The sequence below is a fragment of the Hyperolius riggenbachi genome, chromosome 8 (genome assembly GCF_040937935.1).
Source record: "Hyperolius riggenbachi isolate aHypRig1 chromosome 8, aHypRig1.pri, whole genome shotgun sequence".
Lineage (NCBI taxonomy): Eukaryota > Metazoa > Chordata > Amphibia > Anura > Hyperoliidae > Hyperolius > Hyperolius riggenbachi.
The window spans coordinates 206,144,383-206,216,471 of NC_090653.1; the positions used below are offsets into that span (position 1 = coordinate 206,144,383).

The 72,089-nt window shown below is 44.2% G+C and overlaps 1 protein-coding gene across 1 annotated transcript; it reads right to left on the reverse strand.

Annotated features, from left to right (window-relative positions):
• Positions 1 to 27,957: 27,957 nt before the first annotated feature.
• On the reverse strand, positions 27,958 to 29,631 carry LOC137527434 (uncharacterized). The gene has a single exon (XM_068247949.1). The coding sequence runs from the start codon at positions 29,629 to 29,631 to the stop codon at positions 27,958 to 27,960; it is 1,674 nt and encodes a 557-aa protein (XP_068104050.1).
• Between the last annotated feature and the right edge of the window lie 42,458 nt (positions 29,632 to 72,089).

Consider the following 72,089-nt stretch of genomic DNA (forward strand, 5'->3'; position numbering starts at 1 on the left):
GTAATACTAGGTGTGTGGGAGAAGATCACGCCGAGTGCTACTGGATGTGGATGTGATACCACTGAAAGCTATCAAGTGGGGAGGGAGATCTCACCCTTGGTGCAGCTGATGTGGGTGAGGGGTTCATACTAGATGCTTCACACTTTGTTGCTAATGGATTGAGGGTGCATGACTGGCTGCTGCTAATGGACAGGGAACCATCTCCCTTTGGGTTATATGGAGGGGGGGGGGGGGGGGGTCTCGTACTGTGTGATGCTGATGGGGAGGTGCTGGTGGACAAGGGAATCAGACTATGGGAGAAGGGAAAGTAAAAAATACCCCCACACACACACACACACACACACGGCTTGCATAGGCAGAACAGACCCATCAGAGTCCAGGAGAGGAGAGATTCATTTATGACGGATTTCAGTCTGGAGACACAGGACTTTCCCCGTCACAAGCGCACATATAGAACAACAAGAGAGCAATGTGCTTCCACGGCCACTGGCTCTCAGTTTTGTCTGCAGTTTACATTGTGTCTGACTCCAGACAGCATTCCATCTCTCACCGTGACCTGCCCAGGATCCTCCTGCTATAAATCACATCCCACCACACTTCTCCATCCCGCTGTCAGCTCTCCTGTGACTCCAGCACGTGTTTCTCCCCTGTGCTACGAATCACAGATCACCGCACTGCTCCGTTCCTGCTTTATGCACTGAACTTCGTGCACATAAATTAACATGTTCAGCCTGTGAATGATTGCTCTCTGCCTGCCTCTAGTCTCTGCCCAGCACATCCCCGCACAGCTGAGCTTACAGACAGTCATGAGCCTCTGCATTCTGCAGTGACAGTCGGCAGCTAGCACTATGGTCACGCCTCTTACCATGCGCTGAGCCAATCAGTGCAGGAGCTCGCCGGGAAGCACGAGATCTCGTGCGCAGAGGGGAAGTAGCACATCCTGACAGCCGGGCACTTGTCAGTGAAGAGTGTGGCTTGCGGTGATTTCATCAGCCGGGCGGTAACTTATCTTACCTGGGCGCTCCGCCCGGCTGATTGATCCTGGGGAGAACACTGAAGTGTTTAATTGATCCATAACTGATTACCTTTTTACAGTTTTTGTTAAAGAGACACTGAAGCGAAAAAAAAAAAAATGATATCATGAATTGGTTGTGTAGTAGGGGTAATTACTAGAACATTGGTAGCAAAAAAAATATTATTTTATTTTTATTTTCAGTTATACAGCTTTTTTTTTTGTATAACATTGCATCATTCTCTAATACTTGCAGTTTACATATTACTCAGCATTCTAAACGTTGTTGCAGAACAGGCAGTGAACTTTTGACCTGTCCTGAACTGTTCTCTGCAAAAGAAAAACACAATACAGCAGATATGACCTCATCAGAAGTCAGAGCTCTCCAGACTTTCAAAGTTGCAGAGCTCAATGGCTATTTGCACAGATAACAACTGGAGTTTCTTAACTCTTCCTGTACTGGAAACAAATATTAGACTTATGTCTCTGCTCCTAATGCTTATAAACCATGAAGTGCTAAGTTTGAGCACTTCATGGTTTATTATTGTCATTATCAATTATCACTGTTACTGATGTATGGATAATATGTATGTTCACTATGTGCACTTTTATTATTTTAGTAGGTATGTTATATAAGTTTCACTGCTATCAGGAGGTACTGAACCTGGTTTCATATGGTGTTGGAGTGCTCATTTTTTGAGCACCCCACACTGATTCTTATCCATAGTTACTGGAGTGTCTGATTTTTGACATATATGATTGTGCTTTATTACCCATGATGGATGGGCAGCAGCCAGAATTATCCACTGCACCCATCGCTCCACCATGGCGGATCCCCTCCTTGAATCCCTCCACTGGCTTCCTATCCAGTCCAGAATCAGATTCAAGATACTGTGTCTGACATACAAATCTGTGCACAAAACCTGTCCAACCTACATTTCCGATCTTACTCAGAGGTACACACCTAGCCGCTCACTCCGCTCTTCCATTGAACTTCGCCTAACCGCCCCCCGCGTCACCCAGTCCCATGCACGCCTCCAGGACTTCTCAAGAGCTGCTCCAACACTATGGAACTCCCTACCTCCACCCATTAGGGCAGCCCCCTCCTTCAACATCTTCAAGAAAGCCCTCAAAACTCACCTTTTCACTCTGGCCTACTACCCCTCACAAGTGCTTTAAACCCACAGCTGAACTCCGGTCTCCTACCTCTCGTGTCCCTACCTCTCCCTTTAGATTGTAAGCCTTTGGGCAGGGTCCTTCTCCTTTTGTGTCCAACCTGATCATGCACCTCCATTACTGTGAACCCATGCTAGGCATCTGAGTGAACCTAACTTGCCTAATCTCCATGCTCCATCCAGTGACTGACTAAGCATTACCTTGTACTCATACTGTGCTGCATGATCTGATCTTTCTTGTATTCAGGTATTGCCATTTTGCTGTATGTCACCCCTAAATATTGTATGTATCCCTATTTATTGTCCAGCGCTGCATAATATGTTGGCGCTTTATAAATACAATAAATAAATAAATAATGGATAGAATCCAGGATTATATGTGGAAGATTTTGGTTGGTCATTTTTTAGATGGTTTTATCCAATATACAGGATCTTCTCAAAAAATTAGCATATTGTGATAAAGTTCATTATTTTCTGTAATGTACTGATAAACATTAGACTTTCATATATTTTAGATTCATTACACACAACTGAAGTAGTTCCAAGCCTTTTATTGTTTTAATATTGATGATTTTGGCATACAGCTCATGGAAACCCAAAATTCCTATCTCAAAAAATTAGCATATTTCATCTGACCAATAAAATAAAAGTGTTTTTAAAACAAAAAAAGTCAACCTTCAAATAATTATGTTCAGTTATGCACTCAATACTTGGTCGGGAATCCTTTTGCAGAAATGACTGCTTCAATGCGGCGTGGCATGGAGGCAATCAGCCTGTGGCAGTGCTCAGGTGTTATGGAGGCCCAGGATGCTTCGATAGCGGCCTTAAGCTCATCCAGAGTGTTGGGTCTTGCGTCTCTCAACTGTCTCTTCACAATATCCCACAGATTCTCTATGGGGTTCAGGTCAGGAGAGTTGGCAGGCCAATTGAGCACAGTAATACCATGGTCAGTAAACCATTTACTAGTGGTTTTGGCACTGTGAGCAGGTGCCAGGTCGTGCTGAAAAATGAAATCTTCATCTTCATAAAGCTTTTCAGCAGATGGAAGCATGAAGTGCTCCAAAATCTCCTGATAGCTAGCTGCATTGACCCTGCCTTTGATAAACAACAGTGGACCAACACCAGCAGCTGACATGGCATCCCAGACCATCACTGACTGTGGGTACTTGACACTGGACTTCAGGCATTTTGGCATTTCCCTCTCCCCAGTCTTCCTCCAGACTCTGGCACCTTGATTTCTGAATGACATGTAAAAGTTGCTTTCATCCGAAAAAAGTACTTTGGACCACTGAGCAACAGTCCAGTATTGCTTCTCTGTAGCCCAGGTCAGGCGCCTCTGCCGCTGTTTCTGGTTCAAAAGTGGGTTCATGCTTCCATCTGCTGAAAAGCTTTAGGGAGATGAAGATTTCATTTTTCAGAATGACCTGGCACCTGCTCACACTGCCAAAACCACTGGTAAATGGTTTACTGACCATGATATTACTGTGCTCAATTGGCCTGCCAACTCTCCTGACCTGAACCCCATAGAGAATCTGTGGGATATTGTGAAGAGAAAGTTGGGAGACGCAAGACCCAACACTCTGGATGAGCTTAAGGCTGCTATCGAAGAATCCTGGGCCTCCATAACACCTGAGCACTGCCACAGGCTGATTGCCTCCATGCCACGCCGCATTGAAGCAGTCATTTCTGCAAAAGGATTCCCGACCAAGTATTGAGTGCATAACTGAACATAATTATTTGAAGGTTGACTTTTTTTGTTTTAAAAACACTTTTATTTTATTGGTCAGATGAAATATGCTAATTTTTTGAGATTTTTGGGGTTTCATGAGCTGTATGCCAAAATCATCAATATTAAAACAATAAAAGGCTTGGAACTACTTCAGTTGTGTGTAATGAATCTAAAATATATGAAAGTCTAATGTTTATCAGTACATTACAGAAAGTAATGAACTTTATCACAATATGCTAATTTTTTTAGAAGATCCTGTATATCGGAATGTATTTATATTGAAATAAATGTTCATGAATCTTTGATACTCAATTGAGGTGTAGTGCTGTTTTGTGAGCTATACAGTTCTCTTTCATTAAATTAGCCTTGCTGTAGCACACATTCTGGTCAGAGTGCAGTGTATTTTGTAGTATAAATTGATAAGACGGGGCTGTAAAGTTCAAAGAACTATTATTGCTTTTGTTTTGCAGATGAATGAAGCAGATTGTAGGTCAGACTGTCATGACATTAAACTGAAAAGGAAAATATGAGACTAGAGGAATAATCTATTTACCTGTAGTACTACACATACAATTAATAATTGCATATGGTTTATTTTAAGTTCAGCTTTGCATTAAATCCGGTTAAATGGCCTAATTTGTAATAAAAATGCAGTCCCACTGTTTTTATTTTTAACGAATACAAATTAATCTAATACAACCAAAGCAAAATTTTAGTTTTTCTGTGGTAGCTGGACATGTTTAAACACAGAAATGCAACTATGCCAGCAGCAATGCATGCATTTAATCTCAGTCGGAGTTGGTACAAGAGTGACATCACAAAGTGCATATGTAAGACACTACAAAAGGACACTAGGTCAATAGCTCTTAGCATATGCCCCGGGTGTGGTGTCGGGGCTCGTGGCAGCCGCACATAAGGCTAAACAGAGGAAATTGAGGTCATCACCTGCTGAACGCTCCATACAGGAAGCATGTTTGGACACAGGAAAGAAATACAATAGATTGTTAGAAGTTTAAAGTAAAACTAGTAGAGGTTCATTGTTCATACAGATACTTGAAATAAAGATCTGGCAGGTCTGGGGATCAGATTAGCAGAGGAGAAATACATTATACATTCCAGGGAAGTCTGTATTTATTAGATGTGCAGAACAGACAGAGGACAGCTAACATGATAAACACATCTATGCATTAGGCTTTTGCATCACATTTGCCTCATTGTTTGTTGCTTCTGGATTTTTTTCTTTTTTGTTTTTAATGGCTTACATAAGTTCAGAATGTTTGACAAGTGCTTGTGCATGCAAATAACCCCACCAAATACATGTGTTATACCATTTCTGTGGGGACCGCTGGGCTCTCGACCATGTTGTATCCACAGTCCATTCAAAGTAAGGAAAACTTCAACATTCTGATTTTCACAACTCTTTTGTGTGTTGGTTGAAAACTGTAAGGTGGAGAATGGTATTGATCCATGCACATTCAGTAGCATAAAGCGACGCTAGGTGCCAGACAAGCAAGCGGTAGGCTATAAGCTATAGAGCAAGGTCCAGCAGCAGCAAACAGTCCTGGATGGCAGGCAAACAAGCAGACGAGAAAGCCATAGGAGCCACACAAAAACAACAGAGGTAGATGGGTCACTAGGCACATGAGTAGCAAGAACCACCTGCACACTTGCTCAAGAGGCAACCAGAACGAGCAACCATGTGCGGTGACAACTCATGTGTCCTTTACGTAGCGTATGCTCTGTGGAGTCATCTCAAGGAGTTAAAGGAAACTGAAGTAAGAAAATTAACTTACAATTTGATACATACCTAAGTAGAGAGGAGGCTCTGGATACCATAGAGCATTCTCGGTCCTTTCAAGTTGAAGTTATTTGACCAGCCAGGTGGAATAGTTCTTCAGTATACCTCGGGCAGCCTCCAGAACTACTCACATCCACGAATTAGAGCTGTTGAGTTTGTGCAAAGAACAAGCTATCAGGACATTCTGAAACAAAATGTACTCCCACCTGTCAGAAAGCACATGTATCCTCCAGCAAGATAATGGGAGAAAACACTCAGCAAAAGCATGGAACAAAACATTAGACTATTCTGAGGTGGCAGTTTCAGATTAATTCAGAGACAGTTATAGGTTCTTATTTTTTCATGGAGGAGTACCAACGTATATGTCCATGTCGATATACAATATAATACAGCATTTTCAATCTACATTTTTACAATTAAAGATCTGTGGGGTTCTCTTTTTTTATCCAGCCCAGATGAAAATATTTTATATTACCTGGGTGTGCCAGTTTCGCAATGGCCTTAGTTTAAACATGGAACAGACAATACTACAATAATCTCAGAAATTTTTAGCATAGTGGAAGGTAATGAATATACAGTAAGCATACAGTACATGTGCACACTACAAAACCCTTCCCCTCAAAATGCTGTTCATAGGAGAGCATACTGAGAGGCTATACTTTACCTGTCTGACAGGACAGGACAGACGTGCACGCACCCTCAACTGATGTAAAAAGCTCTCCGATGGGGGTGCATGCGAACGATCAGGAGGGCACCCAATGGCAAAGGCAAGAACGTGGGTATGACACCACCTCATTTGTGCATTTATCCTCATTTGCTCTGTGCGTGTACTTTTATGATGCCATTATTGTCAGTGGCACCTAAGGATACAGCCCTGTTTGTCAGACTATTCCAGTACTTAATTCCTAACGTATACAGAAATAACAATATAACAATAGATTCCGCTAGGCCAGTATGACACACAATAAAATGGGGCAAAGACAATACATGGTGCAAATTGTATATAATGTCAGGTCCAAAGGTAATGCCTGTAAACCATGGATGCACTCTCCTGTGTCACTTCCCCTTTAACCAGCTCCTCACCGTTAAAGTAAATTAGTGCTCTCCACCAAAGCCTGATGTGGGAGACTCATCAAATCCTCAGACCTTCACACATGGGTAAATCCCTGCAAGTGAGATGTTACTGGGCCTCCCTTACCACTCTCAGTACTTATGCTGCTCTGTCTGTCAGTATTGAAAGTTCTCTGAGTGTGAGCACTACAGGGTCTTCCAATTTATTGGTTGGCTGCTTCTATTAAGGTTCCTATTAACAGTATTATCACCTGAACAATCAACCAGCCAATTCGATCACAGCGATCGATTGGAAATAATTGTTTTTGTCCACCAATGGAGAGGAAAGTTGTAAGCAATCCGATCAAACCAATAGAATCGATCCAAAATTTGAATCCACAGAACAATCAATATAACAATCAGTAGAATGATTGTTCTTCATTAATCGGCACCACTAACGGTAACCAATCCATGTGATCATACTGTCCGTCGTTCAGGAGAATAATGGACACCATTACAGTTAGAATCATTGCTATCTCCACACAGAAGAGGAGGCTATACATGAGCTTCTGTCCAAAGGGGCCATACGTAAACGAGAAGTACTACTTCACATAGAATGTTGTGTGGCTGTTGCACATAGAGAGGGAGCCACAAGAAAGTGCGTATGTATTATTCGGCCGCCGGTGATCTGGGTGAGCTGAATGACGGCTCACCCTGCTTCCACTCAAATCCCCGGTAGTATTTAATACTATTCTCCCTCTGAGTCGTAGACACTCGGAGGAAGATGTAATTTGTTGTCCAGCAGTTACTGGAACCCTGAATTACCCTTACACCTACTGGAACCCTTAATTACCCTTACACCTCCTGCACACACTATAGCATAATTGCTATAGCGGCGCCTAGTTTCAGCGCTCGGCGCTGAGTGTTATCCGCCGAAACCACCTGCTTCTAAGAAAGTTTGCCTAGGGATGGTAAAAATATAAATCCAGCCATGTCTTACCCTCTCTATAGGACAGGACAGGCATATTGACCCTAGCAGCACATCTGTACAGTGAGGGTAAGCAAGCACTCACTTAAAGCAATCATGAATGATTAAAACAATCATTCATGATTGCTTTAAGTGAGTGCTTGCTTACCCTCACTGTATAGATGTGCTGCTAGGGTCAATATGCCTGTCCTGTCCTATAGAGAGGGGAAGACATGGCTGGATTTATATTTTTACCATCCCTAGGCAAACTTTCTTAGAAGCAGGTGGTTTCGGCGGATAACACTCAGCGCCGAGCGCTGAAACTAGGCGCAGGACCCAACAGGCATGGGAAGGCGAGTGATTCTTCGCGTTCCCAGCCAAAATATCGCCCCCTATGCTGCTATTGCGGCCAGGAGGCCGCAATAGCAGCATAGGGGGCGATATTATGGCTGGGAACGCAAAGAATCACTCGCGTTCCCATGCCTGTCAGCCGGTGATGGCCAAACCGGAAGTGGTCTCCGGCGAGGACGGGAGGATCTCCGAGACACGGCGAGGGCACCGATCGGCTGCATGGGGCTGAGGGAAGCCCCAGGTGAGTAAAACTCATTTTTTTTCAGGTGACTTAAGTGCCTCTTTAAAGGCAGATTATCTCCATGACAACCAATCAGGGGCGGAACAATAGACCCTGCAAGGGATGCCTCCGCAGGGGGGCCCAGAAGCCACAGGGGGCCCGTGGGGGGAAAATTTTGAGAGACAGCTAAGGACACGGAGAGGAAAAAAATTAATCTGCTCTCCACCGTTGTTATATTGACTGCATGTGTCCACCACACAGATAAGGACTCATACACACTCTGGAATTTGTACACTGTCCCTGCTCCCTAGGGTTCGTAAAAAACATCTGTCTCTCACTGCTGCAAAGATTTGATGACTGCATGTACAACCTAACAAAGAACAGAGTCACATTTTAAAAAAAAGTTGTAGACTTTTTCTTTTTCACTCTGAATGGAATCCTAGATTCTTATCACACAGTCTAATGACCCTTTGACCTCTAATTACTTTTACAACACAGCAGAGTGGAGATTGATGTCTTGCTGTTGCTGCTTCATTGAGAGCTTGTTGTCTCATACTGAGTCCAAGATCACATAATAAAAGTATCAATTTCTGACATTCTGAATGTTCCAGTGAATACTATGTTATGTTCAGCATGTCATTGTTGTTCCTCCGTATAGCATGTGCTCTCATGTAGTAAAATAATACAGCTGTGTGTGTATGTATGTACTGGGAGCAGAGCTGCAACGAGGGACTTGTCAGCTGCAAGGGGCTTTAGGAAGCCCCGGGTAAGTAGATCTGGGGGTAGCATAGATTGCCTGACATTTCCTTTAAGTCTAAGTGTTTTTATCTGCATGGAGAAAACACATTGGTTCTCAGCTTTCCTGTGCAGAAAGCGAGGGGGGTGGGGGGCCCCATCCACAGTTTCGTGGGGGGGGGGGGGGGCATCCAAAGTTTCGCAGGGGGGCCCAGTGATGGCTAGTTACGCCCCTGCAACCAATAAATTAGTATTTTAGAGAAATGCTAACTGTAAGCACTCCTTTAAATAAAATGTCTTGCAACCTTTCCTACTGAAATGTTCTTTTGTATAGCTATTCCTATTTATGGTTGCATATAAACAAATGCCCAACTGTTAAAAGTTGCATAATCCATTTGAACTGTTGTGTAAGAAAACCAATACATTCTAGCATAACCAAAATAAAGATTTTTTTTTTTTTTTTTGCACGACTTTAAAAGGACATCTTGCATTTAACTTGCACAGCTTATACTGAAAGAACAAAACACAGAGCATCATCAGTTCCCACAATCTGCTTTCTTGGAAAGTTAACACTCAGAAAATATGAGTTAAATTGTCAGTACAGAACACTTATTGTGCAAGCTTATTAAACTATTTTACTATATATTTACTTTTAAAGCAGTCCTGATTGATGTAAATCCTCAATCCATTCAGGGCAGGTAATGAAGTCATCTGACATTGTGGTACCTCTGTTATCAATCACAGACTTGGTGATCTGTTTTTCGTCTCCCCAAGGGCCATCTTTTCAAGGGGATACATCAGGATCTCATCTAGCTGAGCAAAGATCAGCAATTTTTTTTTCCAATAACCCTGAATTACATGAGATCACATGGGATGATTTCAAAGAAAATGTACCATTAAAAAAGAACAATTTAGAAGTTGTTAAAGTCAGATATTCAGACTCAGTATCAGAGCAGCCCATACTCATTTAGGACATTAATAAAATGCAGCTTTTAACTATTTCTTAGCTGGATTGGTTAGCGCAGGATGTTGATAACAAATGTTGATTAAGGTTCCAGGTTTGAAGTTGTTAAGGTCAGATATTCAGACTCAGTATCAGAGCAGCCCATACTCATTTAGGACATTAATAAAATGCAGCTTTTAACTATTTTTTAGCTGGATTGGTTAGCGCAGGATGTTGATAACACTAAGGTTCCAGGTTTGAACCACGTATGTGGCATACATGTGAGCATTGCTTTTCAACCACATCTGTGCTCAAAGTGGATTGTTTTACTCTACACAATAGCCCTCTACAACCTGTGCAGCGACTTTGCTTGGGTTGCTGGAGGCATCTCCTCCTCTTGCTGGGTTTGTGTTCTGCTATCTGTGAAGAAATGTGGCTAAGGTTTGGGAGTGGGCCACTAAGATGTTTGTGAAGGTTCTCCTATATCTAAGTCATGGTGTATATCCAAAAGTGAAAATGAGGTTTCAACTGGAAATTTTCATCAGTAATGTAGGAACCACAACTGTGACTGCTAGGGGCTGTGGGGAAGCCTGCGAGGCAGTGCTAATTTTCCAAGCTCTCTCACAATTGCAGTAGGGAGATCAGGCCAATCTCATTGAGGGGAATCTACGCTGATGGTGGATGTAATCACATCTTATGCATACAAAGAGTGTTTCCACGATTGTACAGATATCCGACAGGGTAAAAAGCCAGAGAACAGACTCATCTGAAATTTCCCACAGGACCAAATTCCCTCTATGGCACTGCATCACCAAATAAAACAATGTTTAAATACTGGTAGTCCTTTCAGTCAGTCTTATTGTAAGTGTAGGATGCGATTGCATCCACCAATCCACCATTGGCATAGAGACCCATTGACACCGACTGAGGGGCTTATCTACAAATCAGTGGATATGTGGAGCCAACAATCTCATTTTTTGAGATATTAAATGCATTTGCTAGCTGTCTGTGTTTGAGACAATGCACCTTTAAATTCTGCAGTATATATTCTAGAGCTCCTAATATGTTAGTCATCAACCTGATGAGAGAAGGCTACCAATTTTTTTTTGACTGATTCGATCTCCTCTGACTGGCTAGTCAGATACGGCATCGTTGTCTTATTTTTGCATTTGTGGTCATGATCAGAATGTTAAAAAAAAGTACAAATTAATGACCTCATTCTCTATAAATTCCCCCTTATGCAGGCTTTTTTTTTTTGGGGGGGGGGGGGGGGGGGATAATATAATGTTTATTCACCAAGTGGGTTCATTAATTAAAACTAAATTAAACAATACCCAAAAACTGTATGGTCTGGATACTTGAATGCAGAGACCAAAAGTCTTTTTAAGAGTAAATTAGACCAGGCCCTCCAATATAGGTAGGTAGTCAAAAGAGCACCCTCCTTTACACAAGGGAGGGATGAAGTGCTCAGATATAGATAACATTTTCATTACAAACAATAAAATGAAAAATTGTTTAGGTGGCTTCCCTCAAATAAAGGCAAATTAAAATAAGCCAGTGCATAAAAAAATTAATTGATTATATGAATGTGTCTTCATTTGAGGTAAGCCACACTTTCATTTTATTGTTTTTAATGAAAATGTTAGCCCAATCTGGGCACCTCTTCACTCCCTTGTGCATCTACACCCTCCTTTTGAGGGGATGTTCTAGTCGGTCCCTTGTGGTAGCACCACACAGAGGACCATCTAGTCCCGTTTTACTAGAGTGCGACCTACGTCCTGCTTGCTGGATATCTGAATTGAGTTGGGGTTGTTAAAGAGAACCCGAGGTGGGTTTTAAGAATCCTATTAGCACACAGAGGCTGGTTCTGCATATAATCACCAGCCTCTGTTACTATACTGTTCCCCCCCAGGCCCCCCTTGCGCTCTGCTGTCCCCCATAAATCAAACCGCCGTGCAGCGTGTCGACAGCAGGCTGTTTACATGCAGACTCACTCTCTGCCGATCCCCCGCCTCCTCTATAGCGCCGTTCCCCACCTGCGTCCCTTCCCTCCCTGCCTCTGTAAGCTGATTGGAGGGAAGCAACATTGCTTTCTACTGCATCCACTAGATCATTAGTAAATAAGTTGAAGTGCACTGGACCCAGTACTGACCCCTGTGGGACCCCGCTGGGGTTGGAGAGAGTTGAGAGAAGGTTAAAATGCATATTGCTTGACTGTCCTGCTGATACTCTGCTTCTAATACTTTAAGCAACAGACTAAAAGCATGCAGATTAGGTCCTCTGATCCAATAAGCTGCATGCTTGTTTTTGGGGTGTGATTCAGGGAGAGCAGCAGGTAGTTTTTAAAGTGGCTGGTTAGTGTACTGGTTAAGAGCTTTGCCTCGGACACAGGAGACCAGGGTTCAAATCTCAGCTCTTCCTGCTCAGGAATTTAGCATCTATTCAGTGAGGAGACCTTAGAAAAGATTTCCTAACACTACTACTGCCTATAGAGCACACCCTAGTGGCTGCAGCTCAGCTGCTTCGAGTCCGCCAGGAGAAAAGCACAATATAGATGTTCTATGTCTTGTCTGTGTCTTTAAAATAAAATACATATGGCAGCCACTTTTTGCTTCCCTTTAATGTCAGATGAAACACACAAACTACCCCCTGACAAGTTAAATGAGAAATAGCCAACTATAGTCATATGTTGCAAACACTCAGAAAGACGTGAAAATGCCCAACACACAGAACAAGCAAAGTACAAAAACAAGTTAAAAATTACTTGGAGAAATCAGATTGGAAAAATGTTAAAATAGAAAGAAAATCTTTAAAAGAACAAGTTTATTTCCAAGAGTTGTTGAACCTCCAGGTTCTCTTGTTCTGAAATTAAAGATCCAGATTATCTCAACTTTATCAACTCTCTTTTGCAAATTACTTTCGTTTCCATAAAGGGAACCAGAAGTGAGAGGTTTTTGAAAGCTGCCATATTATTAGTGTTAGAGGTAGAGGATCAGCATAACTGCCAGGACACTGGTATTGTTTAAAATTAATAATTATGTCAGACTCCATATCCCTATCCCTTCAAGATAAACTCTTACTTAAGTCGAGGGAAACCTCTGGATAGTCTAGAGGCTTCACCCATCTTCCTTAACCCCACCACTCCAGCATTGTGACCTTCTAAATATTAGAGAAGAGCTTGTTGAATATATTCTTGGAGCTGTGCTTCCGTCTCTATGCGCAGTCTGACCACGAAAAGGTTCTTGGCCAGCCGCGGGGGGTCAAGGAGGACATGGAAAACCTCTGGATAATCTAGAGACTTTCCACTATTTAGGTAAGTACCAGTATCTATCTCACAGGTTTGATTTACCAAAAGTTTAAATCTTTTATCCCCTTGAAAGCTGGATATGTTGCATCCATGTATTTTCAAAAATGTTTTAAAATTACCAAATAACACCTGTAGGATTATCCAAATGTCAGTAATCCTGCGCTTACCATGTCAGTTTCTGCTGCCTCCGCTGGCTGCGCATCTGGGACTTCCGGTGCGGCTGGCCGTATTGACAGGGATGGTGTCAGCGGCGTTAATGCGGAGATCCAGCCCCATGATGCTCAGACTGTAAATGAGGGTGGATGCATGCACTGGCAGCGTTGCTCCTCTTATGCTCTAAGGAAGCATGTCAGCTTATCACCTGTCAGCTTACACGCAGGGCTCCACCTCCGGTTCCTGATTGGCCTAGCGGCTTGGGGGCGTGGTCTCCTGCTGACCCGGGCTTCTTAAGCGCTGTTCTGACACTTGCTCACTGTCTGCTATAGCTAACACTTCGCAGTGAAGGCTTCAGACCTTAGTCAGTTCCGTGTGTGGCTTGAACCGGAAGGATCTCGGGGATTCCATACTAACTCAGCTTATTATATATTGATTATCCTTGTGTTTGACTTCTGCCTGTTTCTCTGACTTCTCTTTGCCTGCCGATTTTGTACCTTTGCCAATCTGATCTGTTGCCGACCTCTGCCTGATTACTCACTTGGATTTTGACTGCCGATTTTGTACCTGACCAATCTGATCTGTTGCCGACTCGACTGTATGACCATTCTCTATATCTGTATTCAGTGTTGTACTGCCGTCCACTGTTTCTGTCTGTAAGACTTTACCCTTAAGAGAAAGTTTGATATTTGTCTGTCTGCTAGTGCTCACACACACTAGCAGATCGTTACATCATCACTCCTGAAATGTTCAGCAGTTGTTATTTGTAGTGGATGCATGATACAATGGACATGTCCTTTTTACAGGTTTCATATGAGTACATAATCCTTATAATTTATGCATTGTAAAATGGGAAACATCGTATTTGAGGTAAGAGTGTAAGCAACCTTGGAATTAGAAGTAGGTGCACATTTTGGATGGACTTAAATTAAGCCCACACTCCACACATTTGTGTATGTTCTGGGAGATCCAAATCCATGGATCTTGGACTGCCATTCATATCCTAAAATCCATTGCAATCCAATAAACTTGCTCAGATCCACCATACGCCTACTATAAAATGATGCTTCCTACCAGTTTCCTCAATTCCCATATTTTGTGGGAGCATAGGACAGTGACCGTCCACTTGTAGTATTGGAGTCATTGTAGGTCAGATTTTGTCACAGATGAAGATAGGTACTACTTCCTCTCTCCATTGGCTTGATCTCTGCCATCACTGCCATATTCCTCATACTGATGTCATGCTTAGCGCTTGATAAAGAATCACTTGCTCTGAAATGGACTTGTGTCATCACACCAACTTTTCCATTTCCAAGCATTGAACCATTGACAAACTGGTACTTCATGTGGAATTCCTATGCTTTTCCTTTTTGACATAATTAGCCTTTCTATGGCATTATTTATATCTGAACATTAACCCAAAAAATGTTTTACAAGCTTTGCCCCAAGGAGGCCTTGCTGTCACGTTTAGATACTTGTTTTCATTGACTTCTATAAAGGTCAGATCACTAGTAAGTGTAACCAAACTGTATTCAGCTAGGTTTTTTTGCAACACTAGCCAGTCTTGTAGCATGGACTGGCATGTGAACATATTATTGCATGGGCATGTACAAATATCAGATCTGGATAATGCGTTTCTGGATACTGTGTGCCAAAACATGCATGTTAAATAGCAATGGCTCATGCTATTAAAATAACGTGCACAGTTTAGGGTCCAGAGTATACACTGTGTTAGTCCCGCATTGTAGTGTAGGAGTTTTACCATGCACATAGTATGAATTTATCCCAATCTATTTTCTGTGAAAACTGCCACAAACATATATCAGTGCTCTGAAATAATTTTTGCTAATGCAGTTTGCAACCAGCTATAAGTTTCTAAAACAGACTGAGGCTAAAACAGCATTTCTTTACTGATCTCACTGCTTGAGTAAAAAGATGCAAGGATTAGGTTCAGCTCATCAGTGTGTCACTGACAATAGGTAGTTCCAGGCCCGCTTATGATTTCAATTAGCATCCTGAGGCATTCACTGCATCAACACCTCTGCTGTTATTAGTTACTCAGTTCCAGCATTACGAGCAATGCTCTCAAAGTTCCCAATGGGGACCTGCTACCAGATAGGCGTTACGCACATCCTGTCACATGCTTCATCAGAGCCAATTACTATTCATGGATTAGGTGCAAGTTAAAAACTTCAATCCCCTCTACTAATCCATTGACTAGTAAAAACACTTGGACACTTGAATGCAGACTGGCACTTGCTTGGCAGGCAGTTTCCATAGATTCCTATGTCGTTGAAATCATTGGTCGACACCACCAAAATGCCTGAAGCATAATTTTTGCTAAACCTGCTCAGTGTAGTGTGAACCGGCCTCGTGGAGTTTGAATTGCTTTAACTTTTTGCTAGAGCTTTACCTTAGATGCCAGAAATAACTTGCATGTTTGAAAAGGCCCCTCAAAATGGAGACAATTCCACACCTCCTGCCATAATAAGCACAAAAACAATGTCTCCCTTAACCATTTAAGGACGACATTAGTTGAAATCTATTCCCTGCTTTTATGCTGCTGTGACTGCCGGGGCGTAGAGTTCAACTCACCGCCCTCGCCGTGCGTACTCATTGTTCTTGTCATTCCTGCCGATCACAGTTCACTAGCCCTGCCATCTCTATGACGGCAGAGCCCTGGGAGCAGGTCAGAAGCTGATTTCATTGGCTCCTGACCCTGTCTATCATTGTAAGCAACTCCCATTGGCTTACATTGATAGATATGGTGAGGAGCCAATGAAAGTGGCTCCTGACCGGCTGACAAGATTCTGCAGAGTGGGTGGCCTGTGGTTCCCAGCGTGTGGTGGGTATGTACGGCGATTCATCGGTATTCCGTGGTACCAGGGGCCTCTACTCCTTAAGACAGCTGGTACTTAAGTGGTTAAGATGTGCAAACATTAAGTCCCCTCAAAAAAAGTATAGCTATTATATCTGCCATATCATGTACCATTATTGCTTGTTTACTCATTACAAATCTAATGATTGGCATGTGCTTGTCATGGTACATGACAAGCAACACATGGGGATGAATGTGAGACTAGGTTGGTAGAGAAGTTCTGCAAAAGAATCATGTAATGATATTAGATACTACTTACCTCTGCCTGCTTTTAGCAGGGAAGACATAAAGGCATATAGAAGGTGGGCCAACAGTGGAGAGCAGGCAGCATATTAATGTGGGCTGGTGGGCAGCAAAGTGGCCATGACAGCAAATGCTAGATATGCTGTGCACCTTGTTAAAGTGGGATTAAAATTCCAAAACTAAAATTTTAGTATCTACTCTTCGTTACACAAAATAACATTTAAAAGCATTCCCTGTGTGAAAAAACATTTATTTTCTCCACAGAGAGAAGTATAGGCTTGCTTATCTCTAGTTCATCTGCAAATGCAATCATTACCAGCTGAAGCTCTCTGCACATGTCTTTATTCTGCCCCTCCCTCTGTTGAATAGACACATCACCCCAGCAACAGCTGAGTCACTTCAGCAGAAAAGGAGGCAGGCAGAGTAAATTCACAAGTACGAAGAGATATTGCCTGAAATGATTAGCATTTGCGGATGAACTAGTGGTAAGCAAGCCTGTACTGCTCAAGCCTGTACTGCTCTCTGCAGTAAAAATAAATGTTTTCACACACAGGGAATGCTTGGAAATGTTGTCAAATGTTCTCTTATATAACTAAGAGTAGTTACTGAAACTTAGTTTTGAGAGTATAATCTTGCACAATCAGGTCTAATCCCTGAACAATGGCATGGATGTTTAGGCTGCCCACCATTATGGGAGCATCTTAGTTGTGGGTGTAAGATTCAGATCCTTATACTAAACACTGCAGTGTTACAAATTCTTATAATGCAGACATCAAGCAAACAAACGTTGATTCTGGTGATACTCTTAATGACTAACTGTAAATGGTTTATTGCAAGCTTTCGAAACGTAAAGTTTCTTCTTCAGTGCGGTTCTGATACAGTTTTGTTGAATGCCTGAAGAAGAAAAGTTTCAAAAGCTTGCAATAAACCACATACAGTCATTAGAGGTATTACCGAAATCAAACGTTTTTTGGTTTGATGTCTGCACTTCTGCTCCTCAAATAACACCAGACCACACTTCTCTAGATTCTTATGACAAACACTGCAGTGTTACATAAAATGTTACATTAATTTTAAGTACATTGTCCTTATAAAAATGTTTTTGCATGTATCAACTGCTTCTTCGGATCACTGTATCGGCATTGTAATATTTGTGTCATACTGCATTTTTCTTTTAATATAACACAGAGCAATTGATCATTTTACTTCTTTCTTTTTCCTCCAGTCATCCAGTAAATCTTACAGCAGAGTCACTTTCTTTAAAATATAGGGTGACATAGGACAATTGCAAAGGATCTACCAGCTAAGATCTGAATCTGTTTGGCTTGGGGCTGAAGATTTGGGCGGGCTATTTATTGTCTTACAAGGGGCTTCCAACAGATCAAAGTAAGATCATTCCAAAGCCATTATTACCAGAATACACTGCATGCCCTTTCTCTGCACTGACTTACAATATTACACATGGTCAGTGTCACTTTCACTAAATGTGAGATGAAGCAGCCGCCCAAGGGCTGACTTTAATTTATGGTATAACTGGAACCTATAACAATAAAGAGATAGATTTTATGTTACATGCAAGGAAAAAAAAAATCTTCAATGGAGATTTAATACATAAGACAATTTCCTAAAATTTAAGACAACATAAGGCAGCTTCTCGATAACAAATAGTTTCAAAGGAGATGTTTGTGTCTTGAATTATTCCAGAGAATAATGGAAAAAAGAGAAGCCAGTGAAGTCATTCTGCAACACTGGGGCCTCTTAATTAAGATGTTACATGAAAAGAATGCATTTTCTTCTGGTCAGTTGTCTGGATGAAATAGATACAGTGGCTTGCAAAAGTATTCAGCCCCCTTGAAGTTTTCAACATTTTGTCATATTACTGCCACAAACATGAATCAATTTTATTAGAATTTCACATGAAAGACCAACACAAAGTGGTGTACACATGAGAAGTGGAATGAAAATCATACATGATTCCAAACATTTTTTACAAATAAATAACTGCAAAGTGAGGTGTGCATAATTATTCAGCGCCCTTTGGTCTGAGTGCTGTCAGTTGCCCATAGACATTGCCTGGTGAGTGCTAATGACTAAATAGAGTGCACCTGTGTGTAATCTAATGTCAGTACAAATACAGCTGTTCTGTGATGGCCTCAGAGGTTGTCTAAGAGAATATTTGGGAGCAACAACACCATGAAGTCCAAAGAACACACCAGACAGGTCAGGGATAAATTTATTGAGAAATTTAAAGCAGGCTTAGGCTACAAAAAGATTTCCAAAGCCTTGAACATCCCACGGAGCACTGTTCAAGCGTTCATTTAGAAATGGAAGGAGTATGGCACAACTGTAAACCTACCAAGACAAGGCCATCCACCTAAACTCAAAGGCAAAACAAGGAGAGCGCTGATCAGAAATGCAGTCTAGAGGCCCATGGTGACTCTGGACGAGCTGCAGAGATCTACAGCTCAGGTGGGGGAATCTGTCTATAGGACAACTATTACTCGTGCACTGCACAAAGTTGACCTTTATGGAAGAGTGGCAAGAAGAAAGCCATTGTAACAGAAAAGCATAAGAAGTCCCGTTTGCAGTTTGCCACAAGCCATGTGGGGGACACAGCAACTATGTGGAACAAGGTGCTCTGGTCAGATGAGACCAAAACAGAACTTTTTGGTCAAAATGCAAAACGCTATGTGTGGCGGAAAACTAACAATGCACATCACTCTGAACACACCATCCCCACTGTCAAATATGGTGGTGGCAGCATCATGCTCTGGGGGTGCTTTTCTTCAGCAGGGACAGGGAAGCTGCTCAGAGTTGATGGGAAGATGGATGGAGCCAAATACAGGGCAATCTTGGAAGAAAACCTCTTGGAGTCTGCAAAAGCCTTGAGACTGGGGTGGAGGTTCACCTTCCAGCAGGACAACGACCCTAAACATAAAGCCAGGGCAACAATGGAATGGTTTAAAACAAAACATATCCATGTGTTAGAATGGCCCAGCCAAAGTCCAGATCTAAATCCAATCGAAAATCTGTGACAAGATCTGAAAACTGTTGTTCACAAACGCTGTCCATCTAATCTGACTGAGCTGGAGCTGTTTTGCAAAGAAGAATGGGCAAGGATTTCAGTACTAGATGTGCAAAGCTGGTAGAGACATACCCTAAAAGACTGGCAGCTGTAATTGCAGCAAAAGGTGGCTCTACAAAGTATTGACTCAGGGGGCTGAATAATTATGCACACCCCACTTTGCAGTTATTTATTTGTAAAAAAAAATGTTTGGAATCATGTATGATTTTCGTTCCACTTCTCACGTGTACACCACTTTGTATTGGTCTTTCATGTGGAATTCCAATACAATTGATTCATGTTTGTGGCAGTAATATGACAAAATGTGGAAAACTTCAAGGGGGCCGAATACTTTTGCAAGCCGCTATACATATAAAAGTCCAAGGTATGGATTGATGTGGCTCTGTGGACAATAATTAGATTAAAACGCAAAAGTCTTAAAAGGTACCTATGATGGCATTACTAAAAGATTTGATACTTACCTGGGGCTTTCTTCAGCCCCAATGAGCACTGATGAGTCCCTCGCCATCCTCCCAAGTGCCTCCATTCGCCTGCGATCGGTCCCGGGAATCTGACTCGGTCGCACCAGTGGGCTCTTCTGTGCATGCGTGGCCCCCCCACACTTGCACAGAAGAGCCTGACCGGTGCGGCTGAGACAGTTACCGGGGTTGATTGCGGCCCTATGGAGGCACTCAGGAGGACAGCAAGGGATTCATCGGTGCTCATGGGGCTGGGGAAAAAGTATAAAATCTTTTAGTAACCCCATCTCAGGTATACTTTAGGATGTAACTCTACTCACAAAAATGGATTAATACTACTTTCAGTTTGGCTAAGCTAATACCTAGTGTGAATTGAAAATTATGGATAAGTGAAATCATCACTGCTGGTTCACAAGATTTTCGCCAAACTTTTGATCGATCAGCAACAATTTCACAAATCAGTTCCACAAACTGAGACATTTGGTAAGAAAAAAATATCTAAAATTTAAGTAAAACGATTTAAAATTGATGTGAAACTATACGTCACTTTGGGCTCGCTCGCACTTTGGGCTGCTGAAAGGTAGATATCTATGCTGCAGCACGCTCCAACACAAACTCTGTATGCTCTAATTTGCACTCTGGAAGTGGGCTATGACAGCATGTTGGGGGATTAGCCTTTTGGCAGGTCATAATTTTGCCCTATTTTTTCAAACAAAAGCCTGTCTGCGCATATACAGTATACAGTATGAAGTCACCACTGTCACTGTACGATACGGTGGCAGCTTCTCAATGTCATATCTCTATTGACTTTGCAAAAGCACTTTAAGCTACTTTAAGGCTTAAAGACACACCCAACCTAAGAAAAAGCTACCTAAGATTAGAGTTGGGCCGAACCTCCGATTTTAGGTTCGCGAACCCTGTTCGCGAACTTCCGCAAAAGGTTCGGTTCGCGAAAAAGTTCGCGAACCGCAATAGACTTCAATGGGGAGGCGAACTTTCAAAGTTTTAAAACATTCTATCAGCTGGAAAAATGATAGAAAACATGTTTCAAAAGCTCTAATACCTGGAGCCACACCTAATTGAGTGAAATACACATCATTGCTGGAGGACCCACCCTCCCTCCTCCAAGCAAGGTCCTTTATACCATTTGCCTACCTACATTAATTAGTTATGGGACAGCTGCTACACACTCTGCTAGGGAGATTTTATCCTCCCTCCTCCCCTTCTACCTATTCCCTCCTACCGGAGGGAGGAGGGTCTCTTCTGCCAGGGAATTATACTATTTTAAAAACCAGTATACATCATACCATAGCTGGGAATACATACATGAGTATACATCATACCATAGCTGGGGATACATAAATGAGTATACATCATACCATAGCTGGGAATCGAACCCAGATCTCACTGTGTGGTGGGCACGTCACCCTAAGCACTGTACCACTACAGAAGTAAGTGAAGCTTGCCTAAAATTTAACATTTATACTCAATGCAATAGAATCATTAGGTTGCTTAAAGGAGAACTGTAGTGAGAGGTATATGGAGGCTGCCATATTGATTTCCTTTTAAGCTATACCAGTTGCCTGGCAGCCCTGCTGATCTATTTGGCTGCAGTAGTGTGAATCACACCAGAAACAAGCATGCAGCTAATCTTGTCAGATCTTACAAAAATGTCAAACACCAGATCATACCATAGCTGGGAATCGAACCCAGATCTCACTGTGTGGTGGGCACGTCGCCCTAAGCACTGTACCACTACAGAAGTAAGTGAAGGTTGCCTAAAATTTAACATTTATACTCAATGCAATAGAACCATTAGGTTGCTTAAAGGAGAACTGTAGTGAGAGGTATATGGAGGCTGCCATATTGATTTCCTTTTAAGCTATACCAGTTGCCTGGCAGCCCTGCTGATCTATTTGGCTGCAGTAGTGTGAATCACACCAGAAACAAGCATGCAGCTAATCTTGTCAGATCTTACAAAAATGTCAAACACCAGATCATACCATAGCTGGGAATCGAACCCAGATCTCACTGTGTGGTGGGCACGTCACCCTAAGCACTGTACCACTACAGAAGTAAGTGAAGCTTGCCTAAAATTTAACATTTTTGCTCAATGCAATAGAACCATTAGGTTGCTTAATGGAGAACTGTAGTGAAAGGTATATGGAGGCTACCATATTGATTTCCTTTTAACCACTTGAGGACCCACCCTTTACCCCCCCTTAAGGACCAGCGCTGTCTTAGCTGATCTGTGCTGGGTGGGCTCTGCAGCCCCCAGCACAGATCAGCGTGCAGGCAGAGCGACCAGATCGCCCCCCTTTTTTCCCCACTAGGGGGATGATGTGCTGGGGGGGTCTGATCGCTCCTGCCTGCCGGGTGTTGCGGGGGGGGGGGCACCTCAAAGCCCCCCTCCGCGGCGAAATCCTCCCCCTCCCTCTCCTACCTGGCCCCCCCTGGAGATCCGGGCTGCACAGGACGCTATCCGTCCTGTGCAGCCAGTGACAGGCTGTCTCCTGTCACATGGCGGCGATCCCCGGCCGCTGATTGGCCGGGGATCGCCGATCTGCCTTACGTCGCTGCTGCGCAGCAGCGCCGTACAATGTAAACAAAGCGGATTATTTCCGCTTGTGTTTACATTTAGCCTGCGAGCCGCCATCGGCGGCCCGCAGGCTATTCACGGAGCCCCCCGCCGTGAATTGACAGGAAGCAGCCGCTCGCACGAGCGGCTGCTTCCTGATTAATCAGCCTGCAGCTGGCGACGCAATACTGCGTCGCTGGTCCTGCAGCTGCCACTTTGCCGACGCACGGTATAAGCGTGCGGTCGGCAAGTGGTTAAGCAATACCAGTTACCTGGCTATCCTGCAGATCCTCTGCCTCCAATACTTTTAGCCCTAGACCCTGAACAAGCATGCAGCAGATCTGGTGTTTGACATTTTTGTAAGATCTGACAAGATTAGCTGCATGCTTGTTTCTGGTGTGATTCACACTACAGTGGCTGGATAGTGTACTGGTTAAGGGCTCTGCCTTTGACATGGGAGACCAGGGTTTGAATCCTGGCTAGGTCAAGTACCTATTCAGTAAGGAGTTCAAGGCAAGACTCCCTAACACTGCAGGGTGGCCTCTTGAGCGCGTCCCTGTGGCTGCAGCTCTTGAGCGCTTTGAGTCTGACAGGAGAAAAGCGCTATACAAATGTTTGGATTATTATTACTGCAGCCAAATAGATCAGCAGGGCTGCCAGGCAACTGGTATAGCTTAAAAGGAAATCAATATGGCAGCCTCCATATACCTCTCACTACAGTTCTCCTTTAAGCAACCTAATGGTTCTATTGCATTGAGCATAAATGTTAAATTTTAGGCAAGCTTCACTTACTTCTGTAGTGGTACAGTGCTTAGGGTGACGTGCCCACCACACAGTGAGATCTGGGTTCGATTCCCAGCTATGGTATGATCTGGTGTTTGACATTTTTGTAAGATCTGACAAGATTAGCTGCATGCTTGTTTCTGGTGTGATTCACACTACTGCAGCCAAATAGATCAGCAGGGCTGCCAGGCAACTGGTATAGCTTAAAAGGAAATCAATATGGCAGCCTCCATATACCTCTCACTACAGTTCTCCTTTAAGCAACCTAATGGTTCTATTGCGTTGAGCATAAATGTTAAATTTTAGGCAAGCTTCACTTACTACTGTAGTGGTACAGTGCTTAGGGTGATGTGCCCACCACACAGTGAGATCTGGGTTTGATTCCCGGCTATGGTATGATGTATACTGGTTTTTAAAATAGTATAATTCCCTGGCAGAAGAGACCCTCCTCCCTCCGGTAGGAGATAGAAGGGGAGGAGGGAGGAGGGAGGCCAATTAAAATCTCCCTAGCAGAGTGTGTAGCAGCTGTCCCATAACTAATTAGTGTAGGCAGACAACTGAGTCAAATGGTATAAAAGGACCTAGCTTGAAGGGAGGGAGGGTGGGGTCTTTAGCACTGAAAGCAGTGTGTTTCTCAATAACATGTCTGCTGACAGTAAAATGGAGGCGAAAAATTTTGCTCAATACAGCTTTATGGGGCGAATCGAACTTCCGCAAAAGTTCGCCTGATGCAGGCGAACGCGAACCCCCAAAGTTCGCCTGGAACCGTTCGCCGGCGAACCGTTCGGCCCATCTCTACCTAAGATAAGCTCAGAGGTATGTTCATTCTGGATTGACATACTTCTGTGCGTTGTTCATTCCACTCCTCCTTCCCTCTTCAGACAGGAAGAGGCAGGCTCACTGCTATGTTCCTTTCTATCACCCTCCCATTTTCTACTCTTCCCACCCTTAAGGAGAATAAATGGTGCATTGAGGAGGAAAGAATTGGAGGGTGATAGGAGGGACTGTTGTGTTTTTTTTTTTTTTTTTTTTTTTTTTTTGCCCTTCTACCGTTTAGTCTCCTAAATGATAAAATATTATGCATGTATTTGAAGCTGTTTGTACTTGACACAAACTCTGTTTGAATAAGAAAGGAAAGGAAAACCCCCCAAAAAACAAGGACCCCTAGCTATGCAGTCATTGCTAGTCTATATCTCTCCTCAACGTTATTCTCCAGCTATTCCCAAAGATGGATTGAAAAATGGAAGTTAGGAAAAAACGTCAGTTGTTAGGTGGATATCATGCAAAATCAAAAGAAATTCCCGACCTCCTCGATTCAGCTGATGCCAAGAAGACCTGTATACAGTAGCTTTAACGTTTATGAAATATATACCAGTTATAAAAGCTATATACCAATATTAAAGGGAACCTAAACTGAGAGGGATATGGATGTTTCCTTTTAAACAATACCAGTTGCTTGGCAGTGTGCTAATCACTTTGGCTGCAGCAGTGGCTGAATCACACACCTGAAACAAGCATGCTAATCCAGTCTGACTTCAGTCAGAGCACCTGATCTGTATGCTTGTTAAGGGGCTGTGGCTAAAAGTATTAGAGACACAGGATCAGCAGGAGAGTCAGGCAACTGGTATTATATGAAAATAACAAATCCATATCCTTCTCAGTTTAGGTTTCCTTTAAGCTGGATTGGCCTTAAGTCAAATATGTAAACATGGATCTTATCGCTTTATGTATGTCCAAGCGCTAAGATAAGAGTTAATGGTGATTTTAATGGTGAGACCTACTTTCCAGTTAAATTATCACAGATGTTTCCTAGTTTAGATAGACTGTGTTGGAGGTGTGGAGCCAGGGTGGGGAATTGATTTCATGTGTTATTGGATTGTCCCATAATACAAGAGAACCGGAAAATATTCATAGAGCAATCTTTTCAGGAACTCAGAATCTCTGGCATTGTTTGTTTCAGCTAACTACCTGTTACATCTCAATGAGTCTAAGTGCTTTTCTGAGCACTTTGTGATTGATTAGCGCTTTCTGGGCGTTTTTTAAAAATTTCTTCCATTCACTTTCATTAAAATCGCGTAGAAATTGCCGCAACAGGTGTACATTACCTATCCGCGCCCTCCATTTGCCTGCGGGGGACAAGCGGAGGCCGCGGACATGTAATGCATAATTCACATTGGCATGGGGGGACATTACATTACACAGCGGCGAGGTGGCGGATGATTTCGTAGATCATTGGGAAGTTGCACACCGTTCCCACAGCGCACCTGACACACCAACTACGGCCTGACATCTTGCAGCATCCGCGATCAACAATGCAACCAATTTCCGTCCCACAATTGGTCGCTTTGTCGGTCGGGCATGCACTTGGTGGCACCGATTTTCATCCAATTCTATTATATTAATCGAATTGGATGGTCAATCGGCCGCTAAGTCGTCTGATGTATGGCCTTCTAAATGAATTTTAGGTAATAAGTAGAAATACCATATATACTTGCATATACGCCAAAATTTTCAGCACAAAAAATGTGCTGAAAAGTCGCCCTCAAGAGAAAAATTAGCTTGCTTAATCCACGGAATTGTACTATATCAAAAGCCAGCTTACATTCCGTGGCTGGGAATTGAACCCAGGCTGGGGTGGGAATTGAACCCAGGTCTCAGTGTGCGGTAGGTAACTCATTTAACCACTATACCACCAACAACACTACATGCTGAAGCCAGCCTAGCATGTACCATTATGATGAATCAAAGAGAAAAATTAGCTTGCCTCATCCACGGAATTGTACTATATCAAAAGCCATCTTACATACCGTGGCTGGGAATTGAACCCAGGTCTCAGTGTGTGGTAGGTAACTCATTTAACCACTATACCACCAACACTACATGCTGAAGCCAGCCTAGCATGTACCATTATGATCAATCCAAGAGAAAAATTAGCTTGCCTCATCCACGGAATTGTACTATATCAAAAGCCAGCTTACATACCATGTCTGGGAATTGAACCCAGGTCTCAGTGTGCAGTAGGTAACTCATTTAACCACTATACCACCAACAACACTACATGCTGAAGCCAGCCTAGCATGTACCATTATGATCAATCCAAGAGAAAAATTAGCTTGCTTAATCCACGAAATTGTACTATATCAAAAGCCATCTTACATACCATGTCTGGAAATTTAACCCAGGTCTCAGTGTGCGGTAGGTAACTTATTTAACCACCATACCACTAACAACACTACATGCTGAAACTTCTTGGAGCAGACTAACCTCTTCCCTCCAAAAGACACACATACATCCCCATAAAATCATTCAACAGCAACTGCATGCACAGTCTTTGTGGTACACAGTCTGTGTGGCACAATTGGTTAGTGCGTTTGGCTATTAACTGCAAGGTTGGTAGTTCAAGCCCACCCAGGCATGGCCTTGCCTTTTGTGTTCAACAGTTGTCCGAAGAGAACCCCAGCTAGCCAGGTAGATTCATCTCTCTCTCTCTCTCTCTCTCTCTATCTATCTATCTCTAGTAGGGATGGTCACCGCTTTCCGCGGAATTGTATTTTCCGCAATTTTAGGCGGAAATTGGTCATTCCATTCCGATTGGTTGGAACGGAATTGCTTTTTTAATCTGGCGGAATTCCGAAATTGCCTGTGAAATTCTGCCGGTATCCGTTGATGGTTTTAAGCTGAAAATTCACTTCAATGGCATTAAGTCCTAGAGAGAGAGAGAGAGAGAGAGAGATCATTTTTCTCTTGGGTATATCACAATGGTACATGCTAGGCTGGCTTCAGCATGTTGTGTTGTTGGTGGTATAGTGGGTAAATGAGTTACCTACCGCACACTGAGACCTGGGTCCAATTCCCAGCCCAGCCTGGGTTCAATTCCCAGCTACGGAATGTAAGCTGGCTTTTGAAATACTACAATTCCCTGGAAGATGAGACCCTCCTCCCTCCGGGGTGAGGGAGGAGGGAGGGAGAGAGGATAAGGAATAACAATTAGCTAGGAACAAATCTACAAGATCCTAACTAAACTCTCTGTTAGCAGCTGTCCCTTAACTAATTACTGGAGGCAGACGAGTGAGTAAAACGACAGGAGAACCTTGCCTTTTATAAGGGAGGGGGGGCTCCAAGAGTGAGTGCAGTCTGATTGGTGACAATGTGCCTTCTGGCTGTGATGTAGAGGGTCAAAGTTCTGCTAAATGGAGCATTATGGAATGAATGGAACTTCCGCAAAAGTTCGCCTTCGCCGGCGAACGTGAACCACCTAAAGTTCGCCTGGAACCATTCGCAGGCGAACCGTTCGGCCCATCTCTACTGCTGAAGCATGTCACTGCAGGCACTGTAAGCCTGCTCACTGTTCATCATCACCGCTGCACTGTGATTCTGGGTGGCCATTCATTGCTCCTGCTCTACTCTCCCCAGGGCTTACAACAGCTGCTGCTGCTGTTTTCTGTGTTCTATTGGGAGGGCATTATAATAATCACAGTGGTGGGCATGGTAATCACTGTGCTTGAATGGTAATCACTGTGGTGGGCATGGTAATAATCACTGTGGTAGGCATGATAATAACCACTGTGGTGGGCATGGTAATAATCACTGTGGTGGGCGTGGTAATAATCACTGTGGAGGGCATGGTAATAATCACTGTGGAGGGCATGGTAATAATCACTGTGGTAGGCATGGTAATAATCACTGTGGTGGGCATGGTAATAATCACTGTGGTGGGCATGGTAATCACTGTGCTTGGCATGGTAATAATCACTGTGGTAGGCATGGTGATAATCACTGTGGTGGGCATGGTAATAATCACTGTGGTGGGCATGGTAATCACTGTGCTTGGCATGGTAATAATCACTGTGGTAGGCATGATAATAATCACTGTGGAGGGCATGGTAATAATCACTGTGGAGGGCATGGTAATAATCACTGTGGTAGGCATGGTAATAATCACTGTGGTGGGCATGGTAATAATCACTGTGGAGAGCATGGTAATAATCACTGTGGTGGGCATGGTAATAATCACTGTGGTGGGCATGGTGATAATCACTGTGGTGGGCATGGTAATCACTGTGGAGGGCATGGTAATAATCACTGTGGTGGGCATGGTAATAATCACTGTGGAGAGCATGGTAATAATCACTGTGGTGGGCATGGTGATAATCACTGTGGTGGGCATGGTAATAATCACAGTGGTAGGCATGGTAATAATCACTGTGGAGAGCATGGTAATAATCACTGTGGTGGGCATGGTAATAATCACTGTGGTGGGCATGGTAACAATCACTTTGGTCGGCATGGTAATAATCACTGTGGAGGGCATGGTAATAATCACTGTGGAGGGCATGGTAATAATCACTGTGGTAGGCATGGTAATAATCACTGTGGTGGGCATGGTAATAATCACTGTGGTGGGCATGGTTATCACTGTGCTTGGCATGGTAATAATCACTGTGGTAGGCATGGTAATAATCACTGTGGTGGGCATGGTAATCACTGTGCTTGGCATGGTAATAATCACTGTGGTAGGCATGATAATAATCACTGTGGTGGGCATGGTAATAATCACTGTGGAGGGCATGGTAATAATCACTGTGCTTGGCATGGTAATAATCACTGTGGTGGGCATGATAATAATCACTGTGGAGGGCATGGTAATAATCACTGTGGTGGGCATGGCAATAATCACTGTGGTGGGCATGGTAATAATCACTGTGGTGGGCATGGTAATAATCACTGTGGAGAGCATGGTAATAATCACTGTGGAGGGCATGGTAATAATCACTGTGGTAGGCATGGTGATAATCACTGTGGTGGGCATGGTAATCACTGTGGAGGGCATGGTAATAATCACTGTGGTGGGCATGGTAATAATCACTGTGGAGAGCATGGTAATAATCACTGTGGTAGGCATGGTAATAATCACTGTGGAGAGCATGGTAATAATCACTGTGGTGGGCATGGTAATAATCACTGTGGTGGGCATGGTAATAATCACTGTGGAGAGCATGGTAATAATCACAGTGGTAGGCATGGTAATAATCACTGTGGTGGGCATGGTAATAATCACTGTGGAGAGCATGGTAATAATCACTGTGGTGGGCATGGTAATAATCACTGTGGTGGGCATGGTAATAATCACTGTGGTGGGCATGGTGATAATCACTGTGGTGGGCATGGTAATCACTGTGGAGGGCATGGTAATAATCACTGTGGAGAGCATGGTAATAATCACTGGTGGGCATGGTAATAATCACTGTGGTGGGCATGGTAATAATCACTGTGGTGGGCATGGTAATAATCACTGTGGTGGGCATGGTGATAATCACTGTGTTGGGCATAGTAATAATCACTGTGGAGGGCATGGTAATAATCACTGTGGTGGGCATGGTAATAATCACTGTGGTGGGCATGGTAATAATCACTGTGGTGGGCATGGTGATAATCACTGTGGTGGGCATGGTAATCACTGTGGAGGGCATGGTAATAATCACTGTGGAGGGCATGGTAATAATCACTGTGGTGGGCATGGTAATAATCACTGTGGTGGTGTGAGGAAACGCGGAAAAGCCGCCATCTCTCGAGGTGAGGCGGCTGTTTCCGCGTCCAGCATGGCGTCACAACGCGGAAAAAACGCCGCATGCCGCATGGGCAGTGCGGCGGAATCCGCATTGGTAACGGCGGAATATACATCAGAGGCGACCCCCGCATTAGATACATTGCAAAACAGTACTGGTGTGGCTGGGACTGATAGTCCACCAAGATTCAGACTTACGCGCGCGCGAGCACAGAGGCAGAGTTTAAATAGCAGTTAGAAGGGTGTCGGCTGACTAGCTGGGTCAGCTGACAAATTCCACTGCTCCCATTGGACCAGCAATTAGGGAGGTCCTGGAGAGGTCCTAGAGTATATATACTGCTGGTTGTTCACTTGCTCCTTGTCTGGCGTTGCGTTCACATATGTGGGAGCACCCAGATCCGTAGTTAGATCCGTTAGTGTGCCGGGACCAGCTGGAGCTGTAATCCTACACTAAGCTAGATTCTGTTGATAGCTAAAGTACTAGTTTGATTGTGATTATCTGTTATGACTTTTGCCTGCCTTGACTATCCTCCTGAACTCTGATCTTGCACCTCGATATTTCTGATACTCTGTTGCCGAACCCCGGCTCGTTCCTTGACTCTGCTTCTGCCTCCTGATTTTGTACCCCGATATTTCTGATACCCTGTTGCTGAACCCTGCCTGTACTTTGACTCTGCCTTTGCCTCCTGATCCTGTACTTTATCTGTCCGTGTGTGTACGACCTGGCTTGTCCGACCTCGAGAACCGACCTTACCGTTAGAGGCGGTTCCTCGCTCTGTTAGCGATCCTTCCTCCTGAGGGTCACTTTCAGATATCCCTTCCTACTGTCAGTCTGACTCCTCCCGTCTTGGAGAGCTCAGGTCTGCGGAAGGAATCTGTACAGTACTCCTTACTGCATTGAGGCCTTGTCCTCTTAGTGTTACAGTTACACCAAACACTACACTCTACTCAGGTGATCAGAGGTTAGTTTGTATATCGGATTATCGGTGAGACTGCAGTTCACTTATAATCTGGTATATATCTGTATTTCCGGTGATACTGCAGATCACCGGTAATCAGATACTCTCTGCGCCCACCGATCGTTACAGAACGCCAGACCAAAAAACAAAATGGACGCAAACACTGGTCGTCTGGGTATGCTTGCCACTTCGGTGGATAACCTCCATCAAGCACTGGGCCAGCACAAAGCTTTGATTGATGCCCTTTCAGGCTCTGTGCAAACCCTCCAGACGTCAGTTGATTCAGTGCGATCCCCTTCTAGTGATGACATACGTATGCCTGTACCTGATAAATTTTCCGGCCACAAGTCTGACTTCCGGAATTTCAAGAGTAGAGTGTTGTCATACTTCGAGTTAAGACCCCGATCCTCGGGGACTGAGACCCAACGGGTCATTTTCATTAAAACACTGTTAACTGGTGATTCCCAGTCCTGGGCATACAACCTGTCCCCCACTAATTTAGCTCTGACCTCAGTCGAGGAATTTTTTAAGGCTATGGCCGTAATATACGACGACCCTGACCTTGCGGCAACTTCAGAGCGGAAGCTCAAACTTTTGCGGCAAGGCAGAGGGTCGGTCGAGGATTACGCAGCAGAATTTCGTAGGTGGTCTGTTACCGCCAGATTCGACAATTTTGCTCTGATGGATTATTTTCTATCTGGGTTGTCGGAGGAGGTCTCTGATTTGATGCTAACCTTACCCGAGCCCGCAACAGTCGATGAGGCCATATCATCGGCCATCAGAGTCGATCGTCGACTACGCCATCAGAGGCAGACTAGGGGCAGTCACCGGGTCAGGGTGACTTCGTATGTGGCACCTTCTGGTACACCCGCAGTAACGGCATCTCCACCGGTGTCACCCTCTCCAGCCTCACCACCACCCGAACCCATGCAAATTGGTCGATCAAGATTGACCCAGGTGGAACGTAGGCGGAGAATAACAGAACAACTGTGCCTGTATTGTGCAGAAGCAGGGCACAGGGTGCGAAACTGCCCTAACAAGTCGGGAAACGGGTCTGCCTAGGAGTAGTGGGGGGTGACACCCTAGGCACTTCATTCTCACCCCAAAAAGAGAAGAAGTTACTTCTCCCCTGTACTATTACGTGGGATGATAAGTCTGTGGACACTGAAGCTTTTATTGACTCTGGCTCAGCGGCCAATTTTATGAACCTTGAATTTGCTCGGGAGTTGGGTATTCCTCTCACTCCAGTAAGTCCCCCCATTCAGGTCACGGCAGTAGACGATTCCCCGCTGCAACGGGATCGTCCCCTGTCTCAGACTCCGCAGGTGAGGGTTACGATAGGGGTATTGCATGGGGAACAGCTACAGTTTTTCGTTTTGAACATGTCAACCTCCACTATTATCTTAGGCATGCCTTGGTTACAGGCCCACTCTCCACAAATCGACTGGGCCACGGGTGAGGTAACCAGATGGTCTGATCGTTGTCACCAACAGTGTCTAGGAAAGGTGACATTGGGTCAGACCAAGGTGTACGTGGAGGGTGTTCCCGAGGTGTATTCCGATTTTTCTGATGTCTTTTGTCCCAAGTCTGCTGATCAATTACCTCCTCATCGCCCGTTCGATTGCCCCATTGATCTCCATGCTGGTTGTATGCCCCCTAGGGGTCACCTGTATAACTTGTCCGGTCCCGAGAAGTTGGCCATGCAGGATTACATTCGTGACAACCTGGCTAAGGGGTTTATTCGGCCCTCTCGGCCACCTGCTGGGGCCGGTTTCTTTTTCGTTAAGAAAAAAGACGGGGGTCTTCGACCTTGTATCGACTACCGAGGTCTCAATAAAATCACGGTGAAGAATCGCTATCCGTTACCATTGATAGACGACTTATTCACGCAGGTCACTACTGCAAAGATCTTTTCTAAGTTAGATCTGAGGGGGGCATACAACCTAATCCGCATTAGAAGGGGCGATGAATGGAAGACGGCCTTTAACACACCCGACAGGCATTACGAATACTTAGTGATGCCCTTCGGGTTGTGCAATGCGCCCGCCGTCTTCCAGGAACTAATCAATGAGGTATTCCGGGAGGTATTGGGTAAATTCGTACTGGTATACCTCGATGATATATTAATTTATTCCAATAACCTCCCCGAACACAGGGTCCATGTGAAATTTGTCCTAAACAAATTAAGACAGAATAGACTCTACGCCAAGTTAGAAACGTGTATTTTTGAGGTGACATCCGTCACGTTTCTGGGGTATGTGATTTCTACCTCAGGTCTGTCAATGGACCCTGCTAAAGTCACAGCTGTCCTAGAATGGCCGCAACCTGTGGGCCTGAAAGCCCTCCAGAGATTCCTGGGTTTTGCAAATTATTATAGGAGGTTTATAAAAGGGTACTCAACGATCATTGCACCCCTTACCAGTCTCACAAAAAAGGGGGCAGATACTACCCACTGGTCTCCGGAGGCTCAGAATGCATTTTCTAGTCTGAAAAAATTGTTTTGTTCCGCACCAATCCTGAGACATGTCGACACCGCTTATCCGTTCATTGTTGAGGTCGATGCCTCGGAGGTCGGGGTAGGGGCTGTGCTGTCTCAGCGATCAGGGTTACAGGGAAGACTACACCCCTGTGCGTACTTTTCCCGTAGGTTCTCTCCGGCGGAGAGAAACTACGATATAGGCAACAGAGAGCTCCTGGCCATTAAATTGGCATTTGAGGAGTGGCGCCACTGGTTGGAGGGGGCAGAGCACACGATCACTGTTTACACCGACCACAAGAACTTGGAGTACATCGAGGGGGCTAAGAGGCTTAGTCCCCGTCAGGCCCGGTGGTCCTTGTTTTTTACGAGATTCAGGTTTATAATCACATACACTCCAGGTAGCAAAAACATCAAGGCAGATGCCCTCTCCAGGTGTTTCGAACCTGAGACAGCACAGCCCTCCACACCTGAATCCATCATTCCGCAGAAACTGGTGTTAGCCGCCACGGAGTCTTGGGAAGAGTGGACAGAGATCTTGGGTCCCTTTCAGCAGGAGGTTCCTGAAGGGAAACCCGAAGGGGTCTTGTTCATACCACTACCATTCCGGTTACAGGTTCTGCAACTCTTTCACGCCCATAAGAATGCTGGTCATCCTGGAGCTGCCAGAACGCAGGATCTGATTGCCAGGTGTGCTTGGTGGCCTTCCTTGGCAACAGATTGCAAGGAGTATGTTAGGGAGTGTGCGGTGTGCGCCCAGAGTAAGCCCTCCCGGCTGGCACCTGTAGGAAGGTTGCAGCCTTTGCCCACCCCGAGTGAGCCATGGACCCACTTGTCCATGGATTTTGTGGGGGAATTGCCCAGGTCCGAAGGCATGTCGGTCATTTGGGTGGTAGTCGATCGGTTTAGCAAAATGGCCCATTTTGTGCCCCTGAAAGGACTCCCCTCGGCTCAAGAACTGGCTGAATTGTTTATCATTCACATCTTCCGGCTGCATGGCATTCCGGAAGACATCGTGTCTGATAGGGGAGTCCAGTTTGTGTCTGGATTCTGGAGGGCATTTTGCCACCAAATGGGCATGAAATTGTCTTTCTCGTCAGGCTACCACCCACAGACCAATGGGCAGACAGAACGCATTAACCAATCCCTGGAGCAATTCCTGAGATGCTACGTTGCTGAGGCGCAGAGTGACTGGGTGAAATTTTTGCCCTTCGCGGAATTCGCTCAAAATAATTTAAAGAATTCCTCGTCTGGGTTTTCCCCATTTCAGATTGTAACAGGGAGGTCACCCAAATTTTCCCCTTTTCCAGTTGTCTCGTCTCCATTTCCAGCACTGGAAGATTGGCAGAGATCACTCAGGGACAATTGGGGAATTGTTAAGGGGAATTTACAGAAGGCGTTCCAGAGTCAGAAGGGTCAAGCAGATAAGAGACGGTCCGTGGAATGGAAGTTTCGGCCAGGGGATCTAGTCTGGGTGTCCACACGTCACTTGACCCTGAAGCAGCCATCTGCCAAACTGGGTCCCAGGTTTGTGGGCCCATTTTCCGTGACCAAGAAGATTAATAATGTTACTTATTCCATTGACCTTCCCACCAGCATGCGGGGGGTGAGGTCCTTCCACGTGTCCCTTCTTAAACCAGCAGTCCAGGTGGGTCCTACTCCTCCTCCTCCCGTGTTGGTGGATGCCCAACCCGAGTACGAAGTGGAGAAGATCATAGATTCACGTACTGTACAGAACTCGGTACAGTACCTCGTACATTGGAAGGGGTACGGGATTGAGGAGAGGCAATGGGTACCTAGGAACCGCATGCATGCGGACGAGTTAGTGAAGGAATTTCATGCTGTACATCCCGAGAAACCTGGTGGGAGTTGTCCGGAGTCCACTCCTCGGGAGGGGGGTACTGTGAGGAAACGCGGAAAAGCCGCCATCTCTCGAGGTGAGGCGGCTGTTTCCGCGTCCAGCATGGCGTCACAACGCGGAAAAAACGCCGCATGCCGCATGGGCAGTGCGGCGGAATCCGCATTGGTAACGGCGGAATATACATCAGAGGCGACCCCCGCATTAGATACATTGCAAAACAGTACTGGTGTGGCTGGGACTGATAGTCCACCAAGATTCAGACTTACGCGCGCGCGAGCACAGAGGCAGAGTTTAAATAGCAGTTAGAAGGGTGTCGGCTGACTAGCTGGGTCAGCTGACAAATTCCACTGCTCCCATTGGACCAGCAATTAGGGAGGTCCTGGAGAGGTCCTAGAGTATATATACTGCTGGTTGTTCACTTGCTCCTTGTCTGGCGTTGCGTTCACATATGTGGGAGCACCCAGATCCGTAGTTAGATCCGTTAGTGTGCCGGGACCAGCTGGAGCTGTAATCCTACACTAAGCTAGATTCTGTTGATAGCTAAAGTACTAGTTTGATTGTGATTATCTGTTATGACTTTTGCCTGCCTTGACTATCCTCCTGAACTCTGATCTTGCACCTCGATATTTCTGATACTCTGTTGCCGAACCCCGGCTCGTTCCTTGACTCTGCTTCTGCCTCCTGATTTTGTACCCCGATATTTCTGATACCCTGTTGCTGAACCCTGCCTGTACTTTGACTCTGCCTTTGCCTCCTGATCCTGTACTTTATCTGTCCGTGTGTGTACGACCTGGCTTGTCCGACCTCGAGAACCGACCTTACCGTTAGAGGCGGTTCCTCGCTCTGTTAGCGATCCTTCCTCCTGAGGGTCACTTTCAGATATCCCTTCCTACTGTCAGTCTGACTCCTCCCGTCTTGGAGAGCTCAGGTCTGCGGAAGGAATCTGTACAGTACTCCTTACTGCATTGAGGCCTTGTCCTCTTAGTGTTACAGTTACACCAAACACTACACTCTACTCAGGTGATCAGAGGTTAGTTTGTATATCGGATTATCGGTGAGACTGCAGTTCACTTATAATCTGGTATATATCTGTATTTCCGGTGATACTGCAGATCACCGGTAATCAGATACTCTCTGCGCCCACCGATCGTTACAGGTGGGCATGGTAATAATCACTGTGGTGGGCGTGGTAATAATCACTGTGGCGGGCATGGTAATAATCACTGTGGTGGGCATAGTAATAATTACTGTGGTGGGCATGATAATAATCACTGTAAAAGCTGCCGTTATACAGAACCCTGGAATGTGCATAAAAGCCTCAGGAGCTGATGCACTTCCTACCCTTGGCTTATATGAGGGTCAATCATTTTTTCATGTTTTTTAAGGTCAAAGTTTGGGGTCGGCTTATATGCGGGTCGGCTTGTATGCGGGTGGGCTTATATGCGAGTATATACAGTAATTATTATTTTTTCTACTTCTTTTTTTAGTCAGCACTAAATTATTTTGTTTATAGTACTTGGGATCATAAAAGACCATGTGGGCTGGTATTGTGCAGGTGGCACAGTTCCATGCTGGCTGATTCAGGAGCTCTAGCTATACGAACCTGCATGGAAAGACAAAGTTTAAAAAAGGTTGAGGGGGGAGGGGTTTGCAAAACAGATTTATTTGTACATGTAGAAGGAATGATTAAAGCTAATGAGAATCCATATTTAAATAAAAAAAAAGTCAGATAGTCACCTATGGAGAGGGTAGGCTCGGGTCCTAATGAGCCTTCCCTCTCCTCTCCCGGTGCCCTTGGTGCTGCGCTGGCTCCCCCGCTCAAATCCCCCTGCCGCGGGTACTTCGGAAGTCTTCGGGAGCCGAGTCCTCCCGAAGACAGGCAGCTCCATACTGCGCACGTGCGAGTGCGTCATAAAGGGCGTTTGCGCGTGCGCAGTGAAGAGCGGCCCGTCTTCGGGAGCACTCAAGCTCCCGAAGCATTTCCGAAGCCTCCCTTCAGCGGGGGAAACAGCGGTATTTGACCGAAACGGTCAAATACCGCTACGGGGAGCCAGCGCAACAACGGGGACCAGGAGAGGAGAGGGAATGCTCTATGGGACCCAGAGCCTCCCTCTCCTTAGGTGATTATCTGACTTTTTTATTTACATATTCACTTTAATAAGTAATAAATCCAAAATACTCTAGAGTGGTCACATGATACCCCCAAAATGTTTTCAGAGTAATGTATATGATTTGGTGGTATCATCCCATGTCCATATGAGAGTTAGCGTACTTCCTAAAGTACTAAAATGTACCGTAATACGTAACTATAATTCATGTTTTGCAAGGAGTGCAGACACCATTATCTGTAGGTGTATGTGTGCATGCACGCATGTGCGTGTGTGTGTCGGGTGTTTTGGGGAGGCGGTGTGCATATAAGGTGCCCTCCATTTGACACTTATTACTTTAAAACATCTAGATCAGGTATGTGTCAGAATTTCCCTTCACCAAATATCATATTGTTACCTTTTTAACCTGCAGCCATACAGGCTACATAGTAATAGCACGTTTCAGTTTTTGTACAAGTGTGGTTAAGTTTAAATACTTTGTTAATGTTGTTGGTACATCCTTTACTACAGTGTTTTTTTTTAATTCACCTTAGCTAACCTATTTTCCATTCTCAAGTGCTTTTACACATTTCTTCTATTGTTTAAGTCTTCATATATCACTTCATGATACAGTATGTTGGCAACCAATGAGGAAATTGCGGAAGTCTTTTTAGCAGGTCAGAAGTTCATAGGACATTGTAATCCACTGTGTACATACTAAAGGGGGACTTAATATGTGTGAGCTCTAGACAATTCATAGTTTCATTGAGGGTAGGTGCACACATAACATAACGTAATAGGCTGCGTTTTATGTCATGTGCATAGTTTTTTGTGTGTTTTTTTTTTTTAATGCATTTGCGTTTTCTTTATCGCAGATGCATTTTTCACGCGTTTTGTGTGCGTTTTAATGCATTTGCGGTTCGCATATACAAAGCGCATATGCTTTCTGTATGCATTTTTCATGCCTTTTTAATTGCGTTTTATGCAAATTAATAGGTAGACAACAGGAAGCGGAAATACATCAAACATTTTTTTTTTTACAAAAATGCATAGAAAAACGCATGGAAAACGCATACCATTGCATTTCCATTGACGTTCATTATGTGCATATTTGTTGCGTTTTTGCATATTAACAAAACCTGTGTATTTGAAAACGCATGCATAGAACACGTATATGCGTTTTTTTCTGCGGCCCATAGACTTCCATTAGTGGCAAAAACGCAGCGTTTTCCACAACTCTAGCGTTTCTGCTAAGTGTGCACCAAGCCTGAAGAATTATTGCTGCATAAACAGAGTTTTCAATGCTCCCTGTTACTAATTTTCCCCCAATCATTACACTCCAGCCAAGTAGTATAGTAGACCAGAATGGACTGTAGAGATACATGTCTGGTTTTCTGTTGGAATGGCAAATGTGGATGCATCCTAGGGGTGTATACTGTATGTAATAAAGCGGCAAGAAAATTTGGGGGCAAATTTTGTAGTATTACTAATATTCTAGTAGTGACTATACTGGATAGTACAATAATGGTAATTTCACCGATATTCTACTATCCATTGCACAATAATGTTAATTTTAATGATATTCTACTATCACCTGTCTAATCGTATTCTCACACTAACCTGCCCTGCATCTATGCTTAACACTAAAGTACCCCATACCTATACAGAACACTAACCTCTTTCATCTAAGCCTAACTCTAACCACCCCCTGGCCCATTTAACACTAATACCACTGCTAACCATTGTCCCCACTGCAAATGTGGGTTTTTTATTATTTGCAGCTACTGTAAATAGCCACTATTTAGTTGAACAGCCACTATAAAGAAGTAGCAGCCAAATAGCCACTATTTAGATGGTACAACCGTTATAACGAAGTATTGCGGCCACATAGCCGCTATTTTGTTGGTACAGCTGGTAGACAGAAGTGTTATGCGTGAATACATCTCTCAAGCTGGTAAATTTACATTGACAGTATAGCTGTGCCCACATTTCCTTGTGATATTATTGATGAGTCCATTCCAAGTGTGTTCTTGAGTCATTTGTTAAAGAGTAACTGTTAGCTATAAAATGTCCCCCGAAAAAAACACACATGTAAGTAGATAAATACATGCTCTACTTACATAACATATGTATTGTAGTGTCCAAGTTTTGTTTTCTGTGATTTTTAGGTGTGTAAATTAGAAGGCTCCTGTTGCTGGCAGGGGCCATCTTGTGTCCAGCTAGATCCTTCTCCCCCCCCCCCCCCGCACCCCCCTCCTCCTGCACTGACTCTGTGCACAGCGGGGTGGAATAAATTCAGCAGCCACAGACTCACCTAATAATGGATCCAAGTGCTGTCATTCCCATCTATTCTCTGCACTACCGCCAGAGGCAGTGCAGAGAGTATAGAAGGATACTTCAGCGCGTGGAACCATTATTCTGTGAGTCTGTGTGCGCCGCCTTTATCCTTCCCCATTGATCAGTGCGGTGAAGAGAGAGAATGCGGCGGCGGGCCGCAGAACGGCAGGGGGGAGGGGGCGCCGACATGCCACTGGAGGAGGGGGGCAGAGGACAGTGACAAGAGATAGCCTCTGGCCCCCCTCCGTGCCCTCTAACAGCAACTGCAACCAGCGCAGACAAGGGGAGACCAGGCGGCCAATAGCAGTGCAGAGAGATGAGTGACAGGGCCTTCAGCCAATCAGGCTGATTCAGCATGCCTGTCAACCCTCTCCTGCGGCATTGTGTACCCTCTCAGAGCCTGCGGCCATGGGGAGAGAAATCTACAAGTAAGAATGATTTTAAACGTTTACATTGCCTGTTTAGCATCCTTTCTACTGCTTTATCAGCATGCAGTAGAGAACTTATTGTGTATTTTATGCCTAACAGTTACTCTTTAAAGGACAACACATGCACCAACCTCCACCATTCCATCCTCATTGAAAAGTGCTCACCACAAAAACCTAACCAGCTGCGCAGTATGCACTTAGTGTATTGTCTGTTGCATTTTTAAAGGACAGTCTCAGATACAAAATCCAGGTATCTCATGAGGGTTCACATCCCCAAAAGCAAACAAAGCAACTTCAGAATGTCTGTGGTACTGACTATTCTTTAAAGTGGTTTACTGAGTCCATACTTGTGACACTAATTGTCCCTAGAGTTGGGCCGAACGGTTCGCCGGCGAACCTGGTTCGCGCGAACCTAGGTGGTTCGCGTGCGGGTACCGCACGCGAACTTTATTGCGGAAAAGTTCGCCCCATTGCGGTTCGCCCCATAATGCACTGAGGGTCAACTTTGACCCTCTACATCACAGTCAGCAGGCCCAGTGTAGCCAATTAGGCTACACTAGCCCCTGGAGCCCCACCCCCCCTTATATAGGCAGGCAGCGGCGGCCGTGGCCACTCGTGTGTCTGCATTAGTTAGAGTAGGGCGAGCTACTGCAGTCTCTCATAGGGAAAGATTAGTTAGCCTTAGCTTGTCCCTGGCTGCATACCTGTTCATTGATCCTGCCACTGCATACCTGTTCATTGATCCTGCCACTGCATACCTGTTCATTGATCCTGCCACTGCATACCTGTTCAGTGATCCTGCCACTGCATACCTGTTCATTGATCCTGCCACTGCATACCTGTTCATTGATCCTGCCACTGCATACCTGTTCATTGATCCTGCCACTGCATACCTGTTCATTGATCCTGCCACTGCATACCTGTTCATTGATCCTGCCACTGCATACCTGTTCATTGATCCTGCCACTGCATACCTGTTCAGTGATCCTGCCACTGCATACCTGTTCATTGATCCTGCCACTGCATACCTGTTCATTGATCCTGCCACTGCATACCTGTTCATTGATCCTGCCACTGCATACCTGTTCAGTGATCCTGCCACTGCATACCTGTTCATTGATCCTGCCACTGCATACCTGTTCATTGATCCTGCCACTGCATACCTGTTCATTGATCCTGCCACTGCATACCTGTTCAGTGATCCTGCCACTGCATACCTGTTCATTGATCCTGCCACTGCATACCTGTTCTGTGAACCCACCACTGCATACCTGTTCTGTTCAGTGGACCCGCCACTGTATACCTGTTTAGTGAACCCGCCACTGCATACCTGTTCTGTTCAGTGGACCCGCCACTGTATACCTGTTCAGTGGACCCGCCACTGCATACCTGTTCTGTTCAGTGAACCCGCCACTGCATACCTGTTCTGTTCAGTGGACCCGCCACTGTATACCTGTTTAGTGAACCCGCCACTGCATACCTGTTCTGTTCAGTGGACCCGCCACTGTATACCTGTTCAGTGGACCCGCCACTGCATACCTGTTCTGTTCAGTGAACCCGCCACTGCATACCTGTTCTGTTCAGTGGAGTTTGGTGTGTCAGTGTGAAGCAGTACCTTAATTACACTCCCTGATTGATGTATACACATGCAAGATGTTTTAAAGCACTTTAGGCCTGTCATTTAGCATTCAATGTGATTTCTGCCCTTAAAACGCTGCTTTGCGTCAAATCCAGATTTTTCCCGGTGACTTTTGGCGTGTATCCCACTCCGCCATGCCCCCCTCCAGGTGTTAGACCCCTTGAAACATCTTTTCCATCACTTTTGTGGCCAGCATAATTTTTTTTTTTTTCAAAGTTCGCATCCCCATTGAAGTCTATTGCGGTTCGCGAACTTTAACGCGAACCGAACCTTCCGCGAAAGTTCGCGAACCCGGTTCGCGAACCTAAAATCGGAGGTTCGGCCCAACTCTAATTGTCCCTCAGAGGAGTTCAAAATCTAATCCCTACCATAGTCAATCTATACCCTACCAAAGCTGCACAACAGCTATGATATTTTACTTAGTTTTCCTTAAAGTAAGCCTGAAGTCATTTAAAAAAAAGCTTCATACTTACCTCCGTGGGGGATGCCTCTGGATAGTCTAGAGGCTTCTCCAGTCTTGCTTCACCCCTCCTGCACTGCGTTATAACCCACTAAACACTCTTCAAAGTTGAAGATTACTCGTGACCCTGTGCAGGCGCACTCATGGCCCCCGTCTGCAGAGTAGCCAGGAGCCACTCGTGCATGGCTTTTTTCTCCATCTGGGCACCTGTGCCGTGCAGCTGTACTCATACACAGATAGGAGCACAGCCATGAAGAGGAAGAGGGTTGCGGCTGGCGGCTGAGGGGGTTCTGAAGGAAAGTTTGGGGAAGCTTCGGGGAGAGGCTTAAAGGTCCGTACACATGCCGGACGCCCACCCAGCGGGAGGCAACGACGGACCCATCGTTGCCTCCAGTCCGGCGTGTGTACGGACCTTAACACCTAATTGTGTAAATATTAAACTTTTTTTAAGGTTTGGGTTTACTTTGAATTTGAACATTTATTGGAGGTAAACCTCAATGTTTACATATTTATTTTATTGAATGCTTATTGTACATTATTGCTATTGTTCAGCACATAATCTTATCAACCCACTGTACCTGCTGATCAGTCCCTATACAAACCCTGGCAGAGTACTGCAAGTAGACATAGTGTTTGTCATACCTCAATAGGAGGATGCATCATGGCTCACAGGTATGGAGTTAGGTAGGGGGGTCAAGTACTGCTTGGTGCAATTTTTAAAAAAATGGTTATAGAGAGAGGCTCTGTCTGACCACCAAATAGTGACACAGGTCAGGATGGATGAAATTGGAGGACCCTGCTTTTTAGTCTTCAGAGGTGGATCAATCATAAAGATTCCTAAGTATGATACACAAGACAACATTTACTCCCATTTGTTAAATTATCCAATCAAAAGCCCCATGCACACTACCTTACTTCTTACGCCTGGCTGGATGTGTACACAATCCCAGTGCCGACACTGTACAGATGCATCCTCAGCCTCCAGGCTAGCAAAGCATCTGTTGCGGTGGAGGGATAATGAACAACATATGATAGAGTGGATTCCCTCGGTTGGGGAAGAGGGGAGAACAATGCAATTGGGGGGGGGGGGGGGGTTTGATCATCAAGAATCGCTAAAGATCTCGCCGCTGTAAACACACTGGATTGACTCATGATTCTTGGTCGAGGTTGAAACCTCCAACTTAAAGGGACACTTAAGTCAAACAAAAAAAATGAGTTTTACTCACCTAGGGCTTCCAATAGCCTCCTGCAGCTGTCCGGTGCCCTCGCCATCTCCCTCCGATCCTCCTGGTCCCGCCGGCAGCCACTTCCTGTTTCGGTGACAGGAGCTGACAGGCTGGGGATGCGAGTGATTCTTCGCGTTCCCAGACACATTAGCACCCTCTATGCTGCTATATGGTATATGATATATGCTATAGCAGCATAGATGGCGCTATTGTGGCCAGGAACGCGAAGAATCACTCGCGTCCCCAGCCTGTCAGCTCCTGTCACCGAAACAGGAAGTGGCTGCCGGCGGGGCCAGGAGGATCGGAGGGAGATGGCGAGGGCACCGGACAGCTGCAGCGGGCTATTGGAAGCCCCAGGTGAGTAAAACTCATTTTTTTTGTTTGACTTAAGTGTCCCTTTAATGACTTAATGACTTTCAAATGGGATCAGTTGGAATGATGGACTGAACAAAAGGGTGCTGCAGGTCAGCTGCTTGTACCAGAGCTTAGAATGTGTCCGTCAGTTAGTGGACATGGTGGTAAGATTCTGGGAGGTCCGGTAGATGAATTTCAGGTTTGGAAATACAGGTGCTGGTAGGAAATTGAGACAAAAAGAGTTCCAGGAGTTCCAATAGTGTAGTATTTCTGGGAAATGGAAAATGTAAAGAAATATCAACTACTCACAAATGCGGGTGGCTATAGGCAACCACAATTTCAGGCATGTGGAGAAAGACTATCTCCACTTGGATGATGACTCGGTTGGATCAATGTGGATCTCACTCCAGAAAAAACAAAAGGACTGCTGGATGTAGTCCCAGAGGTAACACCTGGGACAGGAGAGACGACAATGCAAAACGATGGAGGTGCCCCAGTTGTGATACAATATATAGTGAGTGGAGTTAAGTAATAGGAACAGTCTTACCTCATGATAAGAGGTTAAGATTTTTATTGTTAGACACTAACAGCCTTGTAACTTAAAAAATAAAAATCTGTCAGAGCTGCTGTAATGAAAAGTTATATTTACCTCTGGAGTTTTATCCCATGAAGCTTGGAGGAGAGAGGGGAGGTGGAGCCAAGTGGCGGAAGTGTAGTGATGCGGGGGCTTTGGGGCGCATTCGTAGGACAAGACTTCGGAGGTAAATATAACTTTTCATTACAGCAGCGCTGACAGATGTTTATTTTTTGTATGAAGGTCCTCTTTAACTGTCTCTCGGAGGGGCTCACAATCGAAACCCTACCATAGGCATATGTTATGTCTGTATAAGGATACCTCCTGTAGCATGTCCTGTCAGTTGCAGTGGAGCTGCAGCCAGACAGCTATGGATTTCTTAAATGCATGTTGTTGCATAATTTGGCATGCATTTGTAATGAGAGTCCTTTCCATTCACAGTCAGCTTGCAGCTTTCAATCAGCTTAACACAGGATTGCGTGATTACCACTCAGCTGTGTGGGAATTTGCACTCATCTGTCTGCACTCATTGGCTGATGTCCATAAAAAAGCCTGCTCCTGCTCTCACACCTTGCCCGTCAAAGCGTTCGGCTTTGCCTTAGTTGATTGCTGGGTTCCTTGTGTGAAGTTTGAATATTGTATTGCATTACCTTGCCTTGACTGCCTGGACGTTCACTGCACCCGCGGGGGCACAGTGAAGTCTTTTCCTATCCTGATAGTTTGGAGACTGCCTTTACCCCATTGGTGACTGGTAGTATTCTTGCTAGTCCTGTTCCTGTGGACGTAACTATAAGCTGCGGTTGCTATTAGTTATTCTCCTACTTGTTTGTCTTGTCCGTGCCAGTGTGGATGTTTGCTATTGCTGGGGCAGCAATTAGATTGGCAGGCATTCCGTCTGTCTGTCTGTTGTCTGTCCTTGTTGTTTGGTGTGGTGAACATCAGATGCTCAGTAGTGTTGGGCGAACAGTGTTCGCCACTGTTCGGGTTCTGCAGAACATCACCCTGTTCGGGTGATGTTCGAGTTCGATCGAACACCTGATGGTGTTCGGCCAAACCGTTCGGCCATATGGCCGAACTAAGAGTGCATGGCCGAACGTTCCCCGAACGTTCAGCTAGCACTGTGATTGGCCGAACGGGTCACGTGGTTTGGACCCGAACGCGCTCTGATTGGCCGAACGGGTCACGTGGTTCGGGTAAATAAATACCCGATCCACGTAATTTCTCCCCCATTTGTCTGTGGGTTTAGCTTTGGGTAGGCAGGCTGGGTAGTTCTCTCTCGAGCCAGGCTAGCCAGGGTCCCCCCAGTCATTGTGTCACTGCTGGGAACAGTAGTACACCGCTCACCCACACTATATAGCATTGTGTTTACTGCCACTCTGTGTACACCGCTCACCCACCACTGTATAGCATTGTGCTCTGTGTCGCTGCTAGGAATAGTAGTACACCGCTCACCCACCACTGTATAGCATTGTGCTCTGTGTCGCTGCTAGGAATAGTAGTACACCGCTCACCCACCACTGTATAGCATTGTGCTCTGTGTCGCTGCTGGGAACAGTAGTACACCGCTCACCCACCATTGTATAGCATTGTGCTCTGTGTCGCTGCTGGGAATAGTAGTACACCGCTCACCCACCACTGTATAGCATTGTGCTCTGTGTCGCTGCTGGGAATAGTAGTACACCGCTCACCCACCACTGTATAGCATTGTGCTCTGTGTCGCTGCTGGGAATAGTAGTACACCGCTCACCCACCACTATATAGCATTTCTGTACTGCCACTGTACTGCTGCCAGTCAGCGTGTACTTTAAGGATAAGTGAAATGAAGAAGAAATCCTGTGAAAGAGGGAGGGGCAAGGGAAGAGGAATTTCCCCTGACGGTTCACATACAGGCCACAGTGGAGCACCGAAGAAAACCCACTCAATACCGCCCATGTTGTCCAGGAAATCAACCCTCACAAATCCAAAAGAACAGGACCAGATAATTAATTGGATGACCTCTCAAGCGTCCAGCAGTGGGTTAAGCAGCACCAGCACATCACGCACGAGGTCCGAGTCCTCAGCCAGTTACAAGGAGCCAGTGGGCACAAAGCTGACACAACCGGCAGCGACACCACGCACACAACTGCCAAATAACCAGTCCGAAGAATTTCCTCAGGACACAATGGGGTATTCGCAGGAGCTATTCCCAGCCCAACAAACTTCCACCTTTCAAAGGTCAATGGAACAGCCAGAAATGTTGTGCCCGGATTCACAACCATTTACTGTGGGAAATGCACCGCGCACTGAAATGCAAGGCGAGTCCGAGGACTTTGAAACCCAAATCCCAGAGCAAGTTGGGCAGGAGGGGTTTCAATTGCAGGAGGTCGACCGAGAAGATCTGGAAGACGATGTTGGAGTGAGCTGCGCAGAGGTTGTTCTGGGGAGCTCTACTCCACGGCGGCGGCCCACAATCACATATGACAAGTTTGAGGAGATGGAAGAGGAGGGTTTGGACAATGTGGACACAGACCTAGATTTTATATGTGAAGGAGAACATCGCCGTCGTAGCAGCACAGATGAGTCTGTTGAAGAACCCACTGCTGCACGAGTTTGCCTTGTGCCACAAGGTAGGCGGCGCGAAATTTCAGGCACCACAAGCGTGGAAGTTCAAGTGAGACGCAAAAGAGGCGCAAACAGAAATCGCCAGCAAGGCAGGTGCTCCAAAGTCTGGCCTTTCTTTGAAGACTGCAGTGAGGATGGTACCATGGTGATTTGCAAGGTGTGCAAGACCCGCCTGAGCAGGGGGAAAAATATTAACAACCTCTCCACCACCAGCATGACCCACCACATGGTATCCAAACATCCCACTCTGTGGGCAAACACGGCAGGACAGGGTACCAGCAACACTGCCTCCCTTGGGGTCACCAGACTCACCACCAGACCCTCCTCAGCAGCAGCAGTAGCCCAGCCATTGCGTGGTTCACAACAACATTCACAAACATCAGACGACGCTGACACTGTCACTTTCCGGAATAGTGCTCTTGAGGTCTCCCAGTCTTCATCAAACACAACAACCAACAGCCCTTCAGTGTGCAGCCCTACGGTTCAGTTGTCTGTCTCGGAGATGTTTGAGCGCAAGAGGAAATTGCCAGCAAATGACCCCCGGGCCGTGGCACTAACAGCCAGCATAGCCAAGCTTCTGGCCTGCGAAATGCTGCCATATCGAGTGGTGGAGACAAACAGCTTCAAGGGCATGATGTCAGTGGCCATCCCACGTTACGTGGTTCCCAGCCGCTACCACTTTGCGCGCTCTGCAGTGCCTGAGTTGCATGAGCACGTGGTCAGCAAAATAACCCGAAGCTTGAAGAATGCCGTTGCCTGCAAGGTTCACCTCACCACTGACACCTGGACGAGTGCGTTCGGCCAGGGTCGATACATCTCACTGGGTTAACCTTGTGGAGCCTGGCAGCGATTCCTCACCTGCTACGGTGCGGGTGTTGCCCACGCCGCAAACAGCTGCACCGCCGTCCCTCCCACTGGATAACAACAACAGCAGCACCTACCTCTCTGACTCCTTCTCCTCCAACGCATCTGAAAGCTGTACCTCATCCAGAAACGCTAACCCAGCAGCAGTAGGATCGTGGAAGCAGTGCAGCACAGCTGTTGGCATGCGTCAGCAAGCGTTGCTGAAGCTGATCTGCCTTGGTATAAGCAGCACACAGGGGAGGAAATTTGGAGGGGAATAAAGGAACAGACGGATTTGTGGCTGGCACCGCTGGACCTGAAACCGGGCATGGTTGTGTGTGATAATGGGAGTAATCTCATTCGCGCTTTAAGGTTGGCTAAGCTGACACACATCCCTTGCCTGGCGCACGTGATGAACCTAGTAGTTCAGCGGTTCCTGAGGACATACCCAGGCGTGGCCGATCTTCAGTTGAAGGTGCGACGAGTGGCCAAACATTGTAGAAATTCCAGTACTGCTTCGGGGGCACTCGCCAAGATGCAGGAGCGCTTCAATCTCCCTCACCATCGCTTGCTGTGTGATGTCCCTACGCGCTGGAATTCTACGCTGCACATGCTAGCCTGCTTTTGCGAGCAGAAGAATGCAGTGGTCCAGTACATGACGGCGCAGTACCGAGGCGCATCCGGACAGCTGCCAAGCTTCTGTGGATCCGATTGGGCCAACATGTTGGACCTCTGCCAAGTCCTCCAAAATTTTGAGCAATCCATGTTGCTTGTGAGCAGTGACAACTCTGCATTACCATACCACTGCTGTGTTTACTGAAGAAGTCAATGTTGAAAATCAAGGAAACAGCTGTCATGATGCAACTGGGGGAATCTGAAGGAGAAAACGATCAGCGTGATGATACCAACATCAGGCCATCTGCCTCAGGAAACGCTGGCCCCAGCAGCTATGACGAAGAAGAGGAGGAGGAACAGCTGGAGTTGGAGCAGGAATTTCATGCCACCACTGACGAGGGCCAGAGCGGTGCACGTTGGACTTCCACAATTCAGCGCGAATGGTCAGCAGAAGCAGACCAGGAAGAAGGTGACGACTATGATGCATCACAACAACTATCACAACGCTCACAAGAGGATGATGAGGATTCTGGCAGGACTCTGGCACACATGGCTCAATTCATGCTAGACTGCATTGAACGCGACCCACGCATTGTGCGCATTCTGGACAACACCAATTACTGGGTTTATACCCTTCTGGATCCACGGTACAAACACAATGTTCCAAAACTGCTTGAAGAAAGAGTCAGACAGGTCACAATGGAAGAATACCAGCAGGCCCTTGTGGAGACTTTAGAGAGGAGATTGACATCCTCCCCCTCCTCTAGCCAGTTGTACGCCGACAGACTGACTTCCGCAAACCCAGGACGACCAGGAGGGCAGTAAACAACACAAGCCGCAGCTAGTGCCCAAAAGGGAATGGTATCGGCAGTGTCCTTGGAGTGGGAAAATTTTCTGACACCCATGCAGCAGCCCACAGAACAGCAAGCGTGCAGATCCACCTCCAACACCAATCGCCTGGAGAAGATGGTCAAGGACTACATGTCAGATGGCGTAGCTGTGTTGAACAATCCATCTGCACCCTTCAACTATTGGGTATCGAAGCTAGACACCTGGCACGAACTGGCAATGTACGCAATAGAGGTGCTGGCTTGCCCGGCAGCCAGCGTTATGTCGGAACGCTGTTTCAGTGCTGCCGGAGGCATCGTCACAGATCGGCGTATCCGCCTCTTCACAGAAAATGCAGACCGTCTGACTCAAATTAAAATTAATCAATCCTGGATTGGAAACGACTATGCAACACTCCCGGACCCCAACCAAGTAACATGAACAATGAACATCTGTGATGGGTTAGCGTTTCCGGTCCCTGTTTATTGAACCTCTCATCTGTATTACATTTATGACTGCATGGCGACAAAATGCATTGCTATCCGCACGCTTCTTGTCCTCATGCAAGGCCTGGGTTGCGCCTCAAAGCGTGGCCTTCTCCTCCTGCGCCTCCTCCTGTTCCATCACGTGTGCTGCTGCTGGGTTAGCGTTGCCGGTCCCTTTTTACGGAACCTCTTATCTGTATTACATTTATGACTGCATGGCGACAAAATGCATTGCTATCCGCACGCTTCTTGTCCTCATGCAAGGCCTGGGTTGCGCCTGAAAGCGTGGCCTTTTCCTCCTGCGCCTCCTCCTGTTCCATCACGTGTGCTGCTGCTGGGTTAGCGTTGCCGGTCCCTTTTTACGGAACCTCTTATCTGTATTACATTTATGACTGCATGGTGACAAAATGCATTGCTATCCACACGCTTCTTGTCCTCATGCAAGGCCTGGGTTGTTGTGTCTCAAAGCGTGGCCTTCTCCTCCTGCGCCGCCCTCCTCCTGTTCCATCACGTGTGCTGCTGCTGGGTTAGCGTTACCGGTCCCTTTTCCTGGAACCTCTTATCTGTATTACATTTATGACTGCATGGAGACAAAAAGCATGTTACCTGTGCAAAGAAAAATGACATTTTCCGCATTTAAAAGACATTTTGTCCTTTGAAACTTTACAATCAATTTTCTCAAAAACTATAAGCTCTTTTTCAAATAATTTTTTTCCTCTTGTACCCACTCCCAAGGTGCACATACCCTGCAAATTTGGGGTATGTAGCATGTAAGGAAGCTTTACAAAGCACGAAAGTTCGGGTCCCCATTGACTTCCATTATGTTCGGAGTTCGGCGCGAACACCCGAACATCGCGGCCATGTTCGGCGAACGTTCGCGAACCCGAACATCCAGGTGTTCGCCCAACACTAATGCTCAGTGCTGCGGTCGCACTGAGCAACCATTGTGTCTTGTTTATTGTGGCGGTTATAAGAAGCTGGCAAGCATTCCGTCTGTCTGTCTGTTGTCTGTCTTTGTTACTCAGTGTGGTGGACATAATGGCCCATACTACAATTGTCGCCGCAACACACGGCGCGCGCGTGTTGCGGTGACAAGACGCCCGTGAGTATGAGCCGGGCGCGCACCCCAAACCGTTACTCATTGCTGCTGTTGCCAGGCGATTGACGCGGTCAATCGCCTAGCGACAGTTGCCGCCGCAACTTCGCCGCAACTGTCGCTAGTCCGCGTGTGTATGCGGACTAGCGACAGCAACCCCATAGGCGGCACACTGATTTTCTGGCAGGGAGGAGGAACGTCGGTGACAGCTTCCGTCGCGCCACTAGTCCCTCCTCGCAGTGTGTATGCGGAGGGACGTGGCGACGAGCTGTCGCCGAACTGTCGCGCACACGCTCCCGTGTGCTAGCGACATGCAGTTTTGGTTGCCCGTGAGTATGGGCCATAAGATGCTCAGCGCTGCGGTCACATTGAACAACCATTGTGTCTTGTTCATTGTGGCGGATATCGGAATCTTGCTCCCTTGTTCATAGCTCCTGGTGTGAACTGTGTAATCTCCTCCACAAGAGCATCCGCTTTATCACCTCAGCCGCTATACCTTGCACGTTAAGACCTGGGGGCAACCGAAAGTCAGGCGACACATTCAGTGTCCTGTTCAAGTGGGGGCTTGTCTATAGGTGAAGACCGTGGGCCGAGCTCAGAGCTATGGCACTAGATTGGGATATAGTGGCTGAAGAAAAACAAGAGATCTTCCAGGCATTACAGTATGTGTAGTGTAGTGTATGCATCGTAATGTAGGGCCAATTAGAGGGGGGGGGATAAAAAACAACAATTTATTTTTGCAAAAATGTCACTCTTTTTTTTTAACAATAATAATAATAATAATAATTACAAAAAAACTAGCAGCAGCAATCAAATACCACCAAAAGAAAGCTCTATTTGGGAGACGAAGAGGAGGTAAAATTCATGTGGGTGCTTCATGTGGCCTGGTCTTCAAGTGGTTAAAAGATATTTAAAGGGGCACTATCGTCAAGATAGATTACAACAAATTGACCTAAAAACTCACGAAAAATGTTGTTAACAAAATCTTGAAACACTGCTGGGGCATTACATGACCCGAAAGACAATGCTAAATATTCATACTGACCATCTTTGGTATTTAAAGCTGTTTTCCACTCGCCTCCTTGACGGATACGAATGAGGTTGTAAGCCCCTCTTAAATCAAGTTTAGTAAAAAATCTTTGCTCCTACCACCTGGGAAAACAAATAATCAATGAGTGGTAAGGGGTATTGCTTTTTAATAATAATTTTGTTCAGACCCCTATAATCAATACAGGGTCTGAGACCACCATCTTTTTTCTCCAGAAAAAAGAATTCAGCCCCAGCAGGTGAATTTCTCCAAATTTTCCTGAATATACTCCCTCATGACATTGTCTTCAGCTCCAATTAAGTTATAAAGACAGCCACAAGGGAGCATAGGTCCAGAATGAAAATGAATGGCACAATCATAAGGTCTATGGGGCGGAAGTTTGTCAGCAGCCTGTGGAGAGAAAACATCCACAAATTCCTGGTAAACAGACATAATCTTATCCTTTTCAACACCTGTACAAGAAAGAGAAATTTTCTGCATAAAATTATCAGAACAGTGGGAGGACCATTTAATCAACTGACTAGTCCGCCAATCAAACACTGGATTATGCAACTTGAGCCAAGGCATACCTAAAACCACTGGATGTGAAGGAAAATTCAAACAAAAGAACTTCAAAGACTCAGTATGCATAGCTCCCACCTTAACTAATATCTGTGTAGTAACATTAATTGGCTGACACTGCTGAAGCGAAGTGTCATCAATTGCAGTCATACAATGGCTTCAGACAAAACTGTAGTAGGAATTTGTAATTGCTGTGCTAAAGAAACATCCAGAAAATTCCCAGCAGCCCCACAATCAACAAAGGCCTGGCAATCAAAAGTTTTATCTCCCCAGACAATAGAGATAGGTAATAGTACTTCATCATTCTTTAGAGGAAATACCTGCTCGCTTAGGTGAGTTTCCTCGACCTCACCTAAGCACTGAAGTTTCCCGACTTCTGCTTGACAGGACATGTTTGGACAAAGTGGCCAGCACCAACGCAATATAAACAGAGTCCCTCAGACCGTCTCCTAGATCTTTCAGCAGAGGATTAAGTAGAAGATCCCATCTGCATTTGTTCTACTGATGCAGAGGAAGAAGAGGCTGGAACACTTACAGCTGGTGAAACAACTGGCACCATTTTACCCTGATGTCTCTGACGCACGCGCCGATCAATGCAGATAGCCAATGTTATAGTATCTTCCAAATGAACAGGTACTCGGTGACTAAGTAAAATGTCTTTAAAGAGACTCCGTAACAAAAATTGCATCCTGTTTTTTTATAATCCTACAAGTTCCAAAAGCTATTCTAATGTGTTCTGGCTTACTGCAGCACGTTCTACTATCACCATCTCTGTAATAAATCAACTTATCTCTCTCTTGTCAGACTTGTCAGCCTGTGTCTGGAAGGCTGCCAAGTTCTTCAGTGTTGTGGTTCTGTGATGCATCTCCCCCCTCCAGGCCCCTCTCTGCACACTGCCTGTGTATTATTTAGATTAGGACAGCTTCTCTCTTCTCTCTTATGTTTTACAAGCTGGATAAATCCTCCTCTGAGCTGGCTGGGCTTTCACATACTGAGGAATTACATACAGGCAGAGCTGTCTGCACTCTGCAGGAAGAAACAGCCTGACACTTCAGTGGATGATAGCTGCAGGGGGAAAGAAACACACAAATGATCTCTTGAGATTCAAAAGGAATGGTTATACAGCCTGCTTGTGTATGAATGTATTTTCTATGTGTGGACATACTGTACATCAACCTACTTCCTGTTTTGGTGGCCATTTTGTTTGTTTATAAACAAACTTTTTAAAACTGTTTTTAACCACTTTTAATGCTGCGAGGAGTGGCGAAATTGTGACAGAGGGTAATAGGAGATGTCCCCTAACACACTGGTATGTTTACTTTTGTGCGATTTTAACAATACAGATTCTCTTTAAAGCGGACCCAAACCAAACATTTTTTTAATTCAAAATATTTAGTTGCAGCACTCTGACACATACAAAGACAAATTAACACTCCTTCAAGCCTATGAGCATTTCAGTGCATGCCTTTCATCCTTCTATTTTCATAACTAGGGTTATACATGTGGCAGCCATTACTTCCGAGCTTAGTAGGAGGTTTTAGATCATGGGTGTGTTTGTCATCAGCTACCCTCCCTCACAGGGGCGTCGTATATGTGAAATCTCACACAAGCTGAGATAACCTCCCCTGTGACATCAGCAGCCGCAGCCTGTGTTTTGTTTTTTTATCTCCTTCACCAGTCTGCCAGATTCTGTCCTGACAATATGAAAGGAAGGGAGAGGTTCCTCCAATAAATGTAAAATATTTTATATTTGTCATCATGCAGTTGGAAAAAGGCTGGTATTTATTATTAATTATTTTAAGTTAGAAATAGATTTTATTTCTGAAATCTTGTATTTTTAATGTGAGTCCACTTTAATAGTCTCAGATAGCGCCAAAAAAATGATCAAACAGTGCTAGATCGTTCCAATTAGTTAATACTGCTCATCTATGGAACTCTGAGGCATAATCCTCAGCTGGACGACGGCCCTGGCACAGATTTCTGAGTTTCTGCAGAGCAGTATAGGTAGTATCTGGGTCAGAATACAAAACTGCCACAAACCATTTGTTTCTTTCCCCCCTCCCCCCCCCCCCTGCCATAACAATATGCAGGAAAAAATGTATGTTTGCCATGCTGGCGCAGTTTGGGCTGTTTGCATAGAGTGCATGCGGGGCAAAGACTTCTTCCGGTTCAAATGCTCCGACCAAGGGGGTTCAGGGCCTAGTCTGGGCCAAATTGCAGCTGAACAGAGCTGTGCAAGGGTGGGGGCGGAAGGGGAGGATGCAAACAGGAAGTATAATGGATACACTGCTTATTTAAAGGACATCCGTGGCGACATAAAAAAAGTTCAGCTTTACTTACCTCGGGCTTCTTCCAGCCCTTAGAAGTTTATCAGTTTTAGCGCTGAAGTTCTGCCGCCTACAACGGTGCTGCTGTGGCATCTGTAACATTGCTGACCCAAGAGCAAAATGCCCCTAGCCACAGGAGCGAGGATGCGCAGGAGCCAGCGACCCATCTCAGGTCAGTGATTTTACTGATGTACAGCAGCACCATGGAGGGCAGCTAAACTGCAGAGCTGGAACTGACTTCTAGGGGCTGGAAGAAGCCCCAAGTAAGTAAAGCTAAACTTTTTTATGCCACCTCGGATATCCTTTAAAGCAGTGTTCTCCAACCCTGTCCTCAAGGCCCACCAACAGTGCATGTTTTGTGGAAATCCAACGTGCTGAGGAGGCAAACATCCCTTTTATCACACCACCGCAGAGCCATGATTTTCCCCTTCTGCCAGGCTACAACTACTCCTTTCTTCAACTTTTTGTCAGAAAAGGTGGGGTGCAAGTTGTTATATGTAAGTAGTCACAAGAAATCGGTAACAGTAAAAGTGTATAACCTGGAGCGATTGGCCAGAAGATTTGTTTCTTATGATATGAGCTGCAGGCAATTGATTACAGTAGACTATGTATGTATCCTGATGCGATTGGTCAGAAGATTTGTCCTGTATGATACTTGCTGCAAGTAGATGGCCACAAGTAATTGATAAACAGCAGATTGTATAGGTAACTTGGTGCGATTGGCCAGAAGATTTATAGAATTCAAGATATAAGTTGCAATATATTGGTGGTCACAAGGAAGTTGATAACAGTAGACTGTGTATGAATCCTGTTGCGACTGGCCAGAAGTGCTCGCTATTATGACACATGGGAAACAGAAAGGGAATACTGACAGCTGCTCACAAACTGGGGACATACGAGGTTTTATGGAAGTGAGGTCTAAAAAGTCTGATGGCAATGAAGAAAGAGTGGAGGAGACTCCTAATGAATCCCTGGGGGAAGATGGCGGATGGTAATGACTAATGAGTGTGTATCTGCCAAGAGTCCTGAAAGGAAAAGGAAAACTCTGTCTGGTGCTGAGTTGGAAGAGGAGGAGGAAAGTTGGAGAGATCGAGTGAGGTATCTTCCTACTTTGTCTGATATGGAGGGCTTGATTGAACGTTTAGAAAAATTGTTCCATATGGAAATGATGGAGATTAAAAATGAAGTGATGAGTATTGGTCAGAGAGTAGCAGCTGTGGAGGATAAGGCAGAAAATATCGAGCAAACTGTGTCTGAACTTTCTTCCCAGATTAATTTGCATACTAAAAAGTTTGATGAAATGTGATCCCAATTGGATGATTACGAGAATAGGAATCGCAGACAAAATATTAGAATAAAAGGGCTTTCTGAAGATGTTAATACAGCTAATTTAAAAGAGACTGTTACAAAGATTTTTCATATTTTTGGGAATAGTGACAGATCTATCGAGATTGAGAGAGTGCATAGGTCACTAGGTCCTAAGAAGTCTGATCAGAAGAAACCAAGAGATGTCATTTGTAGACTTTTACGTTTTGCTAACAAAGATGAAATGATGGTTAAGGCTAGAGAAAAGGGATCAATTGATTTTGATGGAAGCATAATTGATTTATATCTGGATTTATCTTGGAGAACTTTATCGATCAGAAGGACAGTGAAACCTTTGTTGGAAGAATTAAGGAAAGCAGGAGCAAAATATAAATCCCCCATTTATATTTTGCTCCTGCTTTCCTTAATTCTGCTTTCCCTTTTAGTCTCACGGCAAGTTTAAATGGAAAATCTGCAACTTTGAGATCCAAGGATGATGTAAAAAAGTTTTGTGAAACTTTGGGGATACCATTAGTTGATTTTGAGGATTGGAGAAGTTCTGGATATGATGTGTCTTTTTCTCAGCAGGATAGATGGGAGAAGAAAAAATGATTGAAATAAGATAAAATGGTATGGGGAGCTTGCCTGGTGGGAGTGGGAGGAGGGGGGTATGCTGCTTTGCCTTTTCAAATCCCTAGCAGGGGTCTCTGGGGTGATGGAGACAAAGAGAATGGGGTTCTCTGGTGGAGGGTGTCCTGATTGGGCAATTAGGTGTTTTTTTTCTTTTCATGTGGTATTTTTATATATTTTTTTATGTTAATTTTTTATTATTCTCACCTTCTAGACTCCTCTAAGCAATCAAGGGAATAGATGTCTCAGAAGGGTGACATTTTGAGGATTCTCTCCTACAATGTTAAAATGGGAAAATTGTGGTTGGAGTTGCATAGACTTAAACCCCAGGTTCTTTATTTGCAGGAAACTCAGTTTTGTGGAGATAAGATGCCTGGTATGCCCCTGCCCATATTTGATAAATGTTTTTTTTTAACTCTCCGATTAAAAAAAGCTAAAGGAATAGTGATAGCGGTGAGTAAGTCTTGTCCATTTGTACTCATGGATAAAAAGAGTGATGAGATGGGCAGATATATTTTTTTGAAGGGTCAATTAATGGGTCAAGTGTATACTTTTGTTAATATATACACGCCTAATGAAACACAAGCTACTTTCTTTAGGTTGGTATTTGAACAACTTGAGGGGTTCAGGGAGGGATGTATGGTTTTTGGAGGGGATTGCAATTGGGTCTCCGAGCCTAAAATGGATGTGTCATCGGGATCTAGGAGTATTACTGCCGGATCTTAAACTTTATTATAGAGCTTGTGTAATGGAAAGACTTTTTGATTGGACGTATGGGGGTGGAGGTAAGAAGTGGGTAGATATTGAAAAAGAATTGGTTGGATTGGATTTGGCAAAAGTTTTTTGGCTCCTGGGGAAGTATAGCGATCTACCAGGATGGACACCCTCTTGGATTAAAAATGTATTTAAGGTGTGGGATGTTGTTAATAAAAAGGGGGGTTGGTCAGTGGGAATATCCTTGATGACTCCTTTGGAGGGATTCTCCTTTTTCCTGCCAGGGAAAGAAAGGTTTTTTTTGGATCATGGGGTGAGAGGTGAGGTGTATTTTAAGAGATATTATGACTAATGGAGAAATTAAAACTTTATTCTGGTTGCGTGAGGAATATGGACAATTTACATTTGATTTTTGGAGACATGCTCAATTAAAACACTTTTTGGCAGAGAAGGGGAGAAATCTTTCCATTTGTATTGAATAAATCAGAATTCGAGAAATTATTTGTGAAGGAGGCTCCTCCCATGCATCTGGTATCATTTTTATATAAAGAGTTGAATACATTGAGGGAGGGAGAATTTCCTAAATATATGAGTAGATGGGAGGAGGACACTGGCATCTCTTTAGATGATTGATTGAAAAAGAAAATATGTATTTTGGCCCATGTTCTAGAATTAGTTCTAGAATAAAGGAAATGAACTTTGAATTATTGACAAGATGGTATAGAACACCGGATAGGTTAGCTATATAATGTTCCAGGGAGTGAGCGATAGATGTTGGAGGGGGTGTGGAAAAAAGGGGTCCCCAATGCATTTAGTGTGGGAGTGTCCAGGAATATTGGGTTTTTGGAAGGGTGTGTTGGATTGTATTAAGAAATTATGGGAAGATTGTGGAGATTGGGATCCAGTAAAGGTATTACTACATGGAACACATGTCTATTGGTAAATATAAGAAATCTTTTGTCCCTCAGCTCCTGATTGCGGCTAAAAGTTTAATTCCAGTTAAGTGGAGATGCCAGGGTTCTTGTGTTTTGGGTTAAATATAGGTGGTATCAGTGGCCTGTGGCACCCTGGCCTGGCGGTTGGAGCTGCACAGGCATCAGGAGCAGGGCAATGCGTGCCAGGAGCATGCTGGACGTGGCACGTTGCAATTGGCACTTAGCCCGTGTCATGTGGCACTTGGCACTAGGCCCAGCAGCACTGGAGCACACACTCTGACTGTCACAGTATAACATCAATCAAGCTAATTAGCGATTTAACAATAGTGTAGTGATAGAAGGGAAGGGGTTAATAATTGAACAGCTTTAGGTTTATAACTGTGTACAGCCCTTGGTACGCCACCAGCACTGGAGCATGTCTCTCAGTGAGCACTCAGCAAGCTAAGACGATATCTCTCATCATGGCAGCCCTCCTTATTATACAGGGGGGCTGGCAAGTGTTCCTTTCTGTGATTGGGTGCCAGGGTTTAGGCTGGGAGCCCTCTGATTGGCTCAATGAGGTCAGGTGGGGCTGGCCAGGGTGATTGGTTGTTAGGGCTTCTGCTGGGAGCCCTCTGATTGGCTCCAGGACGTCATCTCCTTAGTTACCGTATTTCGGATCCGAATATCCGCAATATCCACAGATATCCGGGTTATGCGGCCAAATATCCGCAGATAGCTAGCCGGATTTTTGAAAAAATCGGGGCTCCAAATCCAAATCGGATAGCGTAAAAAAGTTTGGATATCGGGGTTAGCCAGATATCTGGAATCCTGATGAGCAGCACTGCTAAGGAGTATGGAGAGATGGTGGAGATGTAGGGGAAGGAGCTTTGTGTATTTAAAGATGATTATAATTTTTGACTTTTGTGGTACTTGGATGGTAATTGGTGGAGGGGATCTTTAAATTATTAAAATAATATCAATTTTTTTATGAGATGTCGTTTGGAAGATTGGGGAGAGTAGAGGTGGGATGGCTCTGTTAGTTTTGTTTATTTTGTTTGTTTTGTTTATTTTGTAATTGTGAAAACTGGAGAAGAGAATATGGTGATATGCTGTATTGGAATTGATATGAGAACTGGAATATTCTACTTTTTCAATAAATTATATAAAAAAAATAAACTAACCTATCTGTCTGCTTTATTTTTGCAGACAGAGAGGTCAAGCAGCAGTGGCAGTTCTTCTGAAAAGTAACTATAGGCCAATCCATTTGTATCTTGCTGTGCAAACACTCCTGATAGCAGGGTAGTGATGAAAAGTTCAAAGGGAGCTCAATGAACCAAATTTATTGTCACACTGATATGGCTGCTGTTTACATTTCAGGCTTATAATTTTATCCTCTCAATTGAAAATAAGAGAAGAAACTCCAGGAAAGTTCAATTCACTATTACAACTACATACAGAATTAATTATTTTGTTCCTTTTTTTTTGCGCTTGAAGTTCATTTTTTTTACTTACTGCTTCTGCATTTTCATTTGACTTTTTTAAACTAAATACTATACTGTACCATGTCTTGTGTTCATGTTGTTGTTCTGAGGTTCAACTTCTCTTTACCAAATTTAAAAACTTGCTAATATTTTTCTGTAGGTGGTGATCCTTAAGTTAGGGCACTTTGTAATTTTACAGTGCCATATGTAAAGAAATGTAAAGAAAAATCATTGTTTTATAGATATTGCTTTTTAGGTCCTAAAGCCATATTGTGTGCTGCCCTTGCCATTTCTATTTCATCGCTTTTACTTGTGGACAGCAGAAGTTGAAATCTATGCATGTTTCTGGCCTGTTAACCCTGCCAAGGCATAGATTTCTGCTACTCACGCCGCGTGGACCTGTTGTTCTTACCTTTAATGCCACCCTACACACCCTAGTCATTTCGGTCCTTCGGCGCAGCTCTGGTTCTCGATGGGGTCCGGCTAAATAAAACAGCTTTTTTCTGACCTCTTGAGTGCTTTAAAGCAGACCCATCACTTATATTCCTTGTTTGCATGTATAAATTGTGTTTGCATCAATATTGTATAAATATGTAATAACAATGTGAGAGATTCACCGACATGGTGCAGAGAAAACAGGAACACAGTTGCAACTTTGCCAGGCGGTAAAGTGTAAAGCATGTCTCACATGGAAATAGATAAAGGAGTTTGGGGTTAGCTGTCACCCTAAACAAAAAAACACAGAGACAAAAGGAAGCCCAAATGATGCAGTATTTCACACTCAAGAGATAAAATAAGAAATCGTATACAGAGGGTACTCACAAAGGGAAGTTGCAATCGGGCAACCAACCACTGCAGGCAGGTGGAGATCAATGAATCTGACTCCACTCGGGGGTCCCGGTCACACCTTTCAAGGAAAAAAGGGTTCTAGAGACCCCTAGATGGGGTCCATGTGGTGCTCACATGGAACTGATGGTAGGGTGATTTATTTGTATCATGTTAATTTTACATTCATAGTATATGAGCTTGGGAACATCTGCCGCACACATCACGAGGAGGAAAATCTTTCACTATTAAGGTCATGTCTCATAAGTGATTCATTTTTTATTTGGAATTTGCAAATACCATCACATGACCATAAGCCAGTGTCTGTTGCCAGGTTAAAAGGGTTGTCAACTGTGGTTAACTGCAGTGCATCAACATACAGAAAGTGCAAATATCTGAGGAAAGAGAATTTACATAGACATAGCTAATCATGGTTCAGAGGAGAACATACAAATCTATTTTATTCACAAATACATTAAGGTACATACATAGATACACGTTAATACTGTATGTTAATATCAATTTATCTACTTTAGCTCATCTAGATCTGGAATGTACAAGGTGCTGGTGGTACTATATACGGTATATATCAGTAATATAGCCATTATAGTAAGTGAGCTATGAACTTTCCTAAAAATGCCTGGCTAAGATGATCTTTTGGTTGCAGTAGTATTTAAATCATACAGGGAACAAACATACAACCAGAGGGGTCAGAACACCTAGCCTGCATTTATGTAAGTCTGAAAACCACTGCGCCTGTGTTGCCGTGTCCTTGTTCCCGCTGATGTCACCAGGAGCGTACTGTGCAGGACCAGTGCATCAGTGAGTGGCTGCGTGGGCACAGGATGTCTGCGGGGGACCATTAGAAGCCCTGGGTAAGTTCAACTTATTTTCCTCCGACCCCCCCTACAGTATTCCTTTAAAGGCAGAGACTCAATACAACTGTAAGGTACGTAGTATTTAAAAAAAATGAGCCAGCTGTGACTTTACTTGAGACTTTCTTAAGACTATTATATAAATATAAATAAGAAACACCGAGAGCCCAATATAGTGTAGTATGTATTGGAAACCATGGATAAATGTAAGTGTGAGATGAATATACTCACAAACATGGGTTACCTCTTAGACAACCACTGTAGATGCAGGTGAGGAAATTAGACCTGTCCTCAATCAGGACTAAGATGTCGCTCTCTGTAGATCAGGAAAGTAGGGGTAGGTCACCCCTCCACCAGGGTGGACACAGTATTATCGTAAGAGAACAGAGGCGCCAGCAGGATAAAAGGTAATACAAATTTTAAAATTTGCTGGGAGGCAGTGGTGAACTTACCTCCGGAAAGCAGACTCAAAATACTGTCTGAATTAAACAAATAAATTTATTATTGGTACCCCTCTGTGACAGAGGCGCTATTCGTGCTACTGACGAGCTACTGTTTGTCCCCTATCTTATTGCCTGATGAAGCGGGCTGTGCCTGCGAAACGCGTTGCATCTTTTGGGGTACCAATAATACATTTATTTGTTTAATTCAGACAGTATTTTGCGTCTGCTTTCCGGAGGTAAGTCCACCACTGCCTCCCAGCAAATTTTAAAATTTTTATTACCTTTTATCCTGCTGGCGCCTCTGTTCTCTTACGATTATATGAATATAATTAAATGATACTCCAAATCAGCAGCATAACAACACCCAGCCCCCCAGAAAAATTGGCATGGAGCATTGGGATCCAAGATCTGGCAGCTGCTTGCTCGATGCTTGCATAGTGCCAGCTCCCAATCACGTGACAGGCATTGAGAGTTAGCAGCATGCAAGCATAGAGTGTCCGGCTGCCAGGAAGAACACAGGAGACCCAACACAGCGCTAGAGCTGGTAAATATTACACTGCTCAGCTATGCTGCTCTGGGAAGGAGAGGAAGGAGGAGTGGGCACCTTTAGCCCCTGGGCACCCCTGCGGTCCTGGGTTATATTAACCCAGGACGTCGGGAAGTTTTTTTTTGCATTTTTTTTTATCATGTAGCTAGCCTAGCGCTAGCTACATGATGCCCCCCTCCCTGCGGCGTCCCTCCCACCCCTCCGATCGCCACCGGCGCCTATGCCCGTCAGGAAATCCCGTTCTGAATGGGATTTCCTTCAGGGCTTCCCCTGTCGCCATGGCGACGAACGGAGTGACGTCATCGATGTCATCAATGTTGTGACGTCACAGGGAGTCCCGATCCTCCCCTCAGCGCTGCCTGGCACTGATTGGCCAGGCTGTGCACGGGGTCTGGGGGGGGGGCACTACTACGAAGCAGGTAGCGGCGCATCGGCAGCGAGCGGCGGCGATCGTAAGTTACACGCAGCTAGAAAAGTGCTAGCTGCGTTTTTTTAAAAAATTATTAAAATCGGCCCACCAGGGCCTGAGCGGTGACCTCCGGCGTCTCTGGACGAGCTGAGCTCGTCCAGAACACTAGGGAGGTTAAGCCACTTCCCAAAATACTACAGAAATCGCTTACCACATTTTTGAGTGAGAATCTGATGAAAACTATCAGTAATATTTAGTACACCTACCTATTTGTGTCTGTGGAAAATTGTTTTTAACTACAAATTTGGATTGGCATTGAATTATGATGATTACAGCCTTCCTCAACCTTTAACTGTAATCTGACTCCAACTCTAATATGATGAATTGTGTCCAGTCACCATGCGTGGCAAGCCAATTGCCAACAGTACCAATTTTATTCTGGATGACCAACAGTAGATGCTTCAAGTCTAGATATTATGAATGTTCTCTCCCCTGAGATTTAAAAGTTATTATAAAATTCTGTGCATGCTATGCGAACTGCAATGTAAGACCTACACTGTATCATTATATAACCCTGCTTCAGTGCTTACATGATATACTTCATCTCTTTACAGTTAGGCCTGAGAGTGTTTATAATACTCTGCATCAAAGTACACTTCACCATGACCAAGAATGGCATATAATTCCCAATGCTCTATGGAGTTTTATGTGTAGTCTGCGAATGACATCATCTCCCAGCCTTCCCAGGAACCTACACGAACACCATTTCCATGTTGCTAAAAGATGGATTCCAAAAAACAAATAAATTGTAGTGTTTTTCTTCCCTAAGAGCCCTGTTCTCTATTTATTATAGAGTTTGGCCTTTAATCGTTCTGAAGTGCTCCACGTTCTTCAAATAAACAGCGGAGAGGGTTCAATCTAAGAGGACATGAAAGAATTCAAGATTTGGGTACCAGGCAGAAACACATGTCAGTAATTTGGCTGCCTTGTGTGTTTTGGCTTGAAGAAAGCATTTCAACATACACAGGGAAAGGAAAAATTTATCCTGCTAGCGGAGGGGGCTACAAAGCAAATTGGTTTCAGCTGATAATCATCTATTAACTCAATGGCTGCCAGAAAGACCACAGCGAGTTAAACTGTAGAATTTCATCATAGTCAAAGGGGTTAACTTGGCTTGAAGCCGTTAGACAGGTTTATTTAAGATCCAGCAGTGATTAAACTGGAGCTATTGCTAAAATCATATTTCAAATGAATCAATAAGGCACATGTCAAAATTTTCAAATAATTGTATTCATTTGAGTAAAACAATACCTTGTTCTTGCCATAAATAAGAAATGACATGTCTAAGTTTCATCTCCTTCTTCAAACACAGACACAAGAGGAAATCACATGGGAGAGGAAGGGCAGAAACTTTGTGATGTTTCACTTACATAGTTAACTAATAATTGTATAATCATTTAGCATGAAAAATGTAAACACTGTATGCATCTATCACATCAGCCAAGAGCGAAAATAAAATATCCTGAGAAACCCCAGTTGATCCAGGAATTTGAAACAAAAAAAAAGAAAAGAAGAAGCAGAAGAGATAAGTGTAGATGTGTAAGCCAATGGACTAATCATTTTTGTACATCATTTGGGCACCAAATATTTAGGTGCACCGTCCTTTTAGTGTCAGGTGTCAATGGAGAATTTTGACAATACCTCATTTTAGAGCCCTGCTCCTGCTGTTTACTTAACTTTCACTTGAATCTTAACCTAACCTCCCTAACCCTAACTGACCTCCTTACCACATATCTAAACACAATTTCCATCTCTTAAATAGTGCCTAACCCCTAACTCTAACATAAACTTATCCATAAAATTTACCATAGATACATAGGACATTATCATTATTTACATACATAAATTTACATAGATAGATACGGCACTATCATCTAAATTGTTTTAATTTACTGTACCTACTGGTATGACTTACCTATTTTGGCTTATGAACTCCCATTATCTCCCAAGGAGTGGTTTGAGGCTTTTGAGGTTAAGGTCCACACCATGCTATTTTACCGCCAGAACGACTAATCAATAATTTCCAGCATGTAGGATCTGCTTCAGAACAAGAAAGAAATTGACTTTGTACTGTACTGATCTCAAAAACAATCCCTTTCGCGAAGCAGGTTGGACATGCTGGGAATTATTGCTTGATCAGTCAATCTGCTGGGAAAATTACAGGTTGTGCATAAGCAATTACAGCTGTTAGTTGTCTATGGCTGTGACGCTGGTCTGCTTTGCAGCTACTATTGGGTAGATAGGGAACAGAATTAGTAATTTTAATTGGAAGAAAGAGGCAGGGAGTGTATTGTGCATGCCTGTAAGGTAGGGGCATAACTAGAAATCACTGCCCCCCCCCCTGCAAAACTTAGGATGGGGCCCCATCTCCCTGCACACTGAATAGGGTCTGTCTACAAACCTATGTCTACAAAACTTTGTATGATTCGTTATCAGTGGCTGAGAAGATGCAGTCATTAGAACAATTGCCCTCAGTTGACAGTCTTTCAGGACAGGACCCTCTGGCCTCTGCGCATGGTCTACTGTTATGCCCCTGCTGTAAGGGGATTGGGTGTGTGTGTGTTGGGGGGGGGGGCAGGCATTGTCGGTATGGACAGCATTTTAGATTGACATCTCTTTGGAATGATATTTCAGAGATTTTTTCATTGTTTGTTTTCTAGGGGGAAAACAATATGTGGATTTACATGCATGGGAATATTTATCTTTTCCTGAGCACCTAGCATAATTTAACACTTGGGATAATCTAAATCTCCTTAAATTTTCATAATCACAAGAAACACAGCTAAACTAGACAGTTATGATTTAACAGTGAGATCAGTTTTTAGAGAGATTCAGTTTAGATCAAATACCTTTTTTTACTTTTTCAGTGTGGGCTAATTTGTTTGAATGAACATACAAAAGCCAGTTTTTCCCAGCTCATTGTGGCATTTGGAGTAATGCTTGGATTAAGTAATTAGTAACTACAAGAACAGAATAAATTGTTTTCACTTCGATAAACCTTGCCTCAATGTGATAAGAAAAGGAATACATGATGTAAGTATATCAATTTTGACTCAAACCCTTTTATGCAATCATCAAATATAATCTTCCCGTGTTCATATAGAATTACATGGAAGAAGCTAAATATGCCGACCACTGTCCTGAAGTTTTGAATTAAATTTTGGTCACAGAAGGGAATTACATAGCAAATCCTGAAAAAACAGGATTGCAATGGAGGCTAAAAGTTGCATCAGGTGTGGTGCAACACATACAGTAAAGCATACAGTACATACAAAATAAGATTAAAGGATAACTGAAGCAAGAGGAATATGGAGGCTGCAATATTTATTTATTTATTTATTGTATTTTTAAAGCGCCAACATATTACGCAGCGCTGGACAATAAATAGGGATACATACAATATTTAGGGGTGACATACAGCAAAATGACAATACCTGAATACAAGAAAGACCAGATCATGCAGCACAGTATGAGTACAAGGTAATGCTTAGTCACTGGATGGAGCATGAAGATTAGGGAAGTTAGGTTCACTCAGATGCCTAGCATGGGTTCACAGTAATGGAGGTGCATGATCAGGTTGGACACAAAAGGAGGAGGACCCTGCCCAAAGGCTTACAATCTAGGAGAGAGGTAGGGACACGAGAGGTAGGAGACCAGAGTTCAGCTGTGGGTTTAGAGCACTTGTGAGGGGTATTAGGCCAGAGTGAAAAGGTGAGTTTTGAGGGCTTTCTTGAAGATGTTGAAGGAGGGGGCTGCCCTAATGGGTGGAGGTAGGGAGTTCCATAGTGTTGGAGCAGCTCTTGAGAAGTCCTGGAGGCGTGCATGGGACTGGGTGATGCAGGGGGCGGTTAGGCGAAGTTCATTGGAAGAGCGGAGTGAGCGGCTAGGTGTGTACCTCTGAGTAAGATCGGAAATGTAGGTTGGACAGGTTTTGTGGACAGATTTGTAGGTCATCTTGAATCTGATTCTGGACTGGATAGGAAGCCAGTGGAGGGATTCAAGGAGGGGATCCGCCATGGTGGAGCGATGGGAGCAGTGGATAATTCTGGCTGCTGCATTCATGATGGACTGCAGTGGGGCTGTTCGGGTCATAGGGAGACCAGACAGCAGGGCATTGCAGTAGTCAAGGCGGGAAATTATGAGGGCATGGATGAGGAGTTTGGTGGTTGGAGAGGTCAGGAAAGGGCGAATCTTACAGATGTTATGAAGGTGGAAGTTGCAGGACTTTGTGAGGTTTTGGATGTGGGGAGTGAAGGAGAGTGCGGAGTCCAGGGTGACACCCAGACAGCGGGCTTGAGAGGTAGGGTGAATGGTAGTGTGGTTAACAGTGACATGCACATCTGGGAGGTTTATGGGTGGGAAGATCATAAATTCCGTTTTGTCTAGGTTTAGTTTCAGGAACCTAGCGGACTTCCTTTTAATCAATACCAGTTGCCTGGCAGCCCTGCTGATCCTCTGCCTCTAATACTATTAGCCATAGCCCCTGAACAAGCATGCAGCAGATCAGGTGTTTCTGACATTATTGTCAGATCTGACCAGATCAGGCATGGGCAAACTGCAGCTGTTAACACCCATGTTGTGAGTTACCGCACTGCGGACATTGTGTTATTCCAACAGTTTCCATCACACTGCACTGCTAATGCATTGATGTGAATGTACTATTACAATATAACTGCATTGTGTTAGCAATGTGATTACATTGTCTGCTGCAACGTACCACAGGGAACATAGTCTTTCACACGTGGAACTAATACTTTCACATTTATTCTGCTTCAAGAAATTGAAACTGTAATTTGCAAATTATGCAAAGAGAAAATGTTTGTTTTTCTAAAACATTGACACAAATTGACATGATTTACCTTCAAGATGGGCCCAAGATTTGTCCACATTCTGCTCAATAACCCAGATAGTTGTCACATTCCTCTGGGTCACAAGGCCAATGACTAAAAGAAGGTGTGTCTGCCAGACATCCTCAAGTCTTGGGAATGTCTCAGATGATGTTTTCATGTACACTTTACCAGTATCAATATTCTTTTTATGCTATATTTTGTACTTTAAGATGTTCATGTCTATACTGTTTAATGACAAAAACCTTTAATAATCCTTTTGAAACACAACTTGATATGGTTATTTACTTGCTAATCTCTTTTGCATATAAATTCATAAGTTATTAAAAACTATGGTGTAGATTTAGAAAGAGGGCTATATTTTATAAACTTTACTATATCTGAAGTGCACTTTTTTTCTAGCGTATTAACTGCTTGCATTTGATTAGGCATTTGAAACCGCGCTCCAAATTATTAACCAAATTGAATTTAAAGAAAACCAGAGATGTCAGGATTAAAATATTTGATACTTACCCAGGGCTTCTTTCAGCCCCATGAGCACCAATGCATCCCACGCCATCCTCCCGAGTGCCTCTGTTCAGCCACAATCAGCCCCAGTAACTGGTTCAGTCGGCTCTTTTGCACATGCGCAGCCCCTTCGTGCATGCGCAGAAGAGCCGGCTGGTGCGACGGAACCAGATTACCAGGAGTGATTGAGGCTGAACGGAGGACCTTGGGAGGACAGTGTGGGATGCATCAGTGCTCATGGGGCTGGAGGAAGCCCCAAGTGAGTATCAAATCTTTTAATGCCGACATCTCTGGTACACTTTAAGTGTCAAAGATTAAATATTTTGTTTTTCAATTAAGCTCATGGATGGTATTGTGTCTCAGGGTTCTTTTGAGCGCTGAAATAAATTTTGGACACCTGTGGCAATTAGTTTGCCAGGTGAGCCCAATTAACCACCTCCTGACCGCCTAACACCAATGGGCAGTGGGAAAGGGGCTCGCTGGCTCGCACGCGTGTTCCCTGCTCGTAAACAGAGCGTCGATCTGTGATCAGATCAGATCGGCTGGCAGGCTGATTTTCACACAAAAAAAAGGTAAAAAAAACTTGTACAGTGCTGCGATCTAGTGCAGCGCTGTACAAAGGACAGCCTTGTCACTTAACTGTCCCCAGGAGTGGCTCACAATCTAATCTCTACCATAGGCATATGCCTATATATGTATAGTGTAGTGTATGTATCCTGATCTAGGGACAATTTAGGGGGGTTTAAAATAAATAAGGGTTTAAAAAAAAAAACTGGATATTTTTTCATTAATAAAAAAAATGAAAATGACAGCAGAAAAAAGATACCACCAACAGAAACCTCTGTTGGTGAGAAGAAAAAGGGGTAAAATTCATTTGCACAGTTCAGTGCTGAACTTTGAATAATGGCCTAGTTACTAGGGGGTATAAAACACCGATCCACAAGAGGTTAAAGGAAAAACTACTAAAGCAGGACATTCCACATTATTAAGCAGACCACCATTTTCAAGCAGTATGGGAAAGAAAAAGGAAATCTCTGCTGCAAAAAAGCTTGAATTAGTTGAATGCTTTGGACAAGGTATGAAAACGTTAGATGTTTCACAAAAACTTAATTGTGATAATCGTACTTTTAAAAAAGATTTGTAGCTGACTCAAAGCACACATGGGTCCTTGTAGATAAAGGCAAAATGAGTAAGGTTTCTGCTAGACAAATATATTGGATTAAGAGAGCAACTGCTACAATGCTATTACAAAGCAGCAAACAGGTATTTGAAGCTGCTGGTGCCTCTGGAGTCCTGCAAATACAAGGTGCAGGGTCCTCCAGATGATTGCAGTTATGAACAAACCTTCAATTCAACAACCCCTAAACAATGCTTACAAGCAGAAATGGCTGCAGTGGGCCCAGAACTACATGGAGACGAATCTTCAAACAGTCTTTTTTACTGATGAGTGCTGTATAAGCCTGGATGGTTCAGATGGATGGAGTGGTGGATGGTTGGTGGAAGGCGACCATGCCCCAACAAGGCTGTGACATCAGCAAGGGGGTGGTGGCGGAATCATGTTATGGGCCAGAATCATAGGGAGAGAGCTCGTTGACCCCATTTAGAGTCAATGAAGGTGTGAAAATGAGCTCTAAAAAATATGTGCAGTTTCTGACTGACCACTTAATGTGATTAATGTAACTGATTTAAATTACATTTGAGGGTATTTAACAAAAGAGTAGGCAAAACATGTTTCTACAGCATTTTCAAAGATTAAGCAAATGATCCCTAAAGTGTTTTATTATAGTTGTTGCTGCAAAAAAATGGCACAGCAATGTATTGGGGGACAGTTACAGTATATTTCTACATGGGTGATATAGATGTTGGTGAACTTTTCCACCTAATAAACCAAACAAGCATTCACAAACTGATTATTGCATTTTCTCAGGCTGTCTTTTGTATTAAGCACTGTTTCGCATTGATGGCATGCTGTTGAGCCTTCGATCTGCCAGGCAACAAGCATCTTCCAATTGCAATTTGTTTCAACCAAATGGTAGTGTTTGTAACTACAGGTGTGTCAGTTGTTGACACACAGTACAGTTACATGGCAGAAGAAAGACACCTCATGCAGCTGTCCTGTACATGAAGATGATGGTTGCCACCCCAATGACCATACTGAGTGCTTGCATTTGCCTGGCACTGGCAGCTCCGCAAACATTGATCACTCAGCTTGCAACTGCCTGATGAAGGTTTGATTGTTTTATTGAGAGTGCCTTCATGTTCAATATATTTTTGTTAGATTTCTAATGTTTTATAAAATCTACCTTCTAATCTATTGAGAATATCCAATAGTGTTTGATGGGCTTTAAACTAAAATTGTATAAAGATTAAGGAAAGTAAAGGCTCGGGAAGGTAAACCTGATGACTTATGTCTTTCTTCAGCCTATATAACTGTGCATTCAATAGCATAAACAGTTTTTACCCACAATTAATGCACTGTTTAATTGGATTTGAATGACTATTATTTAAAGAAGATGCTATGGACATAACATTGTACAGTACAAATCTACAAGATTTATTGCAGCATTTAAACCTTGGTATTTAAACTACGTAGGTGGTCTGAGATGCCCATAATATTTTTCTAAAATATTTTGTACTACCAGCTTAAATATGTTATATTCCTTCTGAAGCAGTTGTATTAAACTTTACTGTGTGTGATGCTTTTATGCCTTACATTTTTAACTCTTTTTTTTTATACCGGAGGTGAAACAGTTCTGGTCCGCTCTCCTTGGCTAAAGTATCTAGCTAGAATTTATCTGTATACATTCCTTAAAGTGAACCTCCAGACTAAAAATTTATTCAGCAGCACTGAAAAGGCTTGGTGTTTTTTTTACGGTTTCACAGCATCAAAACTTTGTTTTTCTTACCCAAGCCTCATTTTTAGCTGCATAGAAGAAATCTGCCAGGGCATTTTCCCCTGATGCTGTGCAAAGCATGATGGGATTTCTGATGTTGTTTTTATTTTGAATTTGAGATTTGAAGTCTAGCTCGCGCAGATGGGAGGGGTTATCAGGACACAGGACAGTTCAAACTGTCCCATGCTCCCTGTCACCTCCTTTCAACCAAAAAGATGGCTGCCCCGTAAAATCACAAACATTTGCCTGTTCTTTTAAAACAAGGTAGGTAGGAAATTATATTACCTATATATATTTAATTAACATAACCAATGTAACCTAATGACAGTATGTTTGTTTAGGCTGAAGCTCCTCTTTAATTTCAGGTTGGTGTTTCTTAAGCAGAATGATGCTGTGTATCATTTTGACATCTTACTTTTTTTAAAGTTTTTTTGTTATTTGATTGGTCCAGTAAGGTTTCACTACCACAGAGTGAGTTCTGCTCACTCAGTTTACCCTTGTTAAATGTTGTAAATGGTAATATTCTTACAGCTATGGAAATCATTGCTATCAAAATCTGTTCCATTACAAAGGTCAGGGGGAATAGCCATTGGTCATATTACAAAAAATGCCCTATATGTGGATAATCTATTATTATTTCCAGTCTGGAAACCTTGTGTAGAAGTCAACCCCAATAGTTGACCCTCTTAAGCTGGAATGTTTTAATGACTTAAAGGAATACTATCAATGCCCAAGTGTTCTAAAATGACAATGTACAAATAATATCTAAGTAGCTGTGGAAACATTTTCCTACTTTTCAT

What these genes read in the sequence shown, in the direction of transcription:
- LOC137527434 (XM_068247949.1), bottom strand. Translation starts at nt 29,631, where the DNA reads ATGCCCACCACAGTGATTATCACCATGCCCACCACAGTGATTATTACC.